Source organism: Scyliorhinus canicula, chromosome 13, assembly GCF_902713615.1.
Source record: "Scyliorhinus canicula chromosome 13, sScyCan1.1, whole genome shotgun sequence".
Taxonomy (NCBI): Eukaryota; Metazoa; Chordata; class Chondrichthyes; order Carcharhiniformes; family Scyliorhinidae; genus Scyliorhinus; species Scyliorhinus canicula.
In genome coordinates, this window is record NC_052158.1 from 7,321,681 (window position 1) to 7,393,769 (window position 72,089).

The 72,089-nt window shown below is 48.4% G+C and overlaps 1 protein-coding gene across 1 annotated transcript; it reads right to left on the minus strand.

Moving 5' to 3' along the window:
- Positions 1-25,745: 25,745 nt before the first annotated feature.
- Positions 25,746-58,538, minus strand: LOC119976300 (proline-rich transmembrane protein 1-like). Its single transcript, XM_038816740.1, has 4 exons — positions 58,345-58,538; positions 37,136-37,431; positions 27,893-28,078; positions 25,746-26,051 (listed from the first exon to the last, which is right to left on the minus strand). Exons 1-4 carry the CDS (start codon positions 58,361-58,363, stop codon positions 25,875-25,877), a joined length of 678 nt encoding a protein of 225 aa, XP_038672668.1. The 5' UTR covers positions 58,364-58,538; the 3' UTR covers positions 25,746-25,874.
- Positions 58,539-72,089: the final 13,551 nt, after the last annotated feature.

Below are 72,089 nucleotides of genomic sequence, written 5' to 3' on the forward strand. Positions count from 1 at the left end.
TGGCACACCAGCTTCGTAAGCGAGATGCAGCCAGAGAGATTGGGGGAGTGAGAGAGAGGGGTGGGGATGTAGTGCAGAAGGGGCAAGAGGTGAATAGGGTCTTTAGGGACTTCTATAGGGAATTGTATAGGTCTGAACCGCCGAAGAGGAGAGGGGGAATGAAGAACTTTCTCGACAAATTGGGGTTCCCAAAGGTACAGGAGGAGCTGGTGGAAGGGTTGGGGGCGCCGATAGAGCTGCAGGAGCTAATTAAAGGGATAGGCCAGATGCAGGCGGGGAAGGCGCCGGGGCCGGATGGGTTCCCGGTGGAGTTTTACAGGAAATTTGTGGACTTGGTGGGTCCAGTGCTGGTGCGAGCCTTCAATGAGGCGCGCGAGGGGGGGGTTCTGCCTCCAACAATGTCGCAGGCCCTGATCTCCTTGATTTTGAAGCGGGACAAGGACCCGGTCCAGTGCGGGTCCTACAGGCCTATCTCCCTCTTAAATGTAGATGCCAAGCTGTTAGCAAAGGTCCTGGCAACCAGGATAGAGGACTGTGTGCCAGGGGTAGTCCATGAAGACCAGACGGGGTTCGTGAAGGGACGCCAACTTAACACAAATGTCCGGAGATTGTTAAATGTGATTATGATGCCAGCAGTGGAAGGGGAGGCGGAGATAGTGGTAGCGCTGGACGCGGAGAAGGCATTTGACAGGGTGGAGTGGGAATACTTGTGGGAGACGTTGGAAAGGTTTGGGTTTGGGGAGGGATTTATCAAGTGGGTAAAACTGCTCTATTCAGCTCCGATGGCAAGTGTGGTAACAAACGGGAGGAGGTCAGAATATTTTGGGCTCCATCGAGGTACTAGGCAGGGATGTCCCCTATCTCCCTTACTCTTTGCATTAGCGATTGAGCCGTTGGCGATGGCACTGAGGGGTTCAGGGGGGTGGAGAGGACTGACAAGGGGAGGGGAGGAACATCGGGTCTCGCTCTATGCGGATGATTTGTTGTTGTATGTGGCAGACCCGGAGGGGGGAATGCCGGAGGTAATGGGGATACTAGCGGAGTTCGGGGACTTTTCGGGATATAAATTAAATCTGGGGAAAAGTGAGGTCTTTGTAATACACCCGGGAGACCAAGGGGAGGGAATTGGGAGGCTCCCCTTCAAAAGAGCAGTTAAAAGTTTTAGGTATTTGGGGGTGCAGGTGGCAAAGAACTGGGGGACCCTACACAAGTTGAACTTTTCCAGACTGGTGGAGCAGATGGAGGAGGAGTTTAAGAGGTGGGACATGGTGCCGCTGTCGCTAGCAGGGAGGGTGCAGTCAGTTAAAATGACGGTCCTCCCGAGGTTCTTGTTTTTGTTCCAGTGTCTGCCCATCTTCCTCCCCAGGGCCTTTTTCAAGAAGGTAACGAGTAGTATCATGGGGTATGTGTGGGCACATGGCACCCCGAGAGTTAGAAGGGTCTTTTTGGAGCGGAGTAGGGATAGTGGAGGGCTGGCGTTACCCAACCTTTCAGGATATTACTGGGCGGCAAATACATCGATGGTACGAAAGTGGATGATGGAAGGGGAGGGGGCAGCCTGGAAGCGCATGGAGAGGGCGTCCTGCGGCAACATAAGCTTAGGGGCACTGGTAACGGCACCATGGCCGCTCCCTCCCACGAGGTATACCACGAGCCCGGTGGTGGCGGCCACCCTCAAGATCTGGGGGCAGTGGAGGCGACACAGGGGGGAAGTGGGAGGTCTGATAGGGGCACCACTAAGAGGGAACCACAGATTTGCGCCGGGAAACACAGGAGGGGGATTCCAGAGCTGGCAGAGGGCGGGTATTAGACAACTGAGGGACTTGTTTATAGAGGGGAGGTTTGCGAGCCTGGGAGAGCTGGAGGAGAAATTTGGGCTCCCCCCGGGGAACTCGTTCAGGTACCTCCAAGTGAAGGCATTTGCCAGACGACAGGTAGCGGGGTTCCCCGCGCTCCCCGACAGGGGGGTGAGTGATAGGGTGCTATCAGGGGTCTGGGTCGGGGAGGGGAAGATCTCGGACATCTATAAGATTATGCAGGAGGTGGAGGAGGTACCAGTAGAGGAGCTGAAAGATAAGTGGGAGTTAGAGCTGGGGGAACAGATAGAGGACGGGACATGGGCAGACGCCCTGGAGAGGGTTAACTCGTCGTCGTCATGTGCGAGACTAAGTCTCATTCAATTTAAGGTACTGCATAGAGCCCACATGACGGGGACAAGGATGAGTCGGTTTTTCGGGGGTGAAGACAGGTGTATTAGATGTTCGGGAAGCCCTGCGAATCATGCACATATGTTTTGGGCATGTCCGGCACTGGAGGAGTTCTGGAAGGGGGTGGCAGGGACGGTGTCGAGAGTGGTGGGGTCCAGGGTCAAGCCAGGATGGGGACTTGCGATCTTCGGGGTTGGGGTGGAACCGGGGGTACAGGAGGCGAGGGAGGCTGGAATATTAGCCTTTGCGTCCTTGGTGGCTCGGAGGAGGATCCTGATTCAGTGGAGGGACGAAAGGCCTCCGAGTGTTAACACCTGGTTAAACGACATGGCAAACTTCATCCAATTGGAAAGGATCAAATTCGCCCTGAGAGGGTCGGTGCAGGGGTTTTCCAGGCGATGGCAACCCTTCCTAGACCTCTTGGATCAGAGATAGAAACTGAGGCCATGACAGCAGCAACCCGGGAGGGGAGGGGAGGGCGGGAGGGGGGGGGAGGGGGGGGGGAGGGGGGACAACGACGAAGGAAGTACGGTGGCGGCGGTGGCACGGGCAAGGCCTGCCCGAGGACGCTGCTAGAAATGATAAGTTGGTCTGACTGTCGGTTCGCCGGCGGGGGGGGGGGGGGGGGGGGGGGGGGGGACGCGCGGGTAGGGGGGGGGGGATTCTTTTTCTTTTTCTTGTTAAGTAGGGGGGTTTGACTTTGTTTTGTTATAATTTAAATGTAAATGTAGGGGGGGTTAAAATGTTTGTATTTTGAAAAATTCAATAAAAATTATTTAAAAAAAAAAATAAAATATGCCAACTGACTTTGCCTTAATTGTGAGGCACTAACTTCCATTATCTAACAAATATTTGTACATTTCTCCCCAATTTATAGCCAAGGTGAGCAATGGGAATATGGTCAGAGGAAAGCAAGTGATGTTAGGAGCCAAAAGAATAAATTAAAAACAAATCACACTTGCTATGTGAAGTAAAATGGGCTACCAGAGCCCATCTGCAGTCACCTCTGGGCACTGCGCCTCAGGGAGTGTTTATTGACCTTGAAGGAGTTCAACATTCAGGGCAACACGGTAGCACTGCGGTTAGCACAGTTGCTTCACAGCGCCAGGGACCCAGGTTCAATTCTCGGCTTGGGTCACTGTCTGTGCGGATTTTGCACATTCTTCCCGTGTGTGCGTGGGTTTCCTCCGGGGGCTCCGGTTTCCTCTCACAGTCCAAAGATGTGCAGGTTAGGTGGATTGGCCAGGCGAAATTGCCCTTAGGTTAGATAGGGTTGCTAGTTTACGGGGAGGATGGAGGTGTGGGCTTAAGTTGGGTGCTCTTTGCAAGAGCCGGTGCAGACTCGATGGGCCGAATGGCCTCCTTCTGCACTGTAAATTCTATGAACATTCAGACTTTTAGCACTTCAAAGCCTGAACCATATCCAGTTTCTAGGTTTAATATTGCCCTTGAATATTGGAATTATTAGTTGCTTTCATTCTGTTTGCTGCAGAACAGAAGACAGGCCATTCAGCCCCTCTTGTCTCATTGAAAGAACCTTAGCCTTCCTTCCAGCCCAAATATTTACCCCATTCCTTTTTGAATGTTACACCTGCTTTCTTCTCTCTTTCAGCCAGTGTATCCCAGGTCACAACAACTCACTACATTGAAAGATTCTCACCTTTCCTTAGCTCTTTACCAATTATCTGAAATTTATGTACCCTTCTGAATATATCTTCGATAAATGTAACTCGGGCACTTCAGTTCCTTGCGCATGGCTCACTGCACAATGTACAGCTAAACGGTTGAAGCAAGTGAACTGGAGATATGGCAGGAATTTCCTATTCACCGCAGCCTCAAGGGCCTCGAAGCCCAGAACTGTCAATCCAAGGCAGGTCAAAGGCTCAATCTTCAGAGAATCTCTCTCTCTCTCTCTCTCTCTCTTTACTTGGCTCATTGTCGGAAAGCCGGGATTGATAACTCTGGAAGCTTCTAGGATCCCAAAGACAGGGGAGATTTGCTGTTACATATTTGCTCTCATCTCCTCTGAGGACATATACACGGGTATGGGCACAACACAGCTGCACACACAGCCTGAACAAACCCTCACAGAGTAGCAGCTAAGTTAAACTGGGCCTAGCTAAGAATTGTATGAGTTGAGATCTAGAATGCAGTGGTAAAATTGGACATGGGTGGGCTGAGACGGCTTCCCCGCCTGTTTATACCTCACATACAATATTGTGTTTCATTCAAACCGACCTGATAAAATAGGGAGGTTGGGTGTATAATAGTGGAACCATGGGACACCCACTCTTAACATAGAACATACAGTGCAGAAGGAAGCCATTCGGCCCATCGAGTCTGCACCGACCCACTTAAGCCCTTCCCCGTAACCCAATAACCCCTCCTAACCTTTTTTGGACACTAAGGGCAATTTAGCCTGGCCAATCCACCTGACCTGCACGTCTTTGAACTGTGGGAGGAAACCGGAGCACCCAGAGGAAACCCACGCAGACACGAGGAGGACGTGCAGACTCTGCACAGACAGTGACCAAGCGGGGAATCGAACCTGGGACCCTGGCGCTGTGAAGCCACAGTGCTAATCACTTGTGCTACCGTGCAACACAATGGTTGGGGTTTCCTAACCTGCTCATGGGGGGGACCTGAGCTAGTGATTCAGCAGACCACCCAAAAGTCCATTTCGACGGGACAGGACAAGCTCATAGAATCATAGAATCCCTTAAGTGCAGAAGGAGGCCATTCGGCCCATTGTGTCTGCACCCACCCTTCAAAAGAGCAACCTACCTAGGCCCAATCCCCCACCCTATCCCCGTAACCCGATCTAACCTTTGGACACTAAGGAGAAATTTAGCGTGGCCAATCCACCGAACCTGCACATCTTTGAGCTGTGGCGGGAAACCGGAGCACCCGGAGGAAACCCATGCAGACACGGGGGGGGGGGAGAACGTGCAAACTCCACACAGACAATCCCTCAAGGCCGGAATCGAATAAGGGTCCCTGGTGCTGCGAGGCAGCAGAACTAACCACTGTGCCACCGTGCCGCCGGATGGCTGGTGGGGCCAGTCTGCCCCTTGGGCCAGAGGGCACGATCTGCTGGGCCTTAACCCTGAAATTCCCTCCCCGAATCTCTCCAACTCAATACCCTCTTGCTCCTGACCAAATACCTCCTTATGCAGCATGGCGTCACGTTATTGTCTAATAATGCTCCGGTGGACTACCTTGAAATATTTCTCTGTGTTAAACATACTGAATGAATGCAAGTTGTTGGGATGCCGGCTAAACAAACCTCTGAGTGGACAGCACTTCAGAACACTGTGATTTGTGGCACTTTGTATCGCTTGTTTGCAGGAAGCGATTGGTTTCCGTGTTAAATATCAGGTTATACATACTTAATTCAGCTCCATCTGTGAACAAAACAGTTGGAGGTTTACCACCCGAATGCCTTTACTCTCATCGCTTGTTAATAGATTCTAATACTAAACTACCACGAGTGTCAATCTAATATGTGTTTAATTCCCAGGATCGTACTTTCCAGGATTTAGTATCGAATAGAATTGTCACAGCATGGAAGCAGACCATCAACGCTGACTGAAAAGATTGGAGTTGGGTGGGTGCAGTGCACTTTATGTAGGCTGACATCCTTCCATTATACCACTCTCCTTCCAGACAGGAGGGAATGGAGCACCGCCATTGATAGGAAGACTTTCATCCTTTACAATCTCAGGACGTCGCCAACTGAAAGTCGAGACAGTGAAGTGCAGACACTGTAATGTAGGAAACTCAGAAACAAATTTGCACATAGCCAGCTTCCACTAACAGCACCGTGATCAGATCATCGTTTTTGTTTTGTGATGTTAAATGATGGGGTAATAATTGAGGAGGGCAACAGAGAGAACTCCCCTGCCCTTTTATCAAAATAGTTATATGGAACCTGTTATATCCACTGGAGAGGACAGACAGGGGGCTGAATTTTCCAGCTCTTCCGATGCCGCGATCTTCCCGTCCTGCCGATGGTGGCCTCCCCCCACCCCCCCTTCCTCCCGCACGGGGTTCCCCATAAGCGGTGGGTGTGAATTGCGCAAGACGGCGTGGTCATTGGCGGGAGCTGACGATCACACCAATGGCAAACCGCCTCCGCCGGCAGAAAACGTGGGAGAAAGCCCGTCCAAGGAATTTCAGCACACGGATGCGGGAAGCGTCAACAATAAAAAGTTCATTCAATGGGACGTGGGTATTGCTGGCAAGACCAGCGTCTATTCCCCTAATTGCCCTTAAAGTGAGTGGCTTGCTCAGCCATTTCAGAGGGAAGTCAATGCCATTGCTGTGGATCTGGAGTCAGATATAAAGAGGATTACTGAACCAGATGGATTTTTATGACAATGGTTTCATAAATCACTGTTAGATTTTTTATTCCAGATTTCAATGGAATTCACATTTCCCCATCTGCCATGGTGGGATTCGAACCCGGGTCTCCACCCTGGGTCTCTGGATTACTAGACCAGTGACAATACCACCACTTCCCAACAGGATTCCCACACAAAGGCAGGAATGCTAACCACTGAGCCAGACCTGAAACAATGAAACCCAATGGGGCCAGTAATAGCATTTGGGAGAGAAAAAAACCCCTAATTGCAGCTGGCGCGAAGGCTCCTGGAAGCCTAACAGCGAGGGCAAGTTAAGCTGCAGCGAAGGCATTGAATGACCCTCGCTCAACTCAATCTGCATTTCCATCAGAAGTCAAAGAATTGTCAAAGTCATCGGCGTGGCATTTAGGGATGTGCACATTGGCCCATAGCCAAGAGTGGGCCTGAACCATGTCGCAAAGGACTCTGGGTAAAAAACACCATGTTGGCCAACACACTCGCTCCTTTCATTCTGTGCCAACGTCTCCAGAATATTTGTGGCCTTCCTGGCAGTGAAGCCGATAAAATCAGTAGCAGTTAACTTTTTTCTTCAAAGCATTGGATTTATTCCAATAGATAAAATCTCATCTCTGTCCATCTCCCCGTGCCTCAAACCAGCCCCCCAGGTGAAGTAGACGCACTATTCAAGCTTCAGTCACTTTCATTCACGCAATAACCTTGAGAGGCAGTGGTGCTCATTCAGTGACAAAATAAAATCTGGCAGCAGAGAAACTCGTAAAAAAAAAAACCATGAGAAAGTACATCCAACAATGAAATTAAGATTGAACAAAACAGATCTGGTAAGGGAGTGTGGGGCGGTGGGGAAATGTTCACGTAGAGAAGCCCAAGCTGAACGGAGAAAGCTGGTCCAGATTTTGCCAACGCTGCCCGCCTCACCCGCCACCCACACCACCACCCCCCCCACCCAGAAGTGGGTGGCCAATTAAGATAATTATGTCACATGGAAGCACAGAATATTGCTCAAAAGGACGAGAGAGAGTGATTGCGCTTATCAGAACCAATGCAAGAAAGCCAAATTTCAAATTGTCACAACAACGTTTACAGCAGGGGTGCCAACTGTTTGGCAAGCTGATTCCCATTTGCAAAAGTGTCACAATGGAAACATCAGTGGGAAGTTACAGGCTCCAAGTCTCCAGGTAATTAAAAGAAAATTGCATAAGGTTTAAACCTTCTGTTTGCAGTCCCTGTGTATGAATGTAGCAAGTGTAAAGGAGCCACGTTCGGTTCTCGACTGATGAACTTAAATTAAAATGGTTGTGTAGCTATTAGTGTACTCAGGATTGCTCAGCTAGTGCTGCCCAGTTGTGGGATCATATCTAATAATGGGGAAACTGTCAAAACACACAACCCTCCCCCTTCCCATGGCTTCCCAGAGAAGTAGCAGCCTTCCTTCCTGGAGGACCCATGCCACATCATGAGCTTCACCAGGCCATTTCTGATGCCACCACTGGAGGTTTCACCCCTCCCTGCCTTTAAAAGTCTGCTTTAAAAGCCAGCGGTTTAGCCCAATGAGCTAAACCAGCCCCACATCCACATCAAAGTGGATCCCCAGACGGTACAACAGGAGTGGTGCCCTGCGACCTGGGTCCCCTTTGGCGGCCGCCAGCGACAGGAGGGGTCCAAGGTGCTGCAGTGTCCCAGCACCTCCTCTGAAGGAGTCACTGGCATGGGCCCCATCATTTCCTCCTCCCCTCGGGGTATCTGATGGCCCCTGGGCTACTCCATGTGACGGGGATGCGAGCGGAGCTAACCCCTGAGGCGCCCCCACCACCTGACGCTGCCAGTCCTGGAGGCCTGCTGCTGTCTGAACCTGGGTCTACCTGCTCACCCTGCCCACTCTGAGGAGGTTGTGGCGTTTTTTCTGACCGGTCCAGACAGTGTTGCTGACAGCACTGACCACATCTGCCAACTGTGCCCAGATCCGGTGGTTGGCAGCCCACCTCCCCTCCATGGTATCCAGCAGGGTCTTAAACTCTGGATAAAAGCAAATTACTGTGGATACTGGAATCTGAAATGAAAGAGAAAATGCTGGAAAATCTCAGCAGCTATGGCAGCATCTGTAGGGAGACGAAGGAGCTAACGTTTCAAGTCCGATTACTCTTTGTCAAAGCTAACAGTCAGAGAATGTGGCGAATATTAATCCTGTGGAGTGAGAATGAAAGATGAGTCATAGCCACAGAAACACAGGGAAACGGGGAGCTAATGGCCACAGATACCAAGGGGAAAGAATGTTAATGGCGGTCTCCAGAGAGAACAAAAGATGTGAGAGGCCAAACAGCAGAGAGACTAACATCAGAGGGTGAACTGTGACAGATGGAGATGTGGGGGGAGGGGAAGGGGGAAGCAAAGGGGAGAAACGGTAAGGAAACGTGGGGGGGTTAAATATATATTAAGAAAGACACGGAAGAAAGAAATGGTAAGAGATAGTTGAAATTAAATGGGATGAAAACAAATGGATCTCGGTGGGGTAGAGCTAATCACCTTGAGGTCAGCGTCTGTAAAACGGGATGTCGCTCTCCTCACTGCCATCTTGTGGCTGGGATGGTGAGTGTGTCAGCCTCCTGAGTGACAGTTGTGAATCCGGTGAATCCTGCACCATTTCTCGTTGGAATCGATCGTGTTCCACGTGGCGCTGGTGCTAACACCTTAACTGAATCGGTCCAGGTGTGACAGTTTTGCTGTTGTAGAACTCCACGAATCCTGGCCCGCGTCGACACTGAGTCTCAGAGAGAGAATTCCGCCGCACACATTTCATATAGTCACTGCCACATTCTCCACATTCTGGGAAAAGACGTTTCTCCAAAATCCCTTCTTGGATTTTTCTCTTTTTCACAGCGTACAGAAGAACACCCAGACCGGTGTTTGCGCTTCTCGCGAGCTACCCCTCTTCAGTTACCCCACCAGCATATTCTGCTGTTCCTTTCTCCCTTGTGCATTTACGTAGCTCCCCCTTATCTATTCTCTTCACCTCAAACACTTCACGTAGCAGCGAGTTCCTTATCGCTCCACACGCTCAAGATTCATTTGCCACTCATATTTGTGACAACGCGTTTCGAAATCTCCTTTTAGTCGGGACATTTCCTCATTTTCTATTATATTTAAGATCTGTGATGCAACAAAACTGTGAGGGTAATGTGGGGTGGGGTGGGGGGGGAGGTGAAGTAGGAGATTAGCCGTGATTTAGTTTAATGGAAGCGGGACCAAATGACCTGTTCCTGGTCCTAATTCTTCTGTCCTTAAGAGAAATCGTACTCTCGCCGGTGATTATAAAGAAAATATTACAAAACCACATCACCATCAGTAAATTACCTCAGCGAAGCACATTAAACATTTATTGCGTGACCTCAGAAATATTTCATGAGGTATTTGACTTTTCTTTGTAATTATATTGCCTGCTGCTTTGGCACCAGGGATAACGTCGCGAAATCAGGTACAGAATGTACTTACGCACATTAAAAAAACAACAAAAAAAAAAAATCGCTCTGGCTTTTGGGGAACAAGCTATCACCATCTGTAATTATATGTTTCTCCTGAGCTTTTAATGGCTGTACACAATTGATTCGCTGAAAGGACATGTAGCGGACCTACATTCCCAGTCGCTCGGATTTCACCTGCAGCAATCAGTGCTCATGTTGTTCCAGAGGCAGACCTGGAATCCTGAGGAATGTTGCCATTCTATTGTTGGTAAAGTGTGCCTGAATGCAAAATGTGGATTTGATACAGCCATCCTTCACTTCTCATCAAACATGAGCATGAGGATCAGAAAATGATAATGAATGAGGAAGTTAAACAGGCCAGAAGTGAAGGCCAGGATTATATAAATGGCGAAAATATGAAAATGCCACTCCTGGTACAGTACAATACAATTATTTGAGAAGATGACACATTTACTTTTTTTGAAAACACAAGTTTTTCAGGGCTGCACAGTGGTTAGCACTGCTACCTCACAGCACCAGGGTTCAATTCCGGGTCACTGTCTGTGTGGGTTTCCTCCGGGTGCTCCGGTTTCCAACCATAGTCCACAGATGTGCAGGTTAGGCGGATTGGCCATGATAAATTGTCCCTCGGTGTCCGGGGATGTGCAGGTTAGGTGGGGTTACGAGGAGAGGGCAGGGAAGTGGGCCTAGGTAGAGAGCTCTTTCGGAGCGTCAATGCAGTCTTTAGTGACTGAGTGGCCTCCTTCAGTGCTGTAAGGATTCTGTGTTCTATGGAGTTTCTCCTGCTTACATTTCAAAGATGTGCAGGTTAGGTAGATTGGCCATGTAAAATTGCCCTTAGGTTAGGTAGGGTTGCTGGGTTACGGGGATAGGGTGGAAGTGTGGGCTTAAGTAGGTGCAGACTCGATGGGCCAAATGGCCTCCTTCTGCATTATAAATTCTATGAATCTATGAATTTCCAAATCCACATAAGCTTAAAAACAGACTTACATTTACATGGATAAAAACAAATCACTGTGGATGCTGGAATCTAAAACGAAAGAGAAAATGTTGTAAAATCTCAGCAGGTCTGGCAACTTCTGTAGGGAGAGAACGCTGATGTTTAGAGTTCGATTACTCTTTGTCAAAGCTAAAAGGCAAAGAAAGTGGGGAATATTTATACTGTGGAGTGAGAATGAAAGATGAGTCATAGCCACAGAAACCCAGGGAAATGGGGTGCTAATGGCCACAGAAACCAAGGGGACAGAGTGTTAATGGCAGTCCCCGGAGAGAACAAAAGGTGTGAAAGGCCAGAGAAACTAACATCAGAGGGTAAACTATGACAGATGTAGATGTGGGGGGGGGGGGGGGGGGGGGGGAGCAAAGGGGAGACGGGGTAAGGAAAGGTGGATAAGATCGTGGGGGGGGGGGGGTTAAATATATATTAAGAAAGACAAGAAAGAAAGAAATGGTAAGAGACAGTTGAAATGAAATGGGATGAAAACAAATGGGTCGAGGTGGGGAAGAGCTAATCATCTGAAGTTGTTGAATCTGATGTTGACCTGGTGCTGTAGTGTGCCTAACCGGAAGACGAGATGTTGCTCCTCCAGTTTGCATTGAGCTTCACTGGAACATTACAGCAGGCCAATGACAGACATGTGGGCATGGGAGCAGGGTGTTTTGTTAAAATGGCAAGCAACGGGAAGGTCCAGGTCCTGAATGCGCACAGACCTAAGATGCTCAGCAAAGTGATCACCCAGTCTGCGTTTGGTCTCTCCGATATAGAGGATACCACACTGGGAGCAGCGAATGCAGTAGACCATATTGGAAGAGGTGCAAGTGAAACGCTGCTTTATATGGTGCTTGATCCACCTGACGCCTTGGAGCATCTCACAGCCAATGAAGTATTTGGACAGCACTTGCTGAACAATCCTGATTGTGTTAGAAATTACGCTGACAACCAATTTAAGATGATCAGGTAAGCTGCATGTGTGGCCCACTTACATGTAGTAGAAGCCACATATACTCACACACAGGGCTTGTACTTTGCAGACAGAAATAGAATGCCCACGTATTGCTGTTTTCAACTCAACAAAAGCTTGGGGGGGGATACAGACATTCACTGTTTCATTCACCATGGCCATTCCTTGTGCAGTCATTCTGCCTGGTTGAACTTTAAAAAAACTTGGCAATTAAATGTTCCCCGGTGAATTCTCCATGGAAATTCTTCGACCAATCAGAGTTCATTTTCCAACCAGTTGACCCTCTCTTCTCATGCAGTGCAAATTGTTGTTCCCTTTTCTATGTGCATTTTTGTGAGTCTGTCCTGGTGTTCACAATGATAGTATTGTTGAAAAAGAGGCATGCTCAGGTTCTGTCCTACCATTGACTGAATGAAGTTTTTTTTTAAAAAGTGTAGTCTGTCACAATAATAAAGGAACAACACCGAATTACATGTGAAAATATTGAACTTTAAAAAAGACCTGTGAGTTTTTAAAAAATGTGCAAAGATGGTGGAGGATGGGCAGCACGGTGGCACAGTGGTTAGCATGGCTGCCTATGGCGCTTAAGACCCGGTTTCGAATCCCGGCCCTGGGTCACTGTCTTTGTGGAGTTTGCACATTCTCCCCGTGTTTGCGTGGGTTTCACCCCCACAACCCAAAAAAGATGTGCAGGATAGGTGGATTGGCCATGCTAAATTGCCCCTTAATTGGAAAAAATTGGGCACTCTAAATTTTTTTTAAAAAGATGGTGGAGGATGTAAAGTCAGTCCCCGGCTTCATTGCTGCTGGATGATACTCTGAGAAAGACAGTAGAACCATCCTGTTTCCAGACTTCTAAAGTATACCAAAACTAATTGCCAACTCTGATGGGGATAATGGGAGATGAGTGTCATCGAAACAAGAAATATCCTGTGCATAATGTCCCAGATGGATTTTGCCATTAGGAATATGCAAAGGCTGGGATAAAAGCCAGTGTGTATGTGTGTGAACCAGTGCTAAAGGTGTTAAGTGTGCTTGTGACACAAAAGCAAAAAGCCAGCCAGCAGCATAGCCCAGCAAAATTACTTTTGCAGGTATCTCTCTCTCTGATTGTGGAAGTAAGCCAAGTCAGCGAAGACCACAGCTGAAATGGAAACAGGGAAACTTCCCGGCCAAACTGCGGAACATTGGAACCTTGAAACCGACTGTTCGCCCATGGTGGCTATGCTGAATCGTCGACACCTCATCAGTCAAGGACTGTTTCATTGAATCCCACTGCCGGGGGGGGGGGGGGGGGGGCACGCTGGAAAACAGGGCTGGCGAGTCGGCGAATCCCGCCCACTTTGGATTCAATTCTCACTTCACTTCTAATCTGTGTGAATATGTGTTTTATCATTTTCTTGTGTTTAGTAGTTAATAATCGCTCCACAACTCAAAATAGCCCGGTTAAATTGTCTCCTTTTAAATAATGAACATTGCGATTGGGCCAAGGTACCTATAAAGGAAAGGATCGTATTTACATTTAACTTGTTGCGACCAACAGAGGGAATTGAATAAATAAATGGCAGACTATTCGTCCCTCCTTCCCTGGGGCATAACAATTTGGGGGTATCGCAGCCGGACATTAAAAAATTGGGATGCTCCTCTGGGGTTTGAGCAAATTGTGAGCTTGTGCTGAGTTCCCACCGAGGGGGCGGATTGCAACAAATTGAGGAACTCATCCGGGTTAACAAATTTGGAGGGCTTCATCTGGGGACTGGTCCTAAAAGGTCACTGTTGTAATGTAGGGGACACAGCAGCCAACTTGCACTCAACAGCCTTCGGGGCAGCACGGTAGCATGGTGGTTAGCATAAATGCTTCACAGCTCCAGGGTCCCAGGTTCGATTCCCGGCTGGGTCACTGTCTGTGCGGAGTCTGCACGACCTCCCGTGTGTGCGTGGGTTTCCTCCGGGTGCTCCGGTTTCCTCCCACAGTCCAAAGATGTGCGGGTTAGGTGGATTGGTCATGCCAAATTGCCCGTAGTGTCCTAAAAAAAAGTAAGGTTAAAGGGGGGTTGTTGGGGGGTTGTTGGGTTACGGGTATAGGGTGGATACGTGGGTTTGAGTAGGGTGATCATTGCTCGGCACAACATCGAGGGCCGAAGGGCCTGTTCTGTGCTGTTCTATAAGCAGCAACCTAATAAAGATCAGATAATCGGATTTTTTTGATGTTGGATCAGGGATAAATATTGGCCAGGAACACCAGGAATAATCGGGGTGACCAACCAGAGTGAGAGTGTCACCAGCCGAGCCACGGTTGGTCCGTTACTCTAGGCAGGCTTTGAGGCCTTCACTGCCTGCCTGCATGGGTGCTGCAGCAGTTAGTTGTCAGCGTCCTCGAGAGGGTTCCTCCCACTACTCCCAACCAGCAGCAGTGGCTGGAGGGACAATTTTCAAAGTAAACATTGGGAAACACCTCCATTTTGAAGCACCCTCTCTCCCACTTACCTGCGATGGATTGGCGTTGCTCCTCTCAAGCTGGAAGGCACCTGTTTGTCCATCTAGCTACTGGGTATTAATCGGAAGATCTGTGGAAAATCCCTTTGTGACCGTTTGCCTTTGACCCCCCCCATTTGAACCCGATGGTGAGGGAGAGAAGGCCACAGGGAAACATTCTGACTTTAGGAGGAGGGTTAACATTTGATAACCAAGAAGTCCAAAATGTCTCGTCTCATATTACCATGGCGATGACTCCCCATCGCCTCATGAAGGAGTTAGAAGTGCTCATGTGATGTTACTAACACATGCAGTTCATATAATTGTTTTCCTTGTTGCCATGTTAATTAAAGTGCTAATCTAATTAGCCAATTAAATACATTTCATTATGAACAGCCAACACTGCTTCAGTCTTTTTTTTAAAATGTTATTCTGTCTCAGGGTCTGGGCATCACTGGCAAGACGAGCATTTGGTGCCCATCCCTAATTGCCCTTGAGTCACTTATGAGGCCACTTCAGAGGGCAGTTGAGAGTCAACCACATTGCTGTGGAATCACAGGTAGGTCAGACCAGGTAAGGAAGGCAGATTTCCTTCCCTAAAGGATGTTAGTGAGCTCGAGGGTTCTTACAATAATTGACAAGAGTTCACTGATCACCATTACTGACATCAACTTTGAATTTAGGATTGTATTAATTGCTGCTATTGTGTGATTTGAACCCATGTCCCCAGGGCATTAGACTGGGCCGATTAGATTATTACCCTCGTGGTATTACCATTCTGCGTTCCATCTCCCCCTTCATAACCGCCTGGTCTCGTCTTTAAAAATGATGGCGTAACTTGATTTAGAATTGAGGGCCACAGAGCACAAAACATATAGGAACAATTAGATTTATTACATATAAATTAATAGCATACAGAATGTAGGATCAAACTGGATTATAAACAACCTCACATTTATGACCCAGGAAATGTTGAATATTGGATTAATTTATGATGCAGAAGCTCATGTTATATAAAATATAGGAACAATCTGATTATATAGGATGTCAGTATCTGAAGTATAAGAGGAATTCCATTTCTGATACAGGATCTGATAGTATATACACTACAGGAAGAATTGGATTTACAATATAGGATTAGTCAGTGTATATACTACATAGGAATTTGATTTATGATATAAATAGGGACTGACAGTATATACAATACAGGAGGAGTCAGCATAACAGAAAATGGATGTGGAGGTGGCAGAACATCCCAACACAGGGAATCATTGCAACCAGTTTCACCCCAACCTCCCCCAGGCAAGCCCCCCCCCCCCCCCCCCTCAGCTAATTCCTTGCCATCATTTAGCCATGCAAGAACTCTGCACTTCTTCAGTTCTGCTTTTGTTACTCAACTATACCAATGCACCCCTGGATGCCAACCCCCCCCCCTGCCAACCACCCCCCCTCACAAACCTTGTAAACGTGAACCTGTTCAAAACTGCTGTCCGTGCCCTAACTCAAATAATAATCTTTATTAGTGTCACAAGTAGGTTTACATTAACACTGCAATGAAGGTACTGTGAAAATTCAATCCCATATGCTAATCAACACTCACCCCCATGTCTGCTACTCCCAGTCCAGCAGCGCCTCCACTTTACAATTCTCACCCTTTACTCCAAATGCAGCCAGAGCCTCGGCCCTCCCTCCTTCATCTCGACATCACTCCGAGATTCCTCTGCTCCTGGAACTCCAACGTGTTCAATGTTTCAATGTCTCCACCATCGGTCGCCGTGCTTTCAGTCATCCAGATCCGAAATTCTGGAATTCCCTCAATAATTTTCACCCATCTCTCTTCAGCCCAGGCGCTTGGTCACCCATCCTAATATCCGCCTTGACGTCAGTTTTCTCTCATTTTTTCCCCCACTCCCGTGAAGCACCTTGGAGTGGGAGGCTACATTAACGGCGCTATATAAATGCAAGTCACTGTTGTTCTGAAGTGGGGCATGCAGCTGACTGTAAATTTCAGGATACACCCAAAGAACTGGCACTTTACTGGCAGGCCCCAGTGAGGCCTATGGAGCAGGCATTAGATTTACCATCGAGGATCTAGCAGCCAATGAAACACAAGGAGATACTGTACGCAGAGGCAGCATATAGGATTGTTTTCACAGTGAGCAGGTGGAAAGTTCACCCCATGTGTACGAGCTAAGCTAAATCTATTTTTAGAATGATGAATTTGCACTGAACGTTGCTTCGATTTTGGCATCTGACTGAGCGAGAGCTGGTCTCCACACAAACTAGCACAACGCGCAAAGGAAGAAGTGCCAGTCAGGACACCTGCATTCTTCCCAGAGGATTGAAATATTTTGTTGCATAAGGAATAGAAATATCTATGTATATGATAGAAAAGTTTGATTCAGTTGAAGTTTGGGTCTTTTGCATGCACAGACTATAGGTAGGACTTTACGGCCTCATTACTGTGGGAAGACTGGAAAATGCGGCAAGTCGTTAAAATCTCCATTAGCTTCGGAGGGACTAGAAGATCTCGCTGGCGGGTCCGACTGTGCCATTCAGCCCATTGTTTTATACCTTACTCTCACTCGTCACTGACTTTCACAGATCGTTAGAAGTATTTAAAGTGGAGGTGGATAAATATTCGAGGAGTGGAGGGCCATGTGGCAAATGGCATAGAAAAGGCGTTGAGGCCCAGCACAGATCAACTGTGATCGTATTGTTCGGGGGCCTGGTAGCCTACTCCTGCTTCAATTTCTTGTGTCCTTGTGTGTGTTCACAAGCATCTCCAAACACGGTGCATGTTTGACTCAAGATCTACCCACTCACTGTTGGGCTTTCCGATTCCGAGGCACTCTTTCAATCTTTCAAGCAGCCACCGCACCTTTACGAACACTTAAAGGGGCACTCTCTCCATTGTGGCACCTCGCTCACTCTGAGGTGGACAGTGATAGGAATGGCGCACTCTGCCAAGGTGGGGGGTTCCACTGCAAACTATCCATGACACAGGGAAAGTGCAAACCCGTCGCTTTGTGGGAAGTACAGGGTGGTGGGCAGCATAGCTGTCAATCCTCAACAGGGGAGGGGTTGCTACAGGGGTGCGATGACCCATATTAGCGGATGCTACATCAAGGGATGTGAAATCCTGCTGAATAAAACACAGGTGTCGGAATGAGTCAAGGCCCTGGTGATGGATTGAGGTTTAATGGAGACAGAGAGATGTACCCACCTTCCTTCCAGTGAAATGGTGCATCTCGGAGGAGGCCTTGTGTCCGATACCCCAAGTTTACCTCCACACCCTTCTCATCCCTCCTGCACTGGGTTGGAAGCAAGAATTCCCACTAGAAATGGAGGTGGGAGGGAGGCATTAAGAGACCTTTGTTCCCATTTTCCACGATGTGCTGCCTATTATGATTGGGTGTGCATCGGGAGGGTAATAGATCTAGGCCAGGGGTTGGCAAACTACGGCCCCCGGGCCGCATGCGGCCCGCCAAAGGTATTTCTGCGGCCCACCAAGTCATTAAAAAAATTTTAATGACTTTTTTTTTTAAGGTTAATGGGGGGGGGGCTGTTGGGTTACTTACTGGTATAGGGTGGATACGTTGACTTGAGTAGGGTGATCATTGCTCGGCACAACGTCGAGGGCTGAAGGGCCTGTTCTGTGCTGTACTGTTCTATGTTCTATATGAGGTGCCCAGAATCATAACCGGGTGAAGTAATTATTTTACTTAATATACTATGCGGCCCTTTGTGAATTGTGAATTTCTGAATGTGGCCCTTGCACGGAAAAGTTTGCCCACTCCTGATCTAGGCCATGTTGTACCATTACACATTGAGATGTGTGAAGAACACTTCAAACTGTAAACATTTATTACTCTTGAAGTGATGAGTGAAAAGGAAATACAATTCCCACAGAGGGTTCCTCGATCTTTGACTGTAACTCTGGCAGACAGGGTGCAAGCATGCCATGTGTAACAATTCCGCAATGGGAGATGGGTAGCACCCCGCACTCTCCCATTGGAAATTCCCCAAGTGAAAATGTTTTATATTATATAGATTATTATAGAATTTACAGTGCAGAAGGAGGCCATTCGGCCCATCGAGTCTGCACCGGCTCTTGGAAAGAGCACCCTACCCGAGGTCAACACCTCCACCCTATCCCCAAAACCCAGTAACCCCACCCAACACTAAGGGCAATTTATCATGGCCAATCCACCTTCTCAATTCAGTCCCCTTTTCTTTATTTTCAGGCCGGGGAGTTCCAGCTCTCTGGCAGGTGGAAGTGTGATAGCAAACTGTGGATCATGACATTCCCACAGGTGCCAGCTGCTGAACTAACCTGCACCATGGGGCTGCCAAGCAGTCGAAAGCTTTCATGAACCATGTTTCCGATGTTGAGAAATGTCTTGTCCTCATAATCAAACCGGTCTCCAAATACTATGGAGCAGATGACATTGGCTGTAGCAAAGTTTGTAATGACATCGGTGCTGAATGGCTGATCTGTGGACATGAAGTTGCAGAGTGCGGACAGATAAATATTAGTCGTTCGTAGATGTTTTCCAGAATCGGAGTTATAGAATAGAATAGAATAGAATTTACAGTGCAGAAGGACGCCATTTGACCCATCGAGTCTGCACCGGCTCTTGGAAAGAGCACCCTACCCAAGGTCAACACCTCCCCCTATCCCAATATCCCAGTAACCCCACCCAACACTAAGGGCAATTTTGGACACTAAGGGCAATTTATCATGGCCAATCCACCGAACCTGCACATCTTTGGACTGTGGGAGGAAACTGGAGCACCCGGAGGAAACCCACGCGCACACGGGGAGGATGTGCAGACTCCGCACAGACAGTGAAAAAAGCCGGAATCGAACCTGGGACCCTGGAGCTGTGAAGCGATTGTGCTATCCACAATGCTACCGTGCTGCTATTAAAAGGCAGCTTATGAAGAAGGTTAACTTTTTTTTATTTGAAACTGAAGTTAAGTTGTCAGCTTCCCCACCCCTCAGGGTTCTCCGACACTGAATAGAAACACAAGTTGCTGCAGTCCCAGAGGCTGCTTTCTCCTTTTTGAGAGAGAGCTGACTGGTGGTGGGTTTAACCTGAGGGTCACCACATTTCAGGCGAGGAGCAAGGTTGAACCTTCCTGAATAACCATAGCTGGTATGGGAGTTGAACCCACACTGCTGGCATCGCTCTGCATTACAAACCAGCCGTCCAGTCAACTGAGCTAAACCAACTCCCTACCCCACATCCAAAAATTCAACCATTTTTCGCCACCATGGTGATGGCCCCATTCTGCTTGTTTGCAGTGCATCCTGGGAGTGTCCGCAGTGATCTCTGTAGCTGTGGGTCATTTACTTGCAGCCTTCTGTGTTAATGTATTGCGGTCACATTATTCCCAGTCAGAATGAAAATGATTGGATAATGCCGTCACTCATAATGCTGGACGCACAGATGCAGGCAATTGAAACAGTTTTTATATTTCTTAAATTTAGAGTACCCAATTCGTTTTTCCCCCAAATTAAAGGGCAATTTAGCGTGGCCAATTCCCCTAGCCAACACATCTTTGGACTGTGGGGGTGAGATCCCCACAGACCATGAGGAGAATGTTCATACTCCACTCGGGCCGGGATGGAACCGAGGTCCTCAGCACGCTGATGTAGCAGTGCTAATACTGCGCCACGCCCTGCCGCCAAACAGTTTCTACGTCGGTTGTTTAGATTATGTGACTATCCTCCCTCCACTCACCGCGTTTTGTTCACGACATAATCCTGCTTTTATACTGCTGCAATTTCATTCCGAGTTACATTTTGTGCAGTTAATAGAGATTTTAAAAATTGACCCCATTAAGAAAATAGAGGGCGCGATTCAGCGGACTCGCCTTAAAGTCCGCTGAATGGCACGTTTAGCAGGGTGCTTCTCGATGCTTCAAGACTCCGCGATTCAATGGCAACGTGCCATTCGTTTTGGCTTTGGAAAGGAACTCCCCAACAAGGCCACTCTTTCAGCCATTGAGACGGCTCACAGATCGGAGCGCCATTTTTAAAAGCAGCCTTGATCTTTTGGTTCCCCCTCTGCTTCCACAACCGGGCTCAGAAACCCCCACCACTTCACCCAACTACCTCTTGCCCCCCCCCCCATGGGCAAGGCACCCTAAGGCAGCTGGCACAGGCAACCTGGCACTACCAGCCTGGCACCCTGAGTGGCACTGCCATGGTGGCAGGCTGGCAGTGCTAAGACACCCAGGTGCCAGGGTACCATCCTGCCCAGTGCCCGACCACCAGAGGGCTACAACTCTCCAGTGAGGTCCCCCGAGTGCCAACCGAGTGTGAACCAGCACCAAACGCCACCCAGTTGAGGCCTCGCTGGGGAGGCCGTTGACTCCCAGGGCTCGAGTGAATTGGGTGAGCGCCTATTTAAATGAGCTGCCTGGATCTTGCCCAGCGAGAGTGAGATCCAGATCGCGACGCGAGATTCCGCTGATTCTAGCGCGAAGTTTTGCGATTCTCGATGAAGGCCTCACGAGATTCAATGTCCTCGTCCCAACACCAAACCGGGAAAGACAAGGCGTTGAATCATTCCCAGCGTATTTTCAGCATGGTGCTGCATGATTGGACTCTGTTTATTGGATGACACTCTATAAGTAGACTAGATACTGGCGGAGGCCGTTTAAACAGATTTGTTTTGCTGTTGGACACTTTTAATCGACTCGATGGGATTTACCACACAACTCGGCAGCAAGACGACGCCCGCATGGGCATCTTCTGGTCAACAGGATTTTCCGTTGAATGTATCCCTTCTAGTCATGGGGGCTGCACTGATGATGGGACTGGAAAATCCCACTGACGGGAACAGTCGAAAAGTTCCGGCCTCTGTTTACTGCTCAACATGGTTCTGCTTACTGTCACATTTACATCCAGTCGGTTTACTGTTGGACGCTGTTAAAATGAGTCAGGTCTGGGCGGGATCAACAGGGCCGTTTCCAAAGCGCCGGGAACAGCCCCATGTCGAACGGCACTCTTTTGCTTTTTCGCTCCCCAGTCTCTTGACCCCCTCGATGCCACACCCAGATTCCGCAACACAGCTATAAGGGACCCCTCCTCGCACTGGTGGTGCACCTCGGGCCCAAACTCTGGCGTGGGCAAAGTGCCAGCCTGGCACCTTGGCACTCCCAGGCTGGTACCCTGACAACGTGACAGTGCCACCTGGGCACACTGGTAGTGCCAGGCTAGCACCCAGATGGCACTGTCATAGTGCCAAGGTGCCCAGGTTGCACTAGCAGCACCAGGATGCCGCCAGGGCGCCCAGAAAAGGGCGCTCGGCCTGGGTCTCCTCAGCGAAGCCTGTAGATGCCGGGTGGCCATTCGAACTGACATAGACATTGTTAAGTGGGCTTTTAAGTTCACTTAATTATGCAAGTCCGGGTGCTGCCCATTGTGGGTGGGATCCAGATTTAGATGTCTCGCAAGATCTGGTTGGATCTCACAAAATGTAACGACCATTGGGAATCCTGGGAGAGACCTCACCTGGGGTACACCGGCTGTATCCCATCCCGATTCCAGTGGGACTTGGCCGGTAAATAGCGCCCTCTGTTTACTCTCACTGTTTAAATCAACTCGGTTCACTGTAGGGCGCTGTTTAAATAAAACATATTCACTTTCGGACACTGTTTACGTGGACTGTTTCCTGTAGGGCACTGTTTAAATAGACTCTGTTTACTGGAGGGAACTGTTTAGGACATTGTTTACGTAGACTCTGTTTATTGGAGGACACTGTTTAAATAGACTGTTTATTGTCGGGCACTGTTTAAATAGACTGTTTACTGTAGGGGACTGTTTAAATAGACGATATTTCCTGTAGGGCACTGTTTAAATAGACCCTGTTTACTGTAGGGTACTGTGTAAATAGACGCTATTTCCTGTAGGGCACTGTTTAAATAGACACTGTCTACTGTCGGACACTTTTTAAATAAAGATTGAATAGAGCTCCACTTCTCCAGCTTCCACCCTAAACACATTAAAGAAGCCATCCCCTCTGGACAAGCCCTCTGAATACACAGGATCTGCTCAGACGAGGAGGGGCGCAACAGACATCTACAGACACTGAAAGATGCCCTTGTATGAACGGGATATGGCGCTCGACTCATCAATCGACAGTCCCAATGTGCCACAGCAAAAAACCGCATCAACCTCCTCAGAAGACAAACACGAGACTCAAACAACAGAGTACCCTTCGCCGTCCAGTACTTCCCCGGAGCGGAAAAACGACGACATCTTCTTCGCAGCCTTCAACACGTCATCGATAAAGATGAACATCTTGTCAAGGTCATCCCCAAAACCCCCACTTCTTGCCTTCAAACAACCGCGCAACCTCAAAGAAACCATTGTTTGCAACAAACTACCGAGCCTTCAGAACAGCGACCACGACACCACGCAACCCTGCCAGGGCAATCTCTGCAAGACGTGCCAGATCATCGACATGGGTACCACCATTACACATGAGAAAACAACCCACCAGGTACGCGGTACATACTCGTGCGACTTGGCCAACGTTGTTTACCTCATACGCTGCAGGAAAGGATGTCCCGAAGCGTGGTACATTGGCGAGACCATGCAGATGCTGTGACAACGGATGAACGGACATCACGCAACAATCGCCAGGCAGGAATGTTCCCTTCCAGTTGGGGAACACTTCAGCAGTCAAGGGCATTCAGCCCCTGATCTCCGGGTAAGCGTTCTCCAAGGTGGCCTTCAGGACGCGCGACAACGCAGAATCGCCAAGCAGAAACTTATAGCAAAGTTCCGCACACATGAGTATGGCCTCAACCAGGGCCTGGGATTCATGTCGCATTACATTCACACCCCCCCCCCCCACCATCTGGCCTGGGCTTGCAAAATCCTACCAACTGTCCTGATTTGAGACAATTCACACGTCTTTAACCTGGGATTACTCCTTTCTCTCTGTCTGGATCTGTAAAGACTTAATTACCTGCAAATGCTCGCATTCAAAGTATCGTCTTGTATCTTTATATGTTTCTGGAACCTACCTCTTCATTCACCTGAGGAAGGAGCAGTGTTCCGAAAGCTAGTGATTTGAAACAAACCTGTTGGAATTTAACCTGGTTACTTCTCACTGTAAATAAAGATTGTCCATTGTAGGACACAGTTTATATAGACTCTGTTTACTGTGGGTGACTCTGGGCGGGATTCTCTGACCCCGCCCGCCGGGTCAGAAAATCCCCGTGGGGGGGCGACGCGAATCCCGCCCCGCCGACGCCGGCTGCCGTATTCTCCGGCACCGGTTTTCGGGCGTAGGCGGGGATCACGCCATGCCGGTCGGGGGCCATTGGCAGTAATTCTCCAGGCCCCGATGGGCCGAGCGGCCGTCGGTTTCTGGCAAGTCCTGCCGGTGTGAATTGGACATGGTCCCACACGGCGGGACCTGGCTGGTTGGCCGGCTGGTGCAGTCCTCGGGGGAGGGGAGGGGGGGGTGTGTCGCGCGGCCCAAAGCCCTCAGGCGCTTGCCTAGCCCCCGGAAGTGCGGAGAATTCCGCAACTTCCAGTTGGCCCGACGCCAGAGTAATACGCAACATTCTTGGCACCGCCGTCAGGCCAAGTCGCCGATTGCGGTGAATCCCGGCCCCTGGTTACTGTAGGGCACTGTTTAAATAGACTCTGTTTCGTGTATGGCTGTTTAAATAGACTCTGTTTATTGTTGGACACTGTTTAAATACACTGTTTACTATAGGTCACTGTTCAAATAGACTGTGTTCACTATAGGGCACTGATTAAATAGACTCTATTTACTGTAGGAAACTGTTTAAATAGACAATTTACTCTAGGGCACTGTTTAAATAGACTGCGTTTACTGTAGGGCACTATTTAAATAGACTGTTTACTCTAGGATACCATTTAAAAAGACTCTGTTTACTGTCGGGCACTGTTTACCTAGACTGTTTACTGCAGGGCACTGCTTCAATAGATTCTGTTTACTGTAGGGTACTGTTTAAAAAGAGTCTTTTTCTGTCGGGCACTGTTTAAACAGACTGTTTACTGAAGGGCACTATTTAAATAGACTGTTTACTCTAGGATACTGTTTAAAAAGACTTTACTCTAGGGCACTGTTTACATAGACTGTTGGGAAATGTTTGGTTGTCATGAGGAACAGAATTTCATTCCTCCCGTGATAAGTTTGGAGGCAATGGGACATTTAATCTGGCGGGAGCATGTAGTATGGGGACCCTTCTGCTTTCCCACCTCCCCTACTTAGAAGGCGCGTGGACAGTCTTCCTGCCCACATGCTAATTGAGGTCATTGAATGGGGCAATTAATGCCCATTTGAGTCACACCCCACCATCAGTCAACCAGAGGCGGTCAAGGGAAATCACCATACGGGAAACAAGAATGGGATTTCTGGGATATTTGGGTGCGATGGGGGATGTTTCTCATTCAAAGGTTCTGAATGATAAGGGACCTGATATCAGGAAGGTGGAAGAACCCGCTGAGAGCCAGACCCTGCCCTTGATGTCAATTTTTCTCCCTCCCCCCCGCCCCCATGATCCCTGCTTTTGGCGTGAAGTTTCTCATTGAACCTCGGCCTCTGATTCTTAAATTACTGCCAGCGGTTACTGATTCTGGAATGGAGGCACTGGAGTGCTGCCGGCAGCTCTGAGGGGAAGGGATTTCTGCCCTTGGGGTCCTTAATCCAGGGGCAGACCCAACACTGGCACAAGTGCCTGATGGGCACTGAATACTGGTGGGCCCTCACCAACGGAGGCGATGTGGGGCTCCCGCTGGTTCTCCAGCTGAGACTTCCCATCGCAAATATGTTCCGCGCCTGATGTCACCAATGACTGCCCACCTTCAGCCACCCTGCTCCAACATCACCAATGACTGCCCACCTTCAGCTACCCTGCTCCAACATCACCAATGACTGCCCACCTTCAGCCACCCTGCTCCAACATCACCAATGACTGCCCACCTTCAGCCACCCTGCTCCAACATCACCAATGACTGCCCACCTTCAGCACCCTGCTCCAACATCACCAATGCTTTTGGACTATTAAATGAGTGTGTTCTTAAAAAGAGAAACCATTTTGTTTTTGCTAACCGCACCCGCCACCCCCACCCCAACCCCCCCCCCACACCCCCCAACTCCCACTCCCGCCCCCCCACCCCTCAACTCCCACTCCCCCCCCCCCGCCCCCCAACTCCCACTCCCGCCCCCCCCACCCCCCGCCCCCAATGTTCCTTTGATCCTCGTCACAATGCCCACGAGATCCATATTTAATTCCTGGAGGCTCCTCCTCAGCACTCCCGGAGTGTTGGCAACCATATTGCCGTAATTGTCTGTCTTGCCCGCTCTAAGCCTATGGGTCCCATTCAGCGTCGCGGTGCTTAGCCTCAATCACCACGACGATCACCAGGATGGCGCAGAGCACCATGGCCGCAATCCCCACGGCCAGGCTGATGAAGGAATAGTTGCGAGCCTGGCGGGAGGCGATCTCCGCTGATAGCTGGTCTCCCCTTGTCACTGCTGCTCGTGTCTGCAGGGGGGGGGGGGGGAAAGAAGAGTAAGGTAGATTTAGAGCCCATCCGTGACCACAGTCTCACCATGGCATGCTGTCCATCCACTTGAAAGACTGGGCATGACTTCTGGTGTAACTTTGCATTCAAGGACCGCACCTCTGTGCCGAGCTGCGATTATATCTGACAAATCTAAACTCATCCCTTTTGGTTTAGAAGGGGCACGAGTTTCTACTCATGGTCGTTACTGGGTGACCAGCCAATGGAGGCTGGGTCACCCTGTCGTCTACCGAGCCTCATTAAAGTTGACGGAAATCACACAAATGGGGTCAAAGCCCCAACGTGCCAAGAAAAGCACTGGGGCTGGTTTAGCACAGGGCTAAAGAGCTGGCTTTTAAAGCAGACCAAGGCAGGCCAGCAGCACGGTTCAAAGCCTCCCCAAACCGGTGCCAGAAGTGGCGACGAGGGGCTTTTCACAGTAACTTCATTTGAAGCCTACTTGTGACAATAAGCGATTTTCATTTCATTTCAGAAACACAGAGATGTGGGCTTCAAAATGCTGACTGCGGTGAACAACAACAACTTATATTTATATAGCACCTTTAATGTCACAAAACGTACCAAGGAGTGCCACATCAGGTGATCTTGATAGCCAAAAGCTTGGCCAAAGATGTAGATGTAAAGGAGCATGTTAAAGGAGGAAAAGGTGATGGTTGCAGCTGAGAGGTTTAGGAAGGGAATACTTAGGAGCTGAGGAGATGCCCACCAGTGGTGAAGTGATTAAAATCAAGGATGTTCCCAGAGGCCAGGCTCCTCAGAGGCTGGTGACACTGAAGGAGATTTACAAAGATAGAGAGGGGAGAGGCCCTGGAGGGATCAGAAAAGGATGGAATATAAAAAGGTGTCATTGTGGGTGAGCAGGCACTGGACCTGCTGCAAGTTAAGACACAGGCAGCAGAGCTTTGGTTGACCTCAAGTGTACGAAGGGTAGAATGTGGGAGAGCAGCCGGGAGTGCATGGGAATAATCACCAATAGGTAAATAAGGGTTTCAGCAAAGAATGAGCTGAGAGACAGGAATGAAGCCAGACGATGTTATGAAGGTGGAAATAAATAGTCTTATTGACAATGCGGATCAATGGTCAGGAGGTTACTTTGGGTCATCTCAGACCGCAAGGCTGTGGACAGCCTGTTCAATCTCAAACAATTGACAGAGAGAGAGGGATGGAGTTGGTAGCTCGGGAACCGGAGGAAATTTCTGTTCGTCCAGCTTTGAATGTTAAATAAGCGAGCCTTAATGCCCGAGATGATATTCCATTGTCTACTATTGGAACAAACTGTGTTAACTTGTTGCTCAAAGCGGCTGCCTTGTACAGAGGCACAGACAGACATACATCTGAGAAGCGACACAGATACACATACAAAATACTGAAAGCGGAACAGTCTTTGAAGAGAAATGAAATCATTCAGTTTGGAAAGGGCACATTTACGGGAAAACTCAACAAAGTTTTCAGGGAGAAAGGAATAGAGGATTAAGCTCATAGATTTAGATGTGGGAAATTAAAGGCGATTCAAGTGGAGCATAAACACTGGAATGGGCTGGATGGCTTGAATGGCCTGTTTACTGTGTTGCACATGCCATGTAATCTTCTGTAATTTTAATGTTGGATTGACATTGGGTCTTAATGTTACGAGGTTAGTTTTCACCAGCGCGCAACCAGAACATGGAAAATCCATTCAATGTAAATCACTGAATCCGTCAATTGGATATATCTCAGGGAGCTGGAGTAAGGCCAATTAACAGGCCTGTCTTTGCCATGGATGGTTTAATCGGAGTGAGTTAACTGAATGTGACCTTTTTACCTCCAGGGCTTTAATAATGGCGATAATCCCTGTTGGCCAGAAGCAGCAAACCGTAGTCAGCACTGCGATAGGTAGATAGTCATGAGGCGGCCTTTGTGGTTCCAGGATTCGGAAACCTGAAGGGATCTGAGTCTGCTGAACACCTGGAGAAATCGCAGTGTATCCGGGCAGGTAGGGCGGAGGGTTCTGGAATGAAATAAGAGAGGGTAAAGTAAATAGGTAAAGTCGCCATCGTCCCAGATGACCATTGGCTGCTTTTCCCTTCTGAGGGGGAGAGCTGACTGGTGGTGATTTAACCCAAGAATCACCACACCTCAGGCGAGGGGCAAGGTTGAGAAAGTGGAGGCCTTCATTAATAACCTCAGCTGGTACGGGAATCGAAGCCACGCTGCTAGCCTCGCTCCACATCACGAACCAGCTGTCTAGCCCACTGAGCTAAACCAGCACCCTGTTATTCATGAATTTCTCAATTTTGCCTCTCACCTGAAATGCGGTGATCCTCAGGTTAAATCGGCAGCAGTCAGCTCTCTCCCCTCCCCCCCCCCCCCCCCCCAAATAACCTGGGCTGGTTTAGCTCACTGGGCTAAATCGCTGGCTTTTAAAGCAGACTAAGCAGGCCAGCAGCATGGTTTGATTCCCGTACCAGCCTCCCCGGACAGGCGCCGGAATGTGGTGACCAGGGGCTTTTCACAGTAACTTCATTGAAGCCTACTCGTGACAATAAGTGATTTTCATTTCATTTCATTCATAAAGGAGAAAGCAGCCTATGGCCATCTGGGACTATGGCAACTTTACCTCACCTGTAGATTTAATAACATTGCAGTTGGATGATGTCAGGGAGTCACATACATCTGCTGAAAACAGATGGATCTGATATGACAATACGGAGCTCGTGGTATCTCAGTTTGGCATAAAACCAGCGAGAGGGTAAAGCTAGTGGGTGCAGGCAAACCCGTCCGTTGGGTGAAATTGAAAGGGGGGGGGGGTTGGTGGTATTGTGACTGGACTGGTAATCCAGAGGCCTGGGGAAGCTCTGGGGTCCGGAGTTCAGATATCACCATTGCAGATGGTGACACTTGAATTCAAATTTTAAAAACCTGAAACCATTGTCAATTGTCATAAAAACCCCATCTGGTTCACTCATGTCCACAGTCACCCAAGGCCAGAATCGAACCCGTGTCCCTGGTGCTGTGAGGCAGCAGTGCTAACCATTGTACCACCATGCCGCCAAATTCTCTTCCTTGTTGATAGTTTTTGCTGTAGTTGGCCCTGGGTTTACTCTTTGGGTTTTGGTGATTAGCCATGACAGTCCGATCCAAACGGAGGGAAGTCTTTAGAGACCCACTTTCCGATTTTATAGGTTCAATGGGAATACAGTCACAGTGCGGTGTGAAGCGAGCTGGAGATTCACCAGGAGCTTGCTTTGCAATGTGACCCTCCCTCCCCCTCAACCTACATCCTGGAGGGGGGAGGTTTAAAATTCTGAGCTGCCTGGCGACACGACTACCTTGATTGCAAAGTTGCCCCCTTGGTGTGGGCGGCACGGTGGTGCAGTGGGTAGCACTGCTGCCTCACGGCACCACGGTCCCCAGGTTCAATCCTGACCTGGGCTACTGTCTGTGGGGGGTTTGCACATTCTCCTCATGTCTGTGTGGGTCTCACCCCTACAACCCAAAAGATGTGCAGGGTAGGTGGATTGGCCACGCTAAATTACCCCTCAATTTGAAAAAAAATAATTGGATACTCTGAATTTATTTCTTAAAAAGTTGCCCCCTTGGCAGAGGGGCTGGTGGCAACATTACATGTCAATTCAACTAACCTATTAGTGCAACTGACAGGGTGCGATAAATGAAAACATGTTCTGTCATAGCAATACCGAGGGCCAGGTTTAACAAACTAAAGCACAAAACTAAATTACAAGACAAAGTTGAGGCAACTTGGAAGAGCAAAACAAACTTAACGTCCACAATCCCAGCACCCAATAGATGACAGAAACCATCCTTAACAAAAACCTTAACCAATTGAGTTGAACCTTTGTCAAAATTTGATTGTGAATCAAACTCCTTCGCTAAGACACTGCACACCTGTTTACAGCTCTCATCGCACCTCCTACCCCATTTCCGGACTGTCCTTCGAAAAGCCCTCCGGCATCTGGCTTTCTTCTCGAGTAAAAGGCATAGGCCTCAGTACCTGTCCTCCCCTTCACCCCCCCCCCCCCCCCCCCCCCCGCTGGAATGATCTCAGTCTGTGGGCTTCCATGATCAGAGAAATCTCTTCGGGCGATGACAAAAGCCTGCCAAGATGTCAACCCAAGGCAATCAAAGCCTCGAGCGTACTCTCTGCCCTGGCTGTGGTGCCCAGGTACATTCCTGGCAGCTTTCACTTGCCAGAAATGGCTGGGAAATCAGTAGCAGTCACTGGCATGTGGTGCCGGATGAGAGACAGACGCAACCTGCCAGCTGCTTGCTCAGACAAAACGCGCAGCAAATCAAATCAGGCTCTCCCCCCCCCCCCCCCCCCCCAGACACCTTTCCCCGTACACCCACGGCCTCTCAATGTGGGAGGGCAAGGGAGTTTCAGACAAGGTTTTCCCATTTGTTAAAACGGTGTCTCCATTAGAAGAGGTGGCGGTCTTTAGTCACGAACAGCTGCAGCCCTTGTGTTGTGCAGCAGCTGTCGAACAGCCCCTCAGCTTGCTCGGTCAGTTCAGAGGGCTTTGGGAACCAACAAGGCAGTTGTAGACTGGAGTGCTATGCAGGAAAGACTAAACAGAGTTGTCAGTTTTCCCACTCCTGAGGGAAACTATTGACACAGTTAGTTTGGTCCTGACAATCTGGCTGTTGTTAATGATTTATTCAATTCACTTTCATAGCTTGCCAATGCGGGATTTGAACCTGCAACATCTGGGTTGTTAATCCAGCGCCACTGTTGTACCACATGGCTTCAGGTTATATCGTGCTGGGTGTTGGAGGCCAGCCATTTTGCATTGTCTATTAAAATTACAGGATACTAAAATCCCCCACCCCGAGATTTGTTTCGAGTAGCCCACAGCAAGTAATTGAGAAGGCTAATCGAATGCTATCCTTTATTATGAGAGGAATTGAACATAGAAACCAGGAGGAGGCCATTCGGCCCTTCGAACCTGCTCCGCCATTTATTATGATCATGGCTGATTATCCAACTCAATAGCCTAATCCCCCCCCCCCCCCCCCCCCCCCGCCCCGCCCCGCCCCCCGGCCACTTTTGATCCCTTTAGCCCCAAGAGCTATAACTACTTCCTTCTTGAAAACTGTTTTGGCCTCAACTACTTTCAGTGGTAGCAAATTCCACAGGCTCACCTCTCCCAGGGTGAAGAAATTCCTGCTCATCTCAGTCTTAAATGGTCTACCCCGTATCCTCAGACTGTGATCCGTGGTTCAGGACACTCCCACCATCGGTAACATCCTTCCTGCATCTACTCTGTCAGCTGCTGTTGGAATTTTGTACCTTTCCATCAGATCCACCAACCCCCCCCCCTCCTCATTCTTCTGAACTCAGCGAATATAATGCCAACCCGCTCAATCTCTCCTCATACGTCAGTCCCACCATCCCAGGAGTCAGTCTGGTAAACCTTCTCTGCACTCCCTCGAGAGCAGGAACATCCTTCCTCAGATAAGGAGACCAAAACGGCTCACAATATTCCAGGCGTGGCCCCATCAAGGCCCTGTATAATTGGAGCAAGATGCCCCTGCTCCTGCACTTGAAACATAAAAGTAAGGACGTTGTGCTTCAGCTGTACAGGTATTGGTGAGGCTGCATCTCAAATATTGTGTGCAGTGTTGGTCTCCTTATTTAAGGGAGGGTGTAAATATGTTGGAGGTGGTTCAGAGGGAGTTTACCAGATTGACACATGGAATGAGCGTGTTATCTTATGAGGAGAGACTGGGTATGTTTCTCGAGTTTAGAAGAGTGAGGCGTGACTTGAGTGAAGTAGAGAAGATCCTGAGCAAATCTCAACAAGAAAGGATATTTTCACTTGTGGGTGAGTCAAAACTAGGGGGCACTGTTTTAAAATTAGGGGTAACCCTTTTAGGACAGGTGTGAGGAGAATTTTCTTCTCCCAGAGGTCACTTTGGAACTCTCGGCCTTGTGAAGATGGTGGAGGACATGGTTACCGAATATTTTCAAGGTAGAGGTAGATAGATTTGTGTTAGGCAAGGGATCAAAGGTTACCGGGGATAGATGAAATAGCAGAACTCAAAACGCACACAGATTAGTCTTGATCTTATCAAATGGGGCAGCAGGCTCAAAGAGACAACTTCTGCTCCCATGTGATATATTGTTATGCATTTTGATACCATTCATGGAAAATCTCTGTAGCTCATTGACCCCTGAAATAAAATGAAATGAAGTGGAATGAAAATCGCTTATTGTCACGAGTAGGCTTCAATTAAGTGACTGTAAAAAGCCCCTAGTCGCCATATTCTGGTGCCTGTTTGGGGAGGCTGGTACGGGAATTGAACCGTGCTGTTGGCCTGCCTTGTTCTGCTTTAAAAGCCAGCGGTTTAGCCCAGTGAGCTAATAGGAAAAGCCACTTGCTGCTTCCTCCAATTCAATTTGCCAGACGACTGGAAGTCCAAAATTTCTACTTAACCACATGCCATGTTTTCCAGCAGCGGAGGCAGCTCCCCATTAGAACATACAGTACAGAAGGAGGCCATTCGGCCAATTGAGTCTGCACCGGCCCTTGGAAAGAGCACCCTATCCAAGCCCATGCCTCCACCCAATCCCCGTAACCCTACCTAACCTTTTGGATACTGAGGGGCAATTTAACCAATCCACCTGACCTGCACATCTTTGGAGTGTGGGAGGAAACCGGAGCACCCGGAGGAAACCCACGCAGACACGAGGAGAACGTGCAGACTCCGCACAGACCAGCGGGGAATTGAACCTGGGACCCTGTGAAGCTACCGTGCTGCCCAAGTTGACCGGCAGTGAGATTTTCAGGTCCTGCCAATGTCTACACCAATTTCCGTAGCTCACTGCCCTGCCATGTGGGGGTCACCTTTGGCAGGATGAATGAACCCCTTGTTTCACTTATGCATAAACAATGATCTTGGTGGAGGGAAAAACCCGCCCCTTTATGTCCTCCTCACCCCCTTGCTTCCCAAGGGCATGATCTAACTAAATTGCAACTGAGTCCCATGACGAGCGCGTTTAGCTGGGTGGGTGTTTCCCGGCTCTCAGCCCTGAGAAACACTATGTTATCTGTCGGGACCTTGCTGCAATTTGGGGTCTCGGCGGGGAATGCCCTGCTGAAGCTGTAACTTGTCCCGTTTCCTACACTGAGGAGCTCCATTCAGTGCAGGAAGAGATCGGGATGCCATTTTTAATGGGGGGAACCCATTGATGGCCAACACCCCCCCCCCACCCCTAACTCACCTATAAGGGGGGGTCCTCACCCACCCTCCCCCAGGCACGGGCAGGGCACCCACAGGCAGGATCCCCACCATGGCAGAAATGCCAGCCTAGCACCCTGGCAGTGCCCCTGCCAGTGTCACTTGGACAGTGTCAGACAGGCACCCAGGTGCCAGTCAGGGTGGCACTGCCACGGTGTCATCCTGTGACCAAAAGACCCAAAGATGCATGGCATTCAAGGTAAAGTAGTAGCATGGATAGAGGATTGGTTAATTAATAGAAAGCAAAGAGTGGGGATTAATGGGTGTTTCTCTGGTTGGCAATCAGTAGCTAGTGGTGTCCCTCAGGGATCCGTGTTGGGCCCACAATTGTTCACAATTTACAGAGATGATTTGGAGTTGGGGACCAAGGGCAATGTGTCCAAGTTTGCGGATGACACTAAGATGAGTGGTAAAGCGAAAAGTGCAGAGGATATTGGAAGTCTGCAGAGGGATTTGGATAGGTTAAGTGAATGGGCTAGGGTCTGGCAGATGGAATACAATGTTGACAAATGTGAGGTTATCCATTTTGATAGGAATAACAGCAAACGGGATTATTATTTAAACGATAAAATATTAAAGCATGCCGCTGTTCAGAGAGACTTGGGTGTGCTAGTGCAAGAGTCACAGAAGGTTGGTTTACAAGTGCAACAGGTGATTAAGAAGGCAAATGGAATTTTGTCCTTCATTGCTAGAGGGATGGAGTTTAAGACTAGGGAGGTTATGTTGCAATTGTATAATGTGTTAGTGCGGCCACACCTGGAGTATTCTGTTCAGTTTTGGTCTCCTTACTTGAGAAAGGACGTACTGGCACTGGAGGGTGTGCAGAGGAGATTCACTAGGTTAATCCCTGATCTGAAGGGGTTGGATTATGAGGAGAGGTTGAGTAGACTGGGACTGTACTCGTTGGAATTTAGAAGGATGAGGGGGGATCTTATAGAAACAGTTAAAATTATGAAGGGAATAGATAGGATAGATGCGGGCAGGTTGTTTCCACTGGCGGGTGAAAGCAGAACTCGGGGACATAGCCTCAAAATAAGGGGAAATAGATTTAGGATTGAGTTTAGGAGGAACTTCTTCACCCAAAGGGTTGTGAATCTATGGAATTCCTTGCCCAGTGAAGCAGTTGAGGCTCCTTCATTACATGTTTTTAAGGTAAAGATAGATAGTTTTTTGAAGAATAAAGGGATTAAGGGTTATGGTGTTCGGGCCGGAAAGTGGAGCTGAGTCCACAAAGATCAGCCATGATATAATTGAATGGCGGAGCAGGCTCAAGGGGCCAGATGGCCTACTCCTGGTCAGATGGCAACGACCTGGGTGCCTCTGATTCCCCTGGGAGACCCCCCCCCCCCCCCCCCCCCCCCCCCCCCAAGGGTTCCATTTGGTCTCTGTTTGTGGGGACTAACACTGAACGGCACTCGCTTGAGGTCTCCCAGGTGAAGATCCCTGGACTTGGTAGATCAGGCGAGCACATAGTGGAGTGAGACTAGCTGTCTTGCTCTAATATGCAGATGGGCCAGATAGTGATTAGCTTATTAGATCATTGGATTTCACAAGGCTTGGCAAGCCGGATAGAGGATCTCCCGGCATCTACCGGCCATACCACCGTTCGGGGACAACGCGGCCAGTAGATTGCACCCCAAGAATCTATCCACTTCTGCCTCTGTTCCCACTGCCTTTTGAGGAAGAGAGTTCGAGAGACTCAGGCCCTCTGAGAGAAGAAATTTCTCCTCATCTCTGTCTCAAATGAATGACCCCTTATTATTAAATATACTAGATTCTCCCACAAGAGGAAACATCCTCTCCACATCCACTCTGTCAAACACTCAACAGGACCTTTCATGTTTCAATTAAGTCGCCTCTTCTAAACTCCAGTGGATACACACCTGGCTTGTCCAACCTTTCCTCATAAGTCAACCCATCCATTCCAGGTATTAGTCTGGTAAACCTTCTTTGAACTTCTTCAACACGGTAACAGGGCAGCACGGTAGCACAAGTGGCTGGCACTGTGGTTTCACAGCACCAGGGTCCCAGGTTCGATTCCCCGCTGGGTCACTGTCTGCGCTGAGTCCGCACGTTCTCCCAGTGTCTGCGGCGTTTTCTCCGGATGCTCCGGTTTCCTCCCATAGTCCAAAGACGTGCAGGTTAGGTGGATTGGCCGCGCTAAATTGCCCTTAGTGTACAAAAAGGTTAGGAGGGGTTATTGGGTTACGGGCTTATGTGGGTCGGTGCAGACTCAATGGGTTGAATGGCCTCTTTCTGCACTGTATGTTCTATGCTATGCTATTCTTCCAACACATTTACAGCCTTCCTTACATACAAGTTATTGTTGATAATTACTCCCAATGTGTGAGAGAGCAAGATTCCTGTTATGTAACCTGGAGCACTGATTAGAGAGAGAGAGAGAGATGTGCACAGGCACTTACACACAACATGCACACACAAAATGAGAGATAGTCAAGGGTTGAAATACCCCATCCCCTGACCCATTGAGCAGTGGGAGCCTTGCCTGGAGAACTTATAAAGGGAGAGACAGAGAGACGCATGCACACACACGTACACAAACTGAGCGAGAAAGAGAAAGAGAGAAAACAATCACAGGAGAGTCGGAAGTGCTGCCAACAATCAGAAGCAAATAACTGATGAATAATTCAGTGTTTCCCACTCAGAGTTAACCTCCTGAGCAATGACATTTGGAAAACAGATACCGAATGTACCCCTCGTTTCAATTGTGTATAGGTAATTATCAATCAGAATAAGGTGCAGAGTGGTTTCCAGGTGCAGAACTGACGCACGCACTCTTCGCCTACTCAATCCCATTCACCACTGTCCAATAACAAAGTACTAAAGTGACAGGTTTATGAAATGTTGATGCCAGTAAAGCAGACACATTTTAACACAGTAGCTGGAATGGTAACGCACTGAATAAAGTTGCCCTGCTTTAACCCGGGGAGACCTCTCAACACAGCAACAACGTGCACTTCCCGAGAAGCTCTGATTGGGTAAAATATCCAGAGCAGATTATTAAAGAAAGTTTGACCCCCCAAGCCACATCCGGAGCTATTAGTGGTGTATCGTAGGAAGTGTGGCAGTCAATTTACACGCATCAGGGACGGGCACACAGCAGCAATGGGGGAATAACTACATAATTAGGGTTTTTAATGAAGCATTGCTGGTCGGACAATCAATATTGGCCCGGATACAGGGGAGAACCCCCCTGCCCATCTTCAATTGGCGTTGTGGGGTCTTTTACATTCAACTGAGGCCAGAAGAGACCTCAGTTTCATCCAAAAAACCAGCACCTCTGACAGTGCAGTCCTCCCTCCGTACTACACCAGGAGTGTCCACCTGCATTCAGGGGGCAACAGGGACTGTTTAGCACAGGGCTAAATCGCTGGCTTTGAAAGCAGACCAAGGCAGGCCAGCAGCACGGTTCGATTCCCGTAACAGCCTCCCCGAACAGGCGCCGGAATGTGGCGACTAGGAGGTTTTCACAGTAACTTCATTTGAAGCCTGCTCGTGACAATAAGCGATTTTCATTTTTTTTTCATTCTGGGCTCAAATCCCGGGAGTAGGACTTGAACACCCAACCTTCTGACTCACGCACAAAGGTTCATGGTTTGTGGAAGCTGGGAGTTTATAAAGGGGCCTGAATTATGTTTGCACATCCTCATCGCCACTTCACATCAACCATACTACGTTTTTTTGATTTCCCATGTTAATGAATATGAATTTGACTGATATCCATAATTAAAGCAAATAACCACAGCAGGGCTGCATTATAATTGGCAGATTGTAGAGTACTCACGTTCCCAATGGGATAGAATGGGACGAGGGTTGTATAGGGTTGAAGCTGTAAGGCGTAGCCTGGGGGTGGTGGTGGGATGTAGGTTCCTGGTCCCATGGAGCCATGTGGCAGCAGGGCAGTGTATCCTGGTGCTCTACCATGGAACTGCGTCTCCTGAATGTAGCCCCGCATGCCCAAGGGAAGTGTAGGTAGCTGTGGTGGCACCGTATACCCCACTGGCAAAGCATTGGAACGCGTCTCGATCACTTGATTGTAGGGGGGAGGCGAGGTGGGCTGTGTGGGTCCATCCGATGAACCTAAGATGTAAAGAAAGGGGAAAATATTCATGACCAACCAGGATTATTATCAAAGGCAATATACTTCATGCCACTAACACAGAGGAAGCCGTGTGCTGAATGGCAATGGCAATTTGAATCTTGCTGAAAAGACAGATGTTGCTGAAGTTTTTCATCTTTCACTCATCAGGACGAACACAAGAATACCAAATTTCAAACAATCACAACAATTTATACTATCGGAAAAAAAAGTGCTGATTGTTTGACAAGTGATTCTGATTACTTTCTTCAATGGCATCACCTCAATTAACTGGGAAATATAGAGTCCTTAAACGTCTGGAAAATTTAAAAAAGGCTCGAGGCTTGATTGTATTCCTTTTGTTTGCAGAGAATGGGTCCTTGCATATGAATGTGTTTCCCGTTAGCAAGTGTAAAAGAGCCACATTACAAGCTCAACAGCACGGGAACATAGTGGTTAGCATCAATGCTTCACAGCTCCAGGGTCCCAGGTTCGGTTCCCGGCTGGGTCACTGTCTGTGCGGAGTCTGCACGTCCTCCCCGTGTGTGCGTGGGTTTCCTCCGGGTGCTCCGGTTTCCTCCCACAGTCCAAAGATGTGCGGGTTAGGTGGATTGGCCATGCTAAATTGCCCGTAGTGTCCTAAAAAGTAAGGTTAAGGGGGAGTTGTTGGGTTACGGGTATAGGGTGGATACGTGAGTTTGAGTAGGGTGATCATTGCTCGGCACAACATCGAGGACCGAAGGGCCTGTTCTGTGTTGTACTGTTCTAAGAACAGATTTTCTTAAATTGGTTCTGACGGAGAGTCAAACGGACTCGAAATGTTTTCTCTCCCTGCAGATGCTGACAGACCAGCTGCATTCTCGGTTTTTGGTATCATAACTTGATTGTTCGGGGAGCTATCAGCACACTCAGGATTGCTCAGCAAGTGTTGCCCAATCACAGAATCACACCGAACAGTAGATGGTTTGTTGTGGGTTTTACAAATGTGGACTGATTGAGTACATACTGTTTTGATGCAATCAGCCAGTCACTGAGATGGGCCTGGCGTAGCACCAGCACTGAAGTTCATACATGCCGTTGGACTGCCAGTAGTATCCTCCCAGTGGAAAATACCCGGCCAAATTTCCGATGCTGAACTGGAATCGCACACATTCAGCTGCCCGTATGTGTGTACCTGACTACTCCAACTTGGCAGGCAGACAGGAGAAAATCACCAGTAACATCAGGATGGATAAATAGATAATCACTGGAATACACACTGTGCCAATCGTGGCTCTGTCAGGAGCACATTTGCCTCTAAGGCAGAAGATGGTGGGTCAAAGTGGCAAGCCAGGATCTGTGTTCCTCCCAGCCGAGCACTGGGATAAGCTTGCACATCCCTCGGTGCCCTCTGTTAAACTGAGGATCCTTATTTCCCTGCAACTGGATATCAAAACTCCATGATACTTCCTGATAAGGTGATCAGGACCTGGCATGCAGGACGCCATTTTTAGCGCGGACAAAGGACGGAATTTTCTGCCCCACACCGAAGGCAGGATCTTCAGTCCTGCCGATGTCAACACCATTTTGTGTTGCCCATTCATCCCGCCGGAGAACTCAACACAGGGGTTTGGGGAAGTGGGGGATGACTGGAAAATCATGGAAAATTCATAAATGCAGGGAGGCGATGCTAAAACACTGGGTAGACCAGACCCGGTGGACTGTGTGCAGTTCTGGACTGGAGGAAAGGTACGGCTGCGCTCGAGAGGGACCAGGGAGATCTATGAGGATGTTGCCTAACGAGGAGAATTTTAGGAGAGGAGAGATTTAATATGAGGAATCTCGATGGAAGACCCTAGTTCCCATGGTCCATAACCAGCGGTCATAGATTTACGGCAGGAAATAGGAGGTTAAGAGGAAGGGATATTTCCACCCAGCGGCTGGAGATCTGGAACTCACTCCCTGAAATGATGACAGAGGCAGAGACCTTTTATTTACAAAGTACGCGGATATAGAATTGAAGTGCCGGAACCTTCAAGTCAAAGTGGGATTAGGCTACTTGTCAGTGGCTTGGGCACAATAGGCCAAATGGCCTTCTGCCATTTCTAGAAATTTCCTTTTACAAACTATTTCAAAGGAGAGCAGTTGTACGCCGAGAAGAAAGGCCATACCGACTCGAAACATCAAACGTAATAATAATCTTTAATAATAATCTATATTCTTGTCACAAGTAGACTTACATTATCAATGAAGTTACTGTGAAAAGTCCCTAGTCGCCACATTCCGGCACCTGTTCGGGTACACTGAAGGAAAATTCACAACGTCCAATTTATCTAACATCACGTCCTTGTGGGAGGAAACCGGAGCTCCCGGAGGAAACCCACGCAGACACGGGGAGAACGTGCAGACTCCGCACAGACAGTGACCCAAGCCGGGAATCGAACCTGGGACCCTGGCACTGTGAAGCAACAGTGCGAACTACTGTGCTACCGTTTCTCCACACACGCTGCCAGGTCTGCTGAGTTTTCCCAGCATTTTCTGTCATTCGTTTTCCTTGGTGTCCTGGTTGATATTATTTAAAATTCCCTCATTGATATGGGCCAGCATTTCTTGTCAAACCCTAATTACCCTTGAACTGAGAGGCTTTCATTGAAGTGTGAAATGCATTGCCATGGGTCTGGTGTCACATGTAGGCCAGGCCAGGCCAGGATGGCAGACTTCCTTCCTGAAAGGATATTCGTGCACCAGATGGGTTTTCTTCGACAATGATCATCATTTAAATTCCAGATTTTTTATTGAATTCACATTGGCTGTGGTGGGATTTGAACCCAGAACATTACCCGGGGTCTCTGGATTGCAAGTCCAGTGATAATACCAGTAGGCCACCAGCTCCCGAAATCAATGTTACTAAAACAGATCACCTGGTTGTTATCACACTTTCGTTTGGACAGGCTCGCTGTGAGCAAAATGAGGCTGTGTTCCCTACAACTAATTCTGCACTTCAAGAGAGCTTCGTTAACTGAACACTGAAAAACACTTTGTGACGTGCTACGATCTTAAAAGCTGCTATAGAAATGCGAGCAATCTTTCTATATAGACAGACGCACACCTGTCAGATGGACAAACACAAAAGATGGTTGCTGTATGGAAATACAGTTTTATTTTGGAATAATCAATTTAATTCAATATAAGTAAATTTAATTTTAAAAAGGGACCTTTAAGTGTTTTGGAGTTCACTAGTGCTCTGAATATTGTGAGTGATTTGGAACCCAGCAGGGAAGTAATTAGATTATGGTTCAGCCAGCCATCTCCCACTGCTCCTCTCTGGATACAACATCCTCCAATCAATTATCACCTCTCCGCATTGCTGGTAGGTTTCCACGAGCAGCAGACACCAGCATCACCTTCCGAGAAAGACAGGGAGGCCTCACTCTGCAGCCACGTGACAGCTGGGGCAAGTTCAGTCCTCTGACCCCACAAAGGGTGATCTCCGTCACAGCTCACGCCCTATTATTCCCCTTCACTGTGCAGAAGGTATTTTATGTCAAAATGTGCATTCATTAATGCTGCATTATCAGCATTCCATCGTAACAACGTGCACGTTCATTCCATTAATTCCAAATGTCTAATCGCCCTTTTATTCATTTGTGGGATGTGCCAGTTGCAGCATTTGTCACCTATCCCTAGTTCCCTTTGAGAAGGTGGTGGCGAGCCACCTTCTTGAACGCCTGCCGTCTACCTGGTGCAGGTGCCGTTAGAAAGGGAGTTTCAGGACTCTGTCTCAGTAGCAATGAAGGAGCAGTGATGGAGTTCCAAGTTCAGCTTGTGGGTGTATCTTGTAGAGGAATTTACAGGTGGCGATATTCCCATGCGTCGACATCCCTTGGCTTTCCAGATGCTGGAGGTTGCAGGTTTGAAGGATGCTGCCTTGGTGAGTCGCTGCAAAGTGGGTCACACGCACTGTGCATCGGTAGTGGAGGGAGTAGTGAGATGGCGGATGGGGTGCCAGTCAAGCAGAATACTTTGTCCTGGATGGTGTCAAACCTGCACTCACCCAGGCGAGCGGAGTGTATTCCATAACACTTGTGCCTTGTAGATGGCACAAAGGCTTTGGGAAGTGAGAAAGTGATGTACTTGCTGCTGGATTCCCAGCCTCTAACCTGCTCTCGTAGTCACACTATTTATGTGGCTTGGCTGGTTCAGTTTCTGGTTGACGGCAAGAGGATGGTGCAGTGGTAATATCACGGGAATAATGTTCCGACGATTGAGGCTAGTTTTCTGGGCAGCTGGTGGAATTACAATTTAATTAAGAAAGAAAAATATAGCAAACATTGAAAGCTAGCCTCAGTAATGGTGCCATAGGGTGGCATAGTGGCTCACTACTGCCTCAGAGCGCTGAGGGCCCCGGTTCGATCCCAGCTCTGGGTCAGTGTCCATGTGGAGTTTGCACATTTTGCGAAGATGTGCAGGGTAGGTGGATTGGCCATGCTAAATTGCCCCGTAATTAAAAAAAAGCAATGGTGTCCATGAAATTTTCATTAAAACACACCTAGTTCACTAATGTCTCCGAGGAACAGAAATCTGCTGTGTGAGAATATTTCAAGTTGAGTGTGACTATTTTTCAGAACTTATCTTCACAGGTTGCTGCCAGGCCTGCAGAATAATTCCAGCACTTTCTGTTTTGATGGTGGAGGTTAAAAGTCGTACGGTTCTTTAACAACCTGTTGGATAACATGAAGGTGGCTCAAAGAGGGAACGGGACCTCTGGGGCTGGATTCTCCACTTCCCCCAGCTGTGTGTTTCTCGGCGATGCTCCACTCACTGTCTACGGGACTTGATACTCCCGCCGCTTATCAATGGGATTTCCCATTGAAGCCGTCCCATGCCGCCAGGAAATCCGTGGGCAGGGCGCGCGGCTGGTGGGAACAAAAAATCCCAACGGCCGGAGAATTCCAGCCCTGTTTGCTTTACATCTAGGTCGTCACTCCCCGTGCCACACTGAGAGTATGTGGCTGACTGCCGAGGAGATTTAAAACGAGGTCCTGTCTTCCCTCCACGGTGCTATATCAAAGAAGAGCAGGCGAGTTATTCCTGGTGTCCTGGCCAATATTTATCAGTCAATCAACATCGTTTAGAAAAAGGATTATCCAGTCATTCTTGTGTCATTGTTTTTGGGAGCTTACCATGTGCAGATTGCTTCTTATTTTCCAACTAGGAAAGTGGCTGCACTTTTCGAGATCCTGAGGCTATTGAAAGGTTCGGTATTAGGTCTTGGATGGATGAACTAAGAATGACCTCATTCGCCGCGACACTGTGACAATCACTGCAAGGGACCAAACTCAAAGAGCTCACCATTTAAGGTTGGCCGTGACATGTTTTCAGCATTAAGCAGTGTCATCAAGGCACGGGGTGAGGAAAGAGAGAAAACCAGAGCTGCCAATTTTAATACATATTATAGAATGCAGCATGAACTCCGTTTCCAGCCCTGTATTCAGTGTTAAATGAAGCCTATCAGCAACAAAAATAAAACAGTAAAAATCTGTCATTGACTTTTCCCGCCTACTTATGGGATAATTAGTGAGGCTCCAGATCAAGTTCCTTACACGAAGTCACAAACCAGTTGTTTGCTCGTGTACTGTCAATATTACACTCTTATGCTATGTGAGCAGATTTGATGTGTGTTCATTTGCGTATTCATTTGTATTTAAGAGTGCTTATTTTGATGTCACTTTGAAACTGGAAGCAACCGATGATAACCTTTAACCTTTCAACGTGCATTTACATAACACCGTGCACAGTCACAGGACAGCCACAGCACTTTAGAGTCTATTAAATACTTTTGAAATGTAGTCATTATTCCAACTAGAACAATTAAGTGCCTTGCGACGTTAGAATGTTGGTGTTATATAAGTACAAATTATTGCAGTCAAAATGCAGTTAATTTGAACACAGCAACGCACGAACAGCAATGAGGTAATGATCAAATGACCTGTTTTTTGTGCTGTTGGCTGAGGGGTGAACATACGAATAGGGAGTAGGAGGAGGCCATTCAGCCCCTTGAGCTCCTGCTCTGCTATTTAATTAGATCATTGCTGATCTGATAATAACCTACATCCTGCCTGCCCCCGATAATCTATCACCCCCTTGCTCACCAAGAATCTATTCACCTGTCTGAAAAATATTCAATGACTGCTTCCGTCACCTTTTCAGGAAGTGTTCCAAAGACTCACGACACTCCTAGAGAAACAAATTCTCCTCATGTCCCTTTTAAATGAGCAACCCTTGATTTTTAAACCGTGACCCCCTTGGTTCTAGATTCTCTCTCAAGAGGTAACATCCCCTCCACATCCCCCCTGTCTGCACCCCTCAGGATCTTGTATGTTTCAATCAAGTCGCTTCTCGCTCTTCCAAACTTCAGTAGATGCAAACCTAACCTGTCCAACCTCTCCTCATAAGACAACCCACCCATCCCAGGTATTTGTCTGGTAAACCTGCTCTGAACTGTTTCCAACTAATTGACTTCCTTCCTTAAATAAGGTGACCAATACTGTACACAGCACGCTAGATGTGGGGGGCAATTCTCCGGCCTCGTCGCGCTCGAGCGAGAGTGATTTTTTTTGGTGTCCCATTGTAATCACTTTTACCATCCTTGCTATTTGTCACAACTTTAAATTGTGTAGAATGGAATTGAGATTTTGAAACAAAGCCTCATCTGTCGTCTCAGGCACATGTGAATGATCCCATTGTTCAAGGGAGAGCAAAGACCATCTCTCAGCCATCCTGGCCTTTGCTTATCCCTCACTAACCATCATCACTAAATAAACCAGGCTGCCTCACTGCTGTTCGGGGGGGGGGAACGCTGCGCAGATATAGGCTGCTGCATTTTCCACATTGCAACAGTAACTTCACTCCAAACAATGGCTGCAATGCCCATTGGGATGGACTGAGGGCAGGGACAGCCCGTCCTCGATCGACGAGTGTTACATTTTAATTTCTTCTTAGCTGCGTGAGAATAAACCCAATATTTTTCCAATTGGGCTTTTGGACGGGTATAATTGCCGGCACAATTCCGTCCACTCCACAATGTTTCAATCACCACGTGCTGAATATCATTTTGAAGCAACAAGCTGAGGAAGCCATTGAGAGGTGAAGGTGTGATATTTCTCAATTAGGGATAGAGGTGCACCTTGTGACAAGTGTATTAGCCATTCAGGTCCCAGAGGGGCCTTTCACAGTAATTTCATACTTGTGACAATAAAACATTATTATTATTTCAGATTGCGATTAATGTAATACCTTCCCAGTGCTGCACTAAGGTAGTGCTGCATTCCTGAGGTGCCTATCTTTATGGAAGGCATTAAAGTGCAGCTTCATCTGCCCTCTTATGGTAGCACATCTTAATGTACACCTCCTTGGATGTTAAGTACTTGGGGCGGTGGGGTGAAGGAAGGTTCAACGGTTGTGAAAGATGCTACATAAGTGCAAGTGCTTTCTATCTCAGATCTAAATAAACAGCTCCATTGAGTTACTATGGTATACCCAGGATTGAAGTTAACACATCTCCAGTGGATCACTCAGGCTGATATACTGGAAACTGCAGCAACCAGGCTAAAATGCTGTTGCCATGTTGACATCACCAGAACAACAGCAATTCATCAACGCAGTGAAATGTTTCAGGAGAGGCAGCTTCCTCATTCTTTCTATCTCTCTTGTAGGATAATAACGGCATAAAAGGAGGTCATTTGGTCCATTGCTGGCTCTTTCAACAAGTTACACTTCAAGGGCGCAATACTCCAATTTGTAAACTAAATGCCGTGTCTCATGAATTATGCACCTATGGCCCTTTGGCCCATCGCGGGCCGGAGAATCGTCGTAGGGAGCCCGAAGACCGGCGCGACGCAATTCCCGCCCCCGCCGAATCTCGGGGGGGCGCGGAGAATTCGGGACACGGCGGGGGCAGGTTGACGCCGGCCCCGGGCAATTCTCCGACCCCCCCCCCGAATCCCGCCCAAGATCTCCTGGAGCATTGAGAGACTGGAGGATGGATTGCCTCCAGAACACCTAATCTGGAAGGTTCACCTGCAGATGCTGCCCTGGCCCATTTCTGTGATGTCCCAGGATCCAGGGTTGTGAGCAATCCCCATCCTGAACTCTGGAAGCAGCCCCAGGCCTTGTTCAGATGTGTCCAGACACCTGCATGCCACATTATTCCAAACGTATTGCCTGCTGCCGTGTTTGCCCGCCGGCGCTGCAGAGAAGCCAGCACGGGATGATCAGGCCTTCATCTATATTGCATTAACCGGATGTAAATGAGGTTTGTGCCAGCCTCTGGCAGATTTTCTGACTCTCCATGGTGGGTACCTGTGGAGGATCCCACTGTAACTTCACACTGGCATTAATCCTGGGCCCTCCTGCCATATTTTGCACCATGTCTGCCATCAAACACACCAACGGGGGATTGGGAGAATCCCGCCTTGTGTTTATTCAATTCCCTTTTGGAAAATGAGGAATGTTTTGCAATGTTAAAGGCATGGGGGGGACGATTCTCCCAAATGGAGCCCAAGTGTTTGTGAAAGCCGTTGCCCCACAGGGGCCAGCACAGCGCTGGAGCGGTTCACGCCGCTCCAGCCTCCCTTCCGGGCGCCAAGTGGGCACCGTACCAACCCGCACATGCGCAGTTGGGCTGCGCCAACCTGCACATGCGCGGGGGGCTTCTTCAGCGTGCTGGCGCCGACTCAACATGGCGTCGGTGTTCAGGGGCTGGCCGCGCAGGAAAGTAGGCCCGGGGAGGGGGAAGAGGCCGGCCCGCCGATCGGTGGGCCCTGAACGCGGGCCAGACCCCATCATAGGCCGCCCCCCCCCCCCCCCCCCCCCCCCCAGGCCGTCCCCCAACCGTTCGCACAGAGTTCCCGTCGGCAGCAACCAGGGGTGAACGGTGCCAGCGGGACTCTGTCGTATCCGTGCGGCCGCTCGGCCCATCCGGGCCGGAGAATCGGCGGCCTTGCTGATTCCAGCAGCCTGCGGCCGCGCCGACGCAAATGGTGCCGATTCTCCGCACCTCGGAGAATCGCACTCCGGCGTCGGGCCGCGGTTGCTGCGATTCTCCGGCCCGGGGCTCGGAGAATCGGCCCCAGGATTTAAATTCAAGCCTTTGTTACATAATGCAGAAGATACTAACTCAATATTGAAGTGCATTAATGCTTTGATCAAGATTGATGTGAGTGGTTATGCTGTGAGTGGCTGACACTTTTATAGCCACACAGAGACCTGTCTGTAGCAGTTTGTACAAATGTAGAAGAGTGGACAGAGAATAGATGGAAAGATAGGAAGAACAAGCAAAAGAATGTTAAACTCGCCACAACATGGAGCAGTTGAGATGAATAATGTGGATAGATTCAAGAAGATGATCAACAACCACTTGAGGCATAGAACATAGGAACTGGGGTAGGCCCATTCAGCCATTGAGCCTGCTCCGCCATCCAATTCGATCAGGACCGACTGTCCACCACTTTCCCGCGTTAGCTCCATACTCTTGATATCATTAGTCTCCAGAAATCTATCCATTCCCTTTCTGATCTTGTTCAATAGAACATAGAACAGAACATAGAACAGTACAGGCCCTTCGGCCCTCAATGTTGTGCCGAGCCATACTCAAACCCACGTATCCACCCTATACCCGTAACCCAACAACCCCCCCCTTAACCTTACTTTTATTAGGACACTACGGGCAATTTAGCATGGCCAATCCACCTAACCCGCACATCTTTGGACTGTGGGAGGAAACCGGAGCACCCGGAGGAAACCCACGCACACAGGGGGAGGACGTGCAGACTCCATGCAGACAGTGACCCAGCCGGGAATCGAACCTGGGACCCTGGAGCTGTGAAGCATTTATGCTAGCCACCATGCTACCTTGCTGCCCCAAATAGTTGAGCTTCCACAGACTTCTTGGGTAGAGAATTCCAAAGACTCACAACCCTTTAGGTGAAGAAATTCCTCCTCATCCCTGTCTTAAATGGTCAGGTTAGCGAGGTTATGTCGCCTGCTTTTAGACTCACCAGCCAAGGAAAACATCCAGATCAGTAAAAGAATTTTAAGTTTCAAAGAGGTCACCCTCATTCTTTGAGACCTAGTCTCCAAAATCTCTCCACGTAAAACAACCCCGCCAACCCAGGAATGAACCTCCACTGCACTCACGTTCCGGCACGTTAATCCCTCCTTAGGATACGTTGACATGGTTAAAAGAAGTACGGTGGGAGGAGGCTAAAGTGAATCACAAGCAGCAGCATGGACCAGTTGGGCCTGTTCATGTGCTGCAGGTTCTTTTGTAATGGATTGCAGAGGAAGAGATCATTGGAATAAAACGTTTCTCCTAGTGTGCATCTTGATTTGTGGACAAAAGCCAGGGAATTACATTAGCAGTTCAGCAACCCTCGTGAGGAGTCCATTGTTCAGATCTAATTTCAGCTCGGTGTTAATTCTCTCATTATAGAATCTGTTTCTGGTGTAGAAGGAAGCTGGCCAGATTCCTTTCAGTCTGACCCAACTCCAACCAATATCCCTTCCGTTAGGAATATCCATCCACTTGCACCATAACTAAGACCAAACGGACATGGAAATTTCAATGTCATGTTCAATGCCGTAACAGCATAGATCATAGAATATCATAGAATCCCTACAGTGCAGCAGGCCATTCGGCCCATCAAGTCTACACAAACCCCCTGAAAGAACACCCCACCCAGCCCACTCCCCACCTAAACTTTGGACACCAAGGGGCAATTTAGCATGGCCAATACAACTATCCTGCACATCTTTGGACTGTGGGAGGAAACCGGAGCACCCGGAGGAAACCCACGCAGACACGGGGAGAACGTACAAACTCCACACAGTCACCCAAGGCCGGAATTGAACCCGGGTCCTTGAGGCAGCAGTGCTAACCAATGTGCCACTTTTACAGCTGGGATTTGGGAGAAATGTGGGGGAGGTGGGCTTCATTTGGTAGTTAATGGGGGGTGGTTTCGCTCAGTTGGCTGGACAACAGGTTCATGATACAGAGCGAGGCCAACAGCGCAGGTTCAATTCCAGCATTGGTTGAGGTTATTCATGAAGGCCCCACCTTCTCAACCTTGCCCCTTGCCTGAGGTGTGTTGACCCTCAGGTTAAATCTGTCAGCTCGCTCCCTCCCAGGAGAAATCTGGGACTATGGCGACCTGACTTTACTTTAATCCCAAACTGACCTGGTTCCTGAAAGTGGGGCAATGTCCCCTTCTCCATCCCTGAGCTCTCACTGCTTAATCAGTACCAAGGTCGAGCTACACAAAAAAAAATCAAAGCACAGGAAATGTATTCATGAAGACATGTTTGAAATCATAGCTAATGGCACCCAAATGTCACAAAGAAACAATTTTCATACGGACTCGAAACACCTGCTGTGTTTTTCCAGGATATTCTGTTTCTGTTTCAGATTTCCAGTATCCACAGTAGTTTGCTGTTATAAACAATTTTAAAAGTTTACTTTGTAATGAATGGAAGATATAAATTTAAGGTGGAATATTTCAATGGAACTCTTTGTTGATCTGTTCCCTATAATGCTGAACATCCTGAGTTTCCTGTTGACAGAGTGGATCTTTTATGCTGTGCGTGGATAGCCGATGACAGAAACATAGAAAACGGGAACAGGTGGAGGCCATTCGGCCCTTCGAGACTGCTCGGCCATTCGTTATGATCATGGCTGATCATCCAACTCAATAACCGGTTCTCGCCTTCTCCTCCATATCTTTTTAGATCTGTAGCTCAAAGAACTTAATTTCTTCTTGAAAACATACAATGCCTTGGTCTCAACTGCTTTCTGCGCTAGAGAATTCCACAGGCTGACCACTCTCTGGTTGATGAACTTTCTCCTCATCCCAGTCCTAAATGGTCGACCCCATAAACTCAGACTGTGACCCCTGGTTCTGGACACCCCCACCATCGATAACGTCCTTCCTGCATCTACCAAATCTCCTAACTAACTGAAGTCATACATGCAAATTAGTCAAATTAGCATCATAAACTAATATATCAGATCTAATAATCTACATATTTTACTCTCCCATTTAGTAAAATAACAATGAAAATATAGGAAAAGATTGTAAATTCAGTGCTCCTGAAACATTCAACACTATCAAGTACTGGCAGGTGCGTCCATGGACATCTTCACCCTCTCCCTACTCCGTTCCGAGGTTCCCACCTGCTTCAAGAAGACTACTATCATATCGGTGCCAAAGACCAGGGCAACTTGCCTCAACGACTACCATCACAGTGGACTTGACATCGATCGCAATGAAGTGCTTCGAGAGGTTGGTCATGAGGCACATCAACGCCATACTCCCAGGATGCCTTGATCCTAGGGCAGCATGGTACACAGTGGTTATCACCGTGGCTTCACAGCACCAGGGTCCCAGGTTCAATTCCTGGCTTGGGTCACTCTCTGTGCAGAGTCTGCACGTTCTCCCCGTGTCAGCGTGGGTTTCCTCCGGTTTCCTCCCACAAGCCCCGAAAGTCGTGCTGTTAGGTAATTTGGACATTCTGAATTCTCCCTCTGTGCACCTGAACAGGCGCCGGAATGTGGTGACTGGGGGCTTTTCACAGTAACATCATTGCAATGTGAGCCGACTTGTGACAATAAAGATTATTATTATCCACTGCAATTCGCATACCTTCACAACCGGTCCACAGCAGACGCTATCTCCCTGGCCTTACACTCATCCCTGGCGCATCTCGACAACAGAGACTCCTACGTCAGACTCCTATTCATTGACTACAGCTCCGCCTTCAACACCATGCTCCCAGTCAAGACCATGTCGAAACTCCAAAACCTAGGATTTAGCTCCTCCCTCTGCAGCTGGATCCTCAGCTTCCTGACTGGCAGATCACAATCAGTAGGGATAAACAATGACACCTCCTCACAAGACTTAATCCCAGAATAGGAGAACTCCGGCCATAGCTTTTACCATTCTCCAGATGAATAAACCGGATTGGTTTAAATGCTTCTGTCCCTTCAATACAAAATTATGGGAAATAAGAGGGGATTAAAATTCAACAGCTAAAATGTCAATTTGAAAGGCCAGCAGCATTGTGCACCCATGTGTTGGACTACAGTGATACAATTGTACATGTGCTTATTCCATCAACTAATACAAATGTATGTATCTGCCTGGAGCTTATCTCTATCTCCCTGTCTGTCCATCTGGATTTATATGAAGCCTGTAACTAAATGTGTGTGTCTCTCACCCTCTATGTCTTGGATTTTTCTGCCCAATTATAAATTTGGAGCCACTGATCACCCCCACCCACTCCAGAAACCACCCAGAGTTCATTTTGGCTGAAAAATAAACTGTAAATCAATTCTCGAGAAAATTTGTACAAGTCGGCAATCCACAGCACCAACATTATGCCTGGGAAGCGAGCTGAAAACCAATACTTCTCTCTCTCTCTGTGTCTCACTCTTCAGTTCATACCCATCTGAAATCTTTCTCTCCTGTGAGACCCTGAGGGGGAGAAAGGTGGCACGGCCATACAGTGGTTAGCTCTGTTGCTTCACAGCGCCAGGGTGCCAGGTTCGATTCCCGGCTTGGGTCAGTGTGTGGAATCAGCACGTTCTCCCTGTGTCTGCGTGGGTTTCCTCCGGGTGCTCCGGTTTCCTCCCACAAGTCCCGAAAAACGTGCTTGTTAGGTGAACTGGACATTCAGAATTCTCCCTCTCTGTACCCGAACAGGCGCCGGAATGTGGCGACTGGGGGATTTTCACAGTAACTTCATTGCAGTGTTAATGTAAGCCTACTTGTGACAATAATATAAATTCTAATAAAGATTATAAGAATACTGTGTGATCTGGAACGCCTGACAGGCCAGTGAAAACAGTAACTCTCAAAAAGGAATTGGGTAAATACTTGAAAAGGAAGCTTTTTCAGGGCTATGGGAATAAGTGGGAGAGTTGGACGAATTGGACGGATCCTTTAAAGAGACAGCACAAGCTTAATGGGACAAATGGCCATCTGTATGATGTGCTGTCTGAAACTATCTGTATTTGCTTTGCTGCAGGATGGAGAAATCTGTATCTCTCTGCAGATTTCATTATTACTGGATGCATGCTGAACCTATACAATAGTTAGAACTCAGCTGGAGTGCTGTGTACAGTTCTGAATATATTGGCGAGAGTGCAGAAGAGGTTGGCAAGAATAGCTCCAGGGAGGGGATTTATTGTCACAAGTAGGCTTACAGTAACACTGCAAAGACGTCACTGGGAAAATCCCCTAGTCGCCACATTCCGCCGCCTGTTCGGGTACACAGAGGGAGAATTCAGAATGTCCAATTCACCTAACAAGCATGTCTTTCGGGACTTGTGGGAGGAAACCGGAGCACCCGGAGGAAACCCACACAGACACGGGGAGAACGTGCAGACTCCGCACAGACAGTGACCCAAGCCGGCAATCGAACCTAGGACCCTGGAACTGTCAAGCAACAGTGCTAACCACTGTGCTACCGTGCTGTCCATAACTTCAGTTATGAGGATAGATTGGAGATGTTGGGAGTGTTTTCCTTGGAGAGAAGTAGCTTACTAGGAAATCTGATAGGGGATCGTAAAAGAACAAGATTTAGTGATTTGCATCTGGATTGCACTGCCTGGAAGTGTTTTTTAAAATCACTAGATGTGGATGTCACTGGGTGGACCAGGATTGACACCTAATTACTCTTGCTTTGCCATTACAGAGTCAACCACTTTGGAGTCACATGTAGGCCAGAGCAGGTGAGATTTCCTTCTGATGGGTTTACATAACAATCAGCAATGGTTTCAAGGTCACTGATATGACTTTTAATTCCAAATTTTTATTGAATTTAAACTTCACCATCTGCCATGGTGGGATTCAAACCCAGGTTCCCAGAGCATCACGCTGGGTCTCTTGGTTACTAGTCTTGTGACAATACCACTACGCCATCACCTCCACACGTGGAACCAAGGTATTCAAGAGGGTATTGAATGATTACCAGGGGCCGATTTAGTTGGCTGGACTGCTGGTTTAGGATGCTGAGCAAGGCCAGCAGGACGGGTTCAATTCCCATACCAGCGGAGGTTATTCATGAAGGCCCCGCCTTCTCAACCTCACCCCTTCATCCGAGGTTAAATCGCCACTAGTCAGCTCTCCCCCTTAACGGGATAAGCAGCCGAAGGTCATCTGGGTCTATGGCAACTTTACCTTTTACTTTAGATGATTACTTGAATAGAAAGAATGTGCGAGGATATGGGGTGAAAAGGCAGGGGAATTACATTAAGCCATGGTGTTCGTTTGGAGAGCGGGTGTGGACACGATGGGCCGACTGGCCTCCTTTTGCATCATAACAATTCTGTGATCTCTCCGGGAAATATCAAACTTCATCAAGAGTTTCTCTCTCTTTCCCACTTTATCTATTTCTCCGCCTGTCACTAGATTGTCTCCATCTTTGGCTTTGTACCATCATTAATGTCAATCAAAAATTTCTCTTTCCTCTTCTGCCTGTAATATAGTTTTAATCCCTCTATCTTTGCACAACACATCCTTTTCCACATTGGTTCAATGGTAAATGAAGAACAGGCCAGTGTAAAACCTGTTACTAACTGGCACTCACGCTGCATCAGACACCGCACTAACTCTCTGCAATATCTATCTGCCTTTCTAGCTCTGCCTTTCTGCAAAATATCTCCATCTGCATCGGTTTGAAATGTGTCTGTCCTGCAGCAGTAAATCCCTATTTGCATCTATCTAAAAAGTCTGTCTCTAGTCTTCAGTATATCTCCATCTGTAGCGATGAAAAGGTCTTTCTCTATTCATGCTTGTCTGTTTCTTTCCCTCTCTCCGTAATGTATCCCCCTGTATCTAGCTAAACTCTTTTGTTCTGCAATATATTTTACCTTAAAGTCTATTGCACTTGTTCTTCAATTTTGCTTTCACTGAGCACGGACATTTGTTCTGTGATGAACACATTCCGCTACCTTACTTTTATGCCACTGTCAGCATCTTCTTTAGCCCTTAACGTGACCATTAACACTCCCTTTAACTTTATGTCCATTACACCTTTGTCAATCTTTCCTTAGCTCCAACCTAGCCATGACCTTCTATTCTGCCCCACCTCCTCCACTCCCCTCTCCAACTATGTATTCCATGACATTTCAACCTATCTTCATATAAGTCATAGTCTTGACACATTGGGTGCGATTCTCCCAAAGAATTTGAGAGTTAATTTGTGGTGGGTTTTTCAGGGAGTTTCCCGTTGACTCTGGCAGCGAGTTCCCACTTTTTTTGGGCACTGGGGAGTTTCTCACTGGCTTAGTCCACGCTTAGGGCGTGGTGATTTTCAGGAAAAATTTTGAAGTGTTGGAGCGAGCGGGGATTGCCACGAACTCCCCGGCGCTCAGGCCGACGAGACCGACAATGCAATTCAAAGTTAATTGGTCCACTTAACGAAGCCTCACTGGCTTCCCGCCACAAATAACCGCTTGGAGGAGTCCCAAAGGCTTTGGGCGCAGGAATTGCCGACGACAATGAGTGGCAACAAGGCCAACGCTGCTAGGGTAGCGACCGCAGTGCAGAAGCTGGTGCCTAACATTGGCACTTTGAGTGAAGGTGTCCAAGGTGTCGCGCAATCGGTGCATGGCTGAGGGCCTCGGGATGTCACCCAGCACCAGGCTGATCTTGATGAGGTCCCACTCTGAGATGGGAATGGCCGAGATGCTGCGGAGCTTGTCCCAGTCGCAGGTGGGCATTGCCAAGGTGCTGCAGAGCATGTCCCAGTCACTGAGCAGCATCACTGAGCAGCATCAACACAATGTTGCGGACCATGGGGAACCGCCAGGGCTCGTCGAGCCAGATGATGTAGGGGCAGCTGGGGCTCGAACCAGCTTGCCCTTCCATTGAAGGTGAATCCCAGGGCCCTAGGGGCACCGAACGGGAGGAGGGGATGCTGGGTGCCAACCTGGACCCGTCCCATGGAGTGGGAATGGTGGCCACTAGCTCCCCCAAGTCCCACCCCTCTGATGAAGCCATGTCTCGAGGTCGGCACGTGGAAGAGGGCGGCATGGCTGTACATCTGCCACCGACAAGGGTGCCATGGCCCTTTGGCCTCAGAGTTCCCAGAAGGCACCTGCCAGTGGCATCGAAGGCCACAGGAAGAGGTAAGCAGATGGCTGCCTCCTCCTCGGATGTGCATCCTGGGGACACACCTAGACGTAGTGATAGAGCTAGGTGGGCAAAACATGCTGAGGGCACTGGGGAAAGGGGGACGTTGGGGGGTAGGTGGGGGTGGGGAGGAGGAGGGTTGGGTGGGGCAGAAACATCAGGAGAGTGGGGGGATTGTAAAATACAATACACACCTTTGTGCACAACCAGTATGGCGCCTCTGTCGCTTTCTTCTGCAATGGGGCTGGTTTAGCACAGTGGGCTAAACAGTTGGTTTGTGATGCAGAACAAGGCCAGCAGCACGGGATCAATTCCCGTACCAGCCTCCCTGAACAGGTGCCGGAATGTGGTGACTAGGGGCTTTTCACAGTAACTTCATTGCAGCCGACTTGTGACAATAAGCGATTATTATTATGCGGGCTGACCTCCGAACCCTTGATCGCTTGGTTTACCATCTGCTTACCTTATCCTGTGACCTTCAATGGCCATCTCTCCAGGCATCCTCACTCCCCATGGCACCCACCCATCCTCCGGCCGCAAACATGTCCCCGGAGCTGCGTCCCATCCCTCGGGTGTTCGGGTGTTGGCTGCTGCGTGTGTGGTTCTGCCTCCAGCATTGTTCAAGCACAGTGTCCACATATCAGGGTGTGATTGGGATTCTAGGCAATGACTCCCACATGCTATATGACCCACCCACCCACGGGAATCAACTTGGGTTGTGTGAGGTGCTCACTTAACCATGATTGCCAATTCCCGATTAGCGATAGCCTTCAGCCGCATGACCAGATGCCTCGGCAGTCAGTGAGGGTTATGGGTAGCTGTTCGGGCAGACGTGCAGGGACAAGGGTTGCCTCCGGAATGGATAAACACGATTCAAGGGTTGGCATTGTGGCGCCACGAGCAATTCCCCAACGGTTGCCCCAATGCGCTCCCCACCATCCTCCTGTGGCGGCCCCACCCCTGTGGAGGGTCCCCCACCCCCAGCTGAGGGTTCCTCATTCCCCCATCGAGCACTGGATGGCAAGCCCAGGCTCTTTACATGTTCCCTCTTCGGCTCCCCACAGAAGCCCTTCCGTACTAATCAGCGCAGGAGTGACCACTTTCTGGGCAGGCCGCTGAAAGACAGGAGGCCGTTGGATATGGGGTGGCTCCCATTCATTGGTTGGAAATAGGGCACAAGTCGTGATGACGGCTTTCTCATCACGCTGCGGCGAGATCCCGATTTTGCCTATGGGAGCAGGCCAGCTGCATCGCAAACTGTTTGCCGGTTCTCGTTTTTGGTCTCTCCCACTATTCACCGGCCTCATTTTGCTTGAGCGAGCGCACAACAACGCCAGGACATCGTGCCTTTGTCTCTCTTTCTCTCTCTGTTGTTTATCTTTCTGTATCTAAAGTCATCCTCTCCCCGCTGCAGCATATCTATCTAAAACGTCTGCAACATATTTCAATTTGTATCTAATTAAAGTCTACCTTTCTCATTCTGCAGCATATAATAATCTTTTATTAGTGTCACAAGTAGGCTAACATTAACACTGCAATGATGTTACTGTGAAAATCCCCTAGTCGCCACATTCCAGCGCCTGTTCGGGTACACAGAGGGAGAATTCAGAATTCACTTAACCGCACGTCTACCGGGATTTGTGGGGAGAAACCGGAGGAAATCCACGCAGACACGGGGAGAATGTGCAGATTCCACACATAAAGTGACCCAAGCCAGGAACTGAACCCAGGACCCTGCCGCTGTAAAGCAACAGCGCTAACCACTCGGTATCTATCTACAATCTCTCCCTCTGCAGTATGTCTCTTTCTGAATCTATCCAAAGTCATTCTCTCCCCTGAACTGTATCTACACCCGGCTAAAGTTTGCCTCTAGCTCTGAGTATTCGGGCAGCACGGTAGCATTGTGGATAGCACAATCGCTTCACAGCTCCAGGGTCCCAGGTTCGATTCCGGCTTGGGTCACTGTCTGTGCGGAGTCTGCACATCGTCCCCGTGTGTGCTTGGGTTTCCTCCGGGTCCTCCGGTTTCCTCCCACAGTCCAAAGATGTGCAGGTTAGGTGGATTGGCCATGATAAATTACCTTTAGTGTCCAAAATTGCCCTTAGTGTTGGGTGGGGTTACTGGGTTATGGGGATAGGGTGGAGGTGTTAACCTTGGGTAGGGTGCTCTTTCCAGGAGCCGGTGCAGACTCGATGGGCTGAATGGCCTCCTTCTGCACTGTAAATTCTATGATCTAGATCTCGGTTCTTTGCACAGCCCTTCCTTTTACTCAGCCCATCCATTTGTGGGAGAGCTGTTACTCACATGGGCTCTGTGTATCCACATGTCAGACTGATTGTAGCTGCTGGCGTATTTCTACATGACCGCATCCCTGCATCGAAATGCAGATATCTGGCGTGTACTGGTACATTTCCATTATTTAAAAAATAAACCCATTGAGTGCCGGATTTAACAGCAGCGCGAACACAGTTACAATCACAAAAACAGAAACACATACACACAGTGTACCAATAAATGGGTTTAAATCCCTCATTACCTCAGCCCTACAATTAAACTAGATATGTGTTTCAGTGAGAATCCTCTGTCTGTACTTATTAGGGAGATGCTCATATATTTCTGGTTAATATTCAGTGGGTCTGATTTTAATGAATTTGAGAGGAAAGCTCCACCGGGAACATCTAGGCCGCAGAAATGGCCATGGTCCCGATTCATTAACTGAAAGAGGGAGGGGAAGGCTCTTTAACCAGAGCCGTCCTACATATCCCATTACTGCAGGCAGTGGAAAAGGAGAGAGAGAGAGGATGAAGATCCTTTCGCTTTGCAATGTTTGACAGAATGTCAAAATTGGCACAGAGTTGTTGGGGCAAAGATGCCCCAGTGCATTCATAGCAGTGGTGGGCAATCTAGACTGGTGGGTGAGCCGCACGAGTGGCCCTCCTCAATCTCAGGGGGCTGCAAGATTTAAATCGGGCCTGCTCACTAACCATAACCCCATGAATAAGATGAAATACATTCAATACATGCCGCATATTTCATAACGAGTTATAGAAAATGCTTAATCGTTCATAGATCAATAGAACGGCTCTCACTGTCAGTGTTGTGAGCAATCAGCACGCCCCTCACTTCACTTGCCCGCGCTTTACGTGCCAATCACTTCAGTCGTACCAGCAGACAAGAAAAACAACACGGATGGTATTCACCGGAACGTGACAACCCTGCGCTTGGGCAAGGGTCAAATGAACATCTTGTGGGCTGCACTCAGAACCTAGGTGGGCCGCGTGCCCGGGCCGTAGGTTGCCCACCCCTGATCCAAAGCGAAGGCTTAAAAGGGAGCATCAGAGTGTGGGCAGGAGGAGCATTGGTCCTCTGGCACAGCACCAGTCGCCACTGTGATTCTGGGCAACTTCCCTCTGGACATGAAGAGCCAGGTTTTGGGCCCATATGTCAATGGGGACAGAAAGCACACAGGGAAAATAGCACAGCGGGGAAGGCACATGTGACACTACACAGCAGTGACCCCGACCCGTGCAATGCTGTCATCCCAGGGCACAGCATGTTTTAGCAAAACGTTAATGGTAATTGCGATTATAATGCCATTAACACCATGTTGCGTTGACGGATAGGTCGGATCTGTTTTTTAAACAGCCACATCATTAGGAGTCCTTCCTCTAATAATCCCACACAAATCTCCCCACTCCACTAACCCCAGCAGCACATCACTGGTACAAGGGAAAATCATTTTACCTGATTTTTCAGTTGCCATGGTGTGTGTTAAAACAAAATTTAAAACAAAAACACTGGAAGCTCACATTGGTCGGAACAGAGGCTGAACGGGAACAATAATCAAATGAAATTGGTGAAATGAATGGCTTTGCCTGCACCCATTCCCCTATCAGTTGGATCTGTGCATAGAGTTGCTCTCTCAGGCTCGCCGGCCACTGCATCGCTTGTCTGTCCCGCCTCCTGCTTGTCCATTGGTGCTGCAAGCAGAAGGACACGCCCCCTGGGGCGATCAGCCCTTTCTGATTGCTCAATCGCCACATCAATCACTGGGGAGGGTTGGTTTCCCTTCTGTTGGTTAGACCGTCCCAAGGTTGCCTCCCCTTAACCCTTTGCCTGCTCAGCAGGGCTGCTGAAGGAGGTCCCAGCCTCTGCTGCATAGAATCAGACAATTCCTACAGTACAGAAGGAGGCCGTTCGGCCCATCGAGCCTGCAACGACCCTCCGAAAGGGCTCTAACCATGTCCCCACCTCTTCCCCCCCTGCCCTATCCCTGCTCCGGTTTCCCCCCACAAGTCCCGAAAGATGTGCTGTTAGGTCATTTGGACATTCTGAATTCTCCCTCAGTGTACCCGAACAGGCGACAGAATGTGACGACTAGGGGATTTTCAGTTACTTCATTGCAGTATTAATGTAAGCCGACTTAGAACATAGAACAGTACAGCACAGAACAGGCCCTTCGGCCCTCGATGTTGTGCCGAGCAATGATCACCCTACTTAAACCCACGTAACCCGTATACCCGTAACCCAACAATCCCCCCATTAACCTTACACTACGGGCAATTTAGCATGGCCAATCCACCTAACCTGCACATCTTTTGGACTGTGGGAGGAAACCGGAGCACCCGGAGGAAACCCACGCACACACAGGGAGGACGTGCAGACTCCACACAGACAGTGACCCAGCCGGGAATCGAACCTGGGACCCTGGAGCTGTGAAGCATTGATGCTAACCACCATGCTACCGTGAGGCCTTGTGACAATAATAAAGATTATTATTATTAACCTAACGTGTACGTCCCTCAACATTAAGGGACAATTTACCGTGGCCAATCCACCTAGCCCACACATCTTTATCTGTGGCTGCTTCTGCGGGGTTCCCTTCAACTGATGTAGCAAAGCAGGAAAACTCGAATAATTCTAACAGGAATGGTATGTAGGAAGGATGTTTCAAATGGTGGGGGGGGGGGGGGAGAGATGGGGGGGGGGGAGATTGGGGGGGGGGATAGGGGGGGGTCCAGAACCAGGGGACACAGCCTGAGGATACGGGGTAGACCATTTAGGACAGAGATAAGTAGAAATTTCTTCACCCAGAGAGTGGTGAGCCTGTGGAATTTGTTACCACACGAAGTAGTTGAGTCTAATACATTGTACAAGTTTTCAAGAACCAGTTAGTTACAGCACATAGGGTGAAGGGGATTAAAGGGTATGGGGGAAAGCGGGATTAAGCTATTGAGTTAGATGATCAGCCATGATCGTACTGAATGGCAGAGCAGGCTCGAAGGGCCAAATGGCCTCCTCCTGCTTCTATTTCTTCTGTTTCGAAGACGCCAGTCTAGATCAGTCAGCCCTGCCCAAATGTCGTTCATTAGGACTCGCTATATTGCTTTTTGAACAGTATTTTAGTTTGTGTGGTGGAACGCTAACTTGGCCTGGAATTCACCGGGGACTGATACCAGCAAAATGGCTCACGCATGAAATTCCTCTGTTATTATTTTCTCAGCGGTAACTTGCATTTATATATCGACTTTCAGAAGGCATTCCCATGCAGTGCCACACAGCACACTTGTGAGAAAAGTTGTAGTTCATGGAACTAAAAGGCACAGTAGCGACTTTGATACAAAATTAGCTCAGTCATAGGGAACAGAGAATAAGAGTCAGTGGATATATTTTAGATGGAGGAAGTTTGGGGACGACATAAAACTTGGGAATATTGCAAACTGTGAAGAGGACAGAGCAGACCTTAATAATAATAATATTCTTTATTGTCACAAGTAGGCTTACATTAACACTGCAATAAAGTTACTGTGAAAATCCCCTAGTCGCCACATTCCGGCGCCAGTTCGGGTCACAGAGGGAGAATTCAGAATGTCCAATTCACCTAACAGCACGTCTTTCTGGACTTGTGGGAGGAAACCGGAGCACCCGGAGGAAACCCACGCAGACACCGGGGGGAAACGTGCAGATTCCAGACAGGCAGTGACCCAAGCCGGGAATCAAACATCGGACCCTGGAGCTGTGAAACAACAGTGCTACCCGCTAAGAGGCAATTTAGCATGGCCAATCCACCTAACCTGCACATCTTTGGACTGCAGGAGGAAACCAGAGCACCCGGAGGAAACCCAGACAGACACGGGGAGAACGTGCAGACTCAGCACAGCTACCCAAGGCTAGTATTTAACCTGGGTCCCTGGTGCTCTGAGACACAACTAACCACCGTGCCACCCTGTTGACCTTCCCCAGAAATGAGGGAAGTGTCAGAGGATTGGAGAGTGACAAATAAGACACCCTCATTCATGACCGTGTATAAGGACAGTCCTCACAACTACAGGTCAATTAGTTTAACATCAGTGACAGGTATGATTTTGATGTGGAGATGCCGGCGTTGGACTGGGGTGAGCAGTCAGAAGCCTTACAACACCAGGTTAAAGTCCAATAGGTTTGTTTCAAATCACTACCTTTCGGAGCACTGCTCTTTCCTCAGGTGAATGAAGAGGTAGGTTCCAGAAACATTTATATAGACAAAGTCAAAGATGCAAGACGATACTTTGAATGCGAGAATTTGCATGTAATTAGTCTTTACAGAGTCTTTACAGAGTCTTGCAGAGCACGTCTTTATATAGACAAAGTCAAAGATGCAAGACGTGCCAGATCATCGACATGGGTACCACCATTACACATGAGAAAACAACCCATCAGGTACGCGGTACATACTCTTGCGACTCGGCCAACATTGTTTACCTCATACGCTGCAGGAAAGGATGTCCTGAAGCGTGGTACATTGGCGAGACCATGCAGACGCTGCGACAATGGATGAACGGGCATCGTGCAACAATGGCCAGGCAGGAATGTTCCCTTCCAGTCGGGGAACACTTCAGCAGTCAAGTGCATTCAGCCTCTGATCTCCGGGTAAGTGTTCTCCAAGGCGGCATTCAGGACACGCGACAATGCAGACTCGCCGAGCAGAAACTTATAGCCAAGTTCTGCACACGTGAGTACGGTCTCAACCGGGACCTGGGATTCATGTCGCTTTACATTCACCCCCCACCATCTGGCCTGGGCTTGCGAAATCCTACCAACTGTCCTGGCTTGAGACAATTCACACATCTTTAACCTGGGGTTACCTCTATTTTTGGATCTGTAAAGACTTAATTACCTGCAAATGCTCGCATTCAAAGTATTGTCTTGCATCTTTGACTTTGTCTATATAAATGTTTCTGGAACCTACCTGTTCATTTACCTGAGCAAGGAGCAGTGCTCCAAAAGCTAGTGATTTGAACAAACCTGTTGGACTTTAACCTGGTGTTGTAAGACTTCTTACTTAGGTATGATTTTGGAATCCGTAATCAGGGAAATAATTCAAGAGGCATTTTGAGAGGTTTGAGTGAGTTAAGAGCCAGCACAGATTTATAAAAGGAAGATTGTGCTTAACTAATCTAAATTAAATTTTTGATGAAGTAACAGTAAAGATTGATGAAGGGAACGCAGTGGCTGTTGGCTCTGTGAATTTTGAAAAAAAGAATTTCACAAAGTACCACCTAAAAGGCTAGTTAATAAAATTAAGATTTGTGGAATAAGAGGGTCAGTGTCCAATTAGATTTTTAAAAATGGCTCAGTGATACAAAGCAGCGAGTCATGCTAAATGGTTATTTGTCAGACTGGAGAATGGTAGACAGTGGTGCTCACAAATACAGTGACCAATACAGACTTTTTTTAAATTTGTAAACGATTTGGATCTTGGAATAAAGAGTCAAATTTCAAAATTTGCCAATGATAGATAATTTGGGAGTAGTGGTAAACTGTAAGGATGAAATAAATTGCCTAAAGCATGGCACAGGTAGACCAGCAGAATGGATAGACAGGTGGCAGATGGAATTTAATACAGGGAAGTTTGAGGTGATGCATTTGCAGAAGGATTAGGGGGAGGCCATATAGAATTAGTGGCACAATTCTAAAGTGTGCAGGGACAGAGGGGCTGAGGATGGGACGGGTGGGGGAGTGGGGTGGAAGTTGCAGGTTGGGGATGGTACAATGTGAATTGATCTTTGAAGGTGACCGGGCATATTGAGTGTGTGGTGAACAAAGCATATGGACTTCATAAATAGAATCTTTGAGTACAAAATAAGTTATCTGGAGCCTTTATAAATCTCTGGTTTGGATCCAACTAGAGTATTGTGCCCAGTTCTGGCCACCGTACCTTAGGAAAGATGTGAGAGGGTGAAGAGGAGATTTTTGAGGGTGGGAGAGATGAGAGGATGGAAATCTTTTAATTCTGAGGTCGGGTTGGAAAGGCTCCTTTGGAACAGAGGAGATTGAGGGGAAATTTGATAGAGGTGTACAAGATTATGATAGGCCCAGATAAGGTAGAAAAGGTAGAAAAGGGAAAGCTCCTCCCATTAACTGATGGTACAAGATCTAGGAGACATAGATTTTTGAGGCAGTGGCGTTGTGGTGTTGTCACTGGACAAATAATCCAGAGGGGAATGCTCTGGTGACACGGGTTCAAATCCCACCACGGCAGATGGTAAAATCTGAATACAATAAAAATCGAGAATTTAACCATGAAACCAATTGTCAATTGTTGTAAAATCCCATCTGGTTCAAGAATGTTCTCCAGGGAAGGAAATCTGCCCTCCTTACCTGGTCTGTCTTACATGTGACTCTAGATCAACAGCAATTCTTAAATACCCTCAGGGATGAGCAATAAATGCTGGCCCAACCAGAGACGCCCACATCCCATGAACAATGACTGTTAATGAACTCTGACCTGCTGCCCTTAAAAGTGGTGGAAACGGAAACAATTAATGATTTCAGAAAGGACACTGGACAGGCATTCATAAGAACTAAAATTGGAAGGCTGCAGAGATCAAGTCGGGATGTGGGATTGGATGGATTGCTCCGCAGAGAGCTGGCTTAGATTTGATGGGCTGAGTGGCCTTCCTCAGGGCCTTTAATGAATCTATGCCTCTCGGGAGAATTGTGACCTGCCTCTTTGCTCTGCTCCTAAGAGTGGAAGACATTGGACTGAGTGACAGCTGAGGATGGAGCATTGGCAGACAATGAGCCATCTGGCCAACCGCACAGGAACGAATAGCAGGAACTATAGGGAGTACTTTTCCTATTTGAAATAAGCTGGTTGATGATTATGTTAAAATGTCATACTGAGGAATGTCAGACAGATGAGTTAAATGTAACAGTCACGGGAACTTTGAGGCTCAAAACCAAAAAGAAATGGGTTTCTAATCTGCGTCGCTTTAATCATAAATGTCTCTTTTAACTTGTCCCGATGTTGACAACTCACTCATCCATTTATTTCTATTTGCAATCAGTCACTGACCTGTTGTTAATGAGCAATAATAACCCTTTCATACATCTACTCATGTCAACTGTCTGCCAGTGTTGGAATGATGTGAGCATCGCTGGCATTTATTGCTCATCCCGAACCTTTGGGAGCTTCTCTTTCAAAGAGGACATGGGTTTGATCGCAGGATGAGCGGTCAGGTGGCAGATGGATTTAATACTGAGAAGTGTGAGGTTTTGGAAGAAGGGAGAGGGAGAGGCAATGTATAACCTAATGACTCAGTCTGAGATAGTGTACAGAGGCCTGGGGGTTCATGTGCATAGATCTTACACAATAACAGGACATATTGAGAGAGTAGTTAGAAATCACGTGGGCTATTGGACTATATGGAGGTCTTAGGTACAAAAGAAAGAAAGTTACGCTGAACCTTTATTTTTTTTCTTATTACTTCATGAGGATGTGGGCATCGCTGGCTGGGCCAGAGCTTATTTCCCATCGCGAATTGCCCGTGAACTGAGTGGCTTGATAGGTCATTTCAGAAGACATTTAAGAGTCAATCACATTGCCGTGGGGTCTGGAGTCACATGTAGACCAGACCATGTAAAGACAGCAGATTTCCTTCCCTAAAGGACATTAGTGGACCAGTTGGGTTTTTCTGACAATCAACAATGGCTTCATGTTTCCTGCATCATAATTATACCTCAATTCTGCAAATTTCTTTTGGCTTCCTAAGCTTGTGAAAATTGATATGGAAATGAAAACCTTTCTTTCTAAGAATAGTGTAGTTGTCTTTATCTCTTCTTTATCTGGAATACCCTACAGCTGCTCTTTACCTACTTCTACCACCTGGCAAGACAAGTGTAGCAGATACACAGCAGCACCATTCCTCGTCCTTCCTCCCATCCCTCTCTTTCATCGCAAACCCTTCCTTCACCCCTTTCCCCTCCTTCACCCCTCCATTCCCCTCTACCTCAGTCCCTATTCACCCTTCCATCACCCTCTTTCCCCCTCCTTCACCCCATTCCTTTCCCTCACTCTCATTCCCCCTTTCATCCCAAACCCCTCCTTCACCACCTTCACCCCTCCTTTCCCCCATTCCCCCATCCTTCAGTCCCTACCGCCCCTTCTTTACCCATATTCCCCCCTCCTTCAGCCCCATCACATCTCTTATCTCTTTCATCCCCATTCTCTCACTCCCTCCTTCACTCCATCTTCCCTTCGCTCCCCCCCCATTACCTCCTCCTTCACCTCCATCCTCCATTCTTCACCATCCCCCCTGCCCTCAAGCCTGCGTTCCTTCAGAAATAACAATGAATTCGGCTTTTCGATTAATGTCCTTTCTTCCTCTTTGATATCATAAGCAGGAACAAACCAAGGCAATTTGCTCTATTACAGAATCTGAGCAGCAGGCCTTCAACCTCTTTCGGGTTCCCAACCTAATAAATATTTTAAAAGGATAAAGGCTTTTTCCATGGAAAACCAAATTCTCTAGATATATAGAAGCTTCTTTAGACATCAGAAATTTTGTCAGTCACTTCATTTAACTTATTTAAAGCATTATCTCAATACATAAAGCAAAAAAGGATATGTATATTATGAAACAATGATAATTGGTCAGAAATACTTTATTTAGTAGCTAGCAGAGCATGGAAAATTTAATTGAGGCTGTAGGCAAGAATCTTTTCCATACTCCACGTGTTGGGAAGTAATGCATTTCAGCAGAATCCCGAGGATGATATCGGAATTTTATTTGGGAACTGCAAAATTTCACAGCACAGTAGATAACTACTCGGCCCATCATTGTCACTGCACAGCTCTTAGAAAGAACAATCCACATCGTCCGATTTCCCATACTTCTCTTGTTTTTGAATTTCAAATATGAAACTTATGATGAGTTTATAAGAGTCCGCCGTGCTGATTCCCGTATTCCCCTTTCTTTATTTTAGCTGTTATCATTTTGATCCATGGATGCCGAATGGACATGTGTCTTTAAGTAAAGCAGCAGAGAGAACGAGGAATTGAAGATGTTGCAACATAGTATATGGTGCTGTTCTTTGGACAGCAACATCCAGACTTCTTGGCACTGAAGAGATGGTGTGGGGCTCGGTTTGAGTGGTGGTGGCCAATTAATTGGCCAACAGGCCGTATTCTGCCCGGTAACAGATAGTGATTGGATCCTGTCTGAGTGGAAAGATTTTCAGGAACCCAAGGAGCTCAATTTGAATCCTGGATATTCAGGGGAAGGGCTTTCTTCTTCTTCTCTCTCTCTCTCTCTCGCTCCAGTTGATGTATTTCTGAAGCTACAGAAAACATGAATGAATGAATTAATACAGAGTGAAACCATTGCAGGCTGTAATCAGAGACCTGGATCTAAAAGTTAACTGTGAAGAAAGGTGTGCTCAAAGACAATTATCTGAAACAAAGAGGGCAATCTGCCTGCCAGGCTGTGCCAGAGGGGTAACGTGGCATGACTGGTAGATGCCTGGAGATCTCTCTTCTGGGATCTTCCCGGCTCGGTACACCTCACGAGATCTTGTGAGGCGTTGGAATGAGAATCCTGCCGATTGTGGGGGGGGCGATTACGTTTTAGCAAATCTGCATATTAGAGTGAGACAGCTAGTCTCACTCTAATATGCACTCCCACGATCTACCCAGGCGTTGTGGTCCAATCCATTTGCCCAGGAGAACTCGGGCGAGCGCTGTTCAGTGATGGTCTCCACAAATGGGGACCAGATGGAATGGCATGCGTTGGGATCTCCCTTTAATGTCCAAGAATGTGTAGGTTAAGTGAGTTTATGGGGATAGTACGGGGTAGCGGGCCTAGGTAGGCTGCTCTTTCAAAGGGTTGGTGCAGACTCAATGGGCCAAATGGCCCCCTTCTGCACTTTGCTTGTCTGACTGGAAGGGGGCAGGTTCATAATAGTGCCATAGTTCGACCGTTTTTATTTGTTTTGATAGCCTATATTCTATATTCCCCCATATTGTGGTTTCTGAGTTCAGTATCTTCGTTCAAAGACAGAACTTAGACAATTACAGAATCTTTTAAAATTGAAGTAATGTTTCACAGCAGCAAATTGCACACAGCAATCTCCCACAAACTGCAAAGGGATTCATGGCTAGATATCCTGTCCTTATTTTATGATTTTAATCATTAAAGAATAATCATTGGCCAGACTGAACATCCCCATTCTTCTTCGAATAGTGGCATCAGATCTTGTATTCCCAGATGGGACAGAGGCCTCATCCAAAGGACATCAACTCGGAAAATGCTGTCAGTATTCATGTGGATTATGTGCACAACTGTCTGGAGTGGGGTTTGAACCCCTAACTTTCTGGCTGTCAGGAAACAGAGGTAGCTTTAGATAATTTACGGGTATTGGAAATACCTTTAAGTAAGTTTAATTTTGTATTTCGGTATTTGAACAGGTTAATCACTTCAGGTTGCTTCAGATGCCTGCATGGTAATGAGGGTTGACGACGGGAAAGCTCAGAGGGTTTAAAGAAAACTAAGATTGTTCTTTCGCCACCAGCGACAAAGAACAAAGAACAAAGAAAAGTACCGTACAGGAACAGGCCCTTCGGCCCTCCAAGCCTGTGCCGACCATGCTGCCCGTCTAAACTAAAATCTTCTGCACTTCCGGGGTCCATACCCCTCTATTCCCATCCTATTCATGTATTTGTCAAGATGCCCCTTAAACGTCACTATCGTCCCTGCTTCCACCACCTCCTCCGGCAGCGAGTTCTAGGCACCCACTGCTCTCTGTGTAAAAAACTTGCCTCGTACATCTCCTCTAAACCTTGCCCCTCGCACCTTAAACTTATGCCCCCTCGTAATTGACCCACCTACCCCGGGAAAAAGCCTCTAACTATCCACTCTGTCTATGCCCCCCATACTTTTGTAGACCTCTATCAGGTTGCCCCTCAACCTCCGTCGTTCCAGTGAGAACAAACCAAGTTTATTCAACCTCTCCTCATAGCTAATGCCCTCCATACCAGGCAACATCCTTGTAAATCTCTTCTGCACCCTCTCTAAAGCCTCCACATCCTTCTGGTAGTGTGGCGACCAGAATTGAACACTATACTCCAAGTGCGGCCTAACTAAGGTTCTATACAGCTGCAACATGACTTGCCAATTTTTATACTCAATGCCCCGGCCAATGAAGGCAAGCATGCCGTATGCCTTCTTGACTACCTTCTTCACCTGTGTTGCCCCTTTCAGTGAGCTGTGGACCTGTACACCTAGATCTCTCTGACTGACAATACTCTTGAGGGTTCTACCAATCACTGTATACTCCCTATCTGCATTAGACCGTCCAAAATGCATCACCTCACATTTCTCCAGATTAAACTCCATCTGACAGCCTAGCACCAAAGGAACTTTTGAATTAGGTTTAGTCTAGTGCCAGAAGAAGCTGGACACAGGACAAGGAAAACTGTGGAGTGCAGATTTCCCAAAAGAACAAAAGAAAGTCCCAAAAACCAGTGTAGCCATCTGGGATGTCCCTTCCAGAATACAAAATGGACGCTCGCAATGAATATAGGGAACTGTGGACAATGCTAGAAAGCAAGCAGGCACAGAGCCACCAAAGACACGCCCAGCCATCAGGGCACCCACCCCTTTATTGGTCAAGATCGATAACAGTGATCGAGAAGCGGCCCAATTAATTGGGACCAAGTTTAAGGCCCGTCTAAAAGCGCGCAAAGCCCCTCCAGGTATAAGAAGGAACCCCCACGAGAGATTTGCTCTCTTGGACTTGGCTCTCAAAGCGGAGAGACCCGTCCACCAGCATCACCAGAAGCAAGTAAGTTCAAGGTCAACGCTCGCTACCAGACGGACGACTTTAGCTGTTCTCCTGTTACACCTTCGCACCCAACAACCTCAGATCCGAACAACGGCCATTGTTCCTCTGACTGAGTGGGCACCCGAAGTTAAGTATAGGCGTTAGCGTTAGAGATAGTTTAGTTTGTGTTACTTTGTGCATGAGTAGATCTTACTGTGTGTGTAATTAAATAGTATTGACTTTGAACAAACTAACTGGTGTATTGGCTCTTTGATCAGTATTCGGGTTGATCCTTGTGGCGGTATCCAGAGATACCTGGCGACTCTGAAAATAAACATAATTAGGATGAAGGAAGACGACCATATTGACTGCCATATTTACAGCAAGTAAACAGAGCAACACCAGGGAGTGGGGGGGGGGGGGGATTTCTCCATTAGGCGTTTAAGTCAAAGGAACAAACAACAAGAAGTTGATCATAGTCCTGTTTGGTGAAGTTAAAGTAAGAAGCAGAGACAGGACTCTGAGTTAAAGAGATAGCTGCAGGACTTCCGGTGGTGGACGTGGAGTGAGTGGTCGCACACAGGGCAGCTCCGGCTCGAAGGCATCGATTTGAACTCCTTTTACCCGAAAGCAGGGAATTTCCACAGGAAAGTGTAGCTGAAGGTGTGGAGGAGAAGTCCCCCCCCCCCCCTCCCCCTGGGAGTGGCATGTCTGCTGGTTAAAGACCTGGCCAAGGAACTGGACTAGACCTGTGGCACAGTAGCAATTGGGAAGGTGGCAGAGGGGAAAGAGTTGTCACATGTTGGAAAACCCCAGATGGAGCAGCTTATGGCATTTATTACAGAGGAGTTCCGCCAGCAGCGAAAGCAGATGCAGGAAGATCGGTCAAAGGTCATTGAGGGAGCGTTAGCGCTCTTTGAAGAATCGACGGAGAGAGTCGAAAAGTGCCTGGAGGCACAGATCCGGGAGATGGAGAAGGTGATGTCTGACCATAGTGATCGGGTGGTTGCGTTGGAGGTGGAGGTGGGGCTCCTGGGGTACGGAGGAGCCGGAGAACAGATCCCAAAGGCAGAACCTGCGAATCGTTGGCCTACCAGAGGGAGCGGAAGGCACGAGTCCCATGGGATATGTCTCAAGGATGCTGGCAGGGCTGGTGGCAGAGGAGGGAGGCTGGACAAGGCTCCGGAGGTGGACAGGGCTCACAGGTCCCTAAGATAGAAGCTGAGAGGGGGAGAGCTGCCATCGACAGTCATTGTGAGGCTCCATACGTTTGTGGAGAAGATCCTGCGGTAGGCCAGGGAGGAGCAGAACTGCGAATAGGAGGGAAACAAGGTCTGTTTGAAGGCCGGGAATCCGATTTTGATACCCCAGAGGAGGTCAATGACTTTATTAGAGACCAGAAACTGAAGGATGATGGGAGATGAAGGAGCTGGAATCACAGAGATCAGAAGGTGTGGGTATTGTGGGGGCTGGAGGCTGTTTTTCTCTCGCGGGTGGGGCGATTTTGTTGCGATTGTTTTCCAAGGGGCAATAAGTTTGTAAGGGGGCATCTTCCTCTCCCCCCGCCCCCCCCTCCGCTCCTCCACCTCCCCCCCCCCTCCCTGTCTTTTCTGGTGTTTTTTTGGAGGGGTAACCCGTGGTTTTGGATCTATGTGGGGGAGGGTGGGGTCCACAGGGAGCCTTTTGCACAGCCCAAAGAGGGAAAGATAGGGGGCGGGATGGAGTGGTGGGCAGCTCTGCCACACTGGCAGAGTAATGCTGGCGAACAGAAGTGAGGTGAGGAGGCGGCCACAGGAGTTGGGGAAGTGGGAGGTGGGGGAGGGGGGTAGGGGTTGGGGGGAGGGGTAGGAGGTAGGGGGGGGGGAATACGATATGCCAGCATTGGAGTAGGAACAGTGTCATGGACTGAGTAGGGAGCCATCTTGGATGGGCCCAGTATAGGGTGAAATTAAAGTGGGCAGAGTTGGAAGGGGAGGATGGCGGATGGTAGAAGGGAATGGAGGCACAAGCCTCCGGTAAGGTAGCATGGAATGTACGGGGACTGAACGGGGCCATGAAGAGGTCTCGGGTCTTTGAGCACTTGAGGAGTATGAAAGTCGTGGCGGTCTTTCTACAGGAGACGTACCTCTGGGTGAAGGATCGGGTCAGGTTGAGAAAGGTCTGGGGGGTCAGCTATTTCACTCGGAGTTTGATTCAGAGTCGCGGGGAGTGGCCATCTTGCTGAGCAAAAGGACGGGTTTGTAGGGGCCAAGGAAGTGCGGGGCCCGGGGGGGTAGGGGGTGGGGTGGAGTGGGGAGATACGTGATAGTGAGTGGGGTGTTGGAGGGGGCGCTGGTGGTGCTAGTGAGAATTTATTCGCCGAATTGGGGCAACGTGGGTTTGTGAAGGGGTTGCTGGGAGCGATCCCAGACCTGGACAGGCATCAGTTGAGTATGGGGGGTTAATTCAATTGCATGCTCGAACAGAGGGTGGATTGGTCGAGCCCCAGGTCAGTGGGAAGGTTGAGGGTGGCGAAGGAGCTGGGAGGGTTTATCGAAAGGACCCAGAGAGATTTAGGATCCTGGGGAAGAGGCAATACTCCTTCGTCTCGCACGTGTACAAGGTGATAGACTCTTTCGTAGTGAGCCGAGCATTGTTGGTGGGTGTGGTGGGGCGGAGAATTGTGATCACTATCCATGCGCAGTGGCGAGACTTAGCTTGAGGCAGGAGCAGAGGCCGAGGTTAGATTCAGGGCTTTTGGGGGACAAGGGGTTCTGTGAGAGGGTATGGTCAGTGATCAGAGACTATGTGGAGTTGAATCAGAATGGGGAGGTAGCGGCAGCCATATTTCCGGAGGCGTGAAGGCAGTGGTTTTCAGGGGGAGGTTATCTCATTCAAAGTGCACAGAGATAGGAGTAGGCAGGGGTTGTATGGACGGCTGCTGGACCAGATAGTCGAGGTGGACAGGAAATATTTGAGTGCCGACACCAAGGAGGGGTTGGCGGGGAGAAAGAAGTTCCGGGGGCAGTTCGATAGGTTAACGGGGAAGGCAGTGGGGCAGCTAGGGGGGGTGCAGTATGAATATGGAGAGAAGATGTTAACCCATCAGCTAGGGAGGCAGGCCGTGCCGAGGGAAATCCTGAGAGTACAGACAGGGAAGGAGGAGGTAGTATCGAAGCCGGGAAAGATTAACGAGGCGTTCAGGGAGTACTTTGAGACGTTATATAGGGCCTTTCCAGGCGGTGAGGAAGGGGACATGGGGCAGTTTTTGGATGAGTTAGAATTCCTAAGACTGGATGAGGAGAGGAGGCAGGCTGGAGGAGCTTCTAGGGCTGAGCAAGGTGATGGGTAGAATAAAAGGGATGAAGTCGGGGAAGGCCTCAGGGCCGGACGGTTACCCGGCGGAGATCTATAAGGAGTTTGCGACG

Bases quoted from the DNA above. Each gene is read 5' to 3' on its own strand.
- LOC119976300 (XM_038816740.1), bottom strand. The intron at 28,079-37,135 runs GTGAGTACTCTA...ATTTCATTCCAG, and splicing joins CATTCTATCCCATTGGGAAC to AACCCTCCGCCCTACCTGCC. The intron at 26,052-27,892 runs GTAAAAAGGTCA...CCCCCCCTGCAG, and splicing joins CCATTATTAAAGCCCTGGAG to ACACGAGCAGCAGTGACAAG.